Source organism: Dama dama, chromosome 3 (assembly GCF_033118175.1).
Source record: "Dama dama isolate Ldn47 chromosome 3, ASM3311817v1, whole genome shotgun sequence".
Lineage (NCBI taxonomy): Eukaryota > Metazoa > Chordata > Mammalia > Artiodactyla > Cervidae > Dama > Dama dama.
The window spans coordinates 1098569-1166231 of NC_083683.1; positions in this window are offsets into that span (position 1 = coordinate 1098569).

Below are 67663 nucleotides of genomic sequence, written 5' to 3' on the forward strand. Positions count from 1 at the left end.
CGTCAGAGGGAAGGGACCAGTAAGGGGCTGGATGCCCAAGACGTCTTTGGCCCAGCAGCCTCAGGGCAGCAGGGAGAGCAAGAGGCCCAACTTGCCCCTAGGGCGGCTCTGCCCCTTCCCACACAGGCGGCCAACCCAGCAGCTGCCTGACAGACTCTGGCTTCCCCAAGCTCTCTGCCGGTGCAGGGGACAGGAACAGACGTGGGCATGAGGTTCTGCCTTGGCCTGGGAGTGTGTTCCCCCTGCCTTGCCCCCAGGCTCAGGGGCAAGGGCCCGGAGAGAGCACCACCCCGAAGCGCTTTCCTCACGGGCTTGGGAGCATTGTGCGTGCCTGGCGGGAAGAGCGGGCAGGAGTGTTGGCAAACTGGGATTTGGAGGCAGCCGGGGAGGTCTTCCAGTGGGAGAGTGCCGGTTGTGCTCAGAGGCCCCACAGGCCATGGGGAGGACCCAGCAGGGCCCCTGCCCCTGGCCAGCCTTGCCCAGACCTTCCTGGCCTCCGGGGGTACTGCCCCACCAAGGGGCAGGCTGCGGGGACTGGGTCCAGACATGCCCGGGCGCCTCCCCAGGCTCATCCCCGCTGGTGCCTTTCCCCTGGGCCTAGGCCTCGGTTGAGGCCTCCTTGGAGAGGATGTTGCTGGCAGGGGCTGTCTCCACACTGCAAGGTGCTAGAGCTCAGAGGGCCTCGTCAGAGGGAAGGGACCAGCAAGGGGCTGGATGCCCAAGACCTCTTTGGCCCAGCAGCCTCAGGGCAGCAGGGAGAGCAAGAGGCCCAACTTGCCCCTAGGTCGGCTCTGCCCCTTCCCACACAGGCGGCCAGCCCAGCAGCTGCCTGACAGACTCTGGCTCCCCCGAGCTCTCTGCCGGTGCAGGGGTCAGGAACAGACGTGTGCATGTGGTTCTGCCTTGGTCTGGGAGTGTGGACCAACTGCCTGGCCCCCAGGCTCAGGGGCAAGGGCCCGAGGAGAGCACCACCCCGAAGTGCTTTTCTCCCGGGCTTGGGAGCATTGTGCGTGCCTGGCGGGAACAGCGGGCGGGAGTGTTGGCAAACTGGCCCTTGGAGTCAGCCGGGGAGTTCTTCCAGTGGGAGAGGGCCGGTTGTGCTCAGAGGCCCCACAGGCCAGGGGCAGGACCCAGCAGGGCCCCTGCCCCTGGCCAGCCTTGCCCAGACCTTCCTGGCCTCCGGGGGTACTGCCCCACCAAGGGGCAGGCTGCGGGGACTGGGTCCAGACATGCCTGGGCACCTCCCCAGGCTCATCCCCGCTGGTGCCTTTCCCCTGGGCATAGGCCTCGGTTGAGGCCTCCTTGGAGAGGAGGTTGCTGGCAGGGGCTGTCTCCACACTGCAAGGTGCTGGAGCTCAGAGGGCCTCGTCAGAGGGAAGGGACCAGCAAGGGGCTGGATGCCCAAGACCTCTATGGCCCAGCAGCCTCAGGGCAGCAGGGAGAGCAAGAGGCCCAACTTGCCCCTAGGTCGGCTCTGCCCCTTCCCACACAGGCAGCCAACCCAGCAGCTGCCTGACAGACTCTGGCTCCCCCGAGCTCTCTGCCGGTGCAGGGGTCAGGAACAGACGTGTGCATGTGGTTCTGCCTTGGTCTGGGAGTGTGGACCCACTGCCTGGACCCCAGGCTCAGGGGCAAGGGCCCGGAGAGAGCAACACCCCGAAGCGCTTTTCTCCTGGCCTTGGGAGCGTTGTGCGTGCCTGGCGGGAACAGCGGGCGGGAGTGTTGGCAAACCCGCCTTTGGAGGCAGCCGGGGAGGTCTTCCAGTGGGAGAGGGCCGGTTGTGCTCAGAGGCCCCACAGGCCAGGGGCAGGACCCAGCAGGGACCCTGCCCCTGGCCAGCCTTGCCCAGACCTTCCTGGCCTCCGGGGGTACTGCCCCACCAAGGGGCAGGCTGCAGGGACTGGGTCCTGATATGCCCGTGCGCCTCCACTGGCTCATCCCCGCTGGTGCCTTTCCCCTGTGCCTAGGCCTCGGTTGAGGCCTCCTTGGAGAGGAGGTTGCTGGCAGGGGCTGTCTCCACACTGCAAGGTGCTGGAGCTCAGAGGGCCTCGTCAGAGGGAAGGGACCAGCAAGGGGCTGGATGCCCAAGACGTCTTTGGCCCAGCAGCCTCAGGGCAGCAGGGAGAGCAAGAGGCCCAACTTGCCCCTAGGTCGGCTCTGCCCCTTCCCACACAGGCGGCCAACCCAGCAGCTGCCTGACAGACTCTGGCTCCCCCCAGCTCTCTGCCGGTGGAGGGGGCAGGAACAGACGTGTGCATGTTGTTGTGCCTTGGCCTGGGACTGTGGATCCCCTGCCTGGCCCCCAGGCTCAGGGGCAAGGGCCCGAGGAGAGCACCACCCCGAAGTGCTTTTCTCCCGGGCTTGGGAGCATTGTGCGTGCCTGGCGGGAACAGTGGGCGGGAGTGTTGGCAAACTGGCCCTTGGAGTCAGCCGGGGAGTTCTTCCAGTGGGAGAGGGCCGGTTGTGCTCAGAGGCCCCACAGGCCAGGGGCAGGACCCAGCAGGGCCCCTGCCCCTGGCCAGCCTTGCCCAGACCTTCCTGGCCTCCGGGGGTACTGCCCCACCAAGGGGCAGGCTGCGGGGACTGGGTCCAGACATGCCTGGGCACCTCCCCAGGCTCATCCCCGCTGGTGCCTTTCCCCTGGGCATAGGCCTCGGTTGATGCCTCCTTGGAGAGGAGGTTGCTGGCAGGGGCTGTCTCCACACTGCAAGGTGCTGGAGCTCAGAGGGCCTCGTCAGAGGGAAGGGACCAGCAAGGGGCTGGATGCCCAAGACCTCTTTGGCCCAGCAGCCTCAGGGCAGCAGGGAGAGCAAGAGGCCCAACTTGCCCCTAGGTCGGCTCTGCCCCTTCCCACACAGGCAGCCAACCCAGCAGCTGCCTGACAGACTCTGACTCCCCCGAGCTCTCTGCCGGTGCAGGGGTCAGGAACAGACGTGTGCATGTGGTTCTGCCTTGGTCTGGGAGTGTGGACCCACTGCCTGGACCCCAGGCTCAGGGGCAAGGGCCCGGAGAGAGCAACACCCCGAAGCGCTTTTCTCCTGGCCTTGGGAGCGTTGTGCGTGCCTGGCGGGAACAGCAGGCAGGAGGGTTTGAAAACTGGCCTTTGGAGGCAGCCGGGGAGGTCTTCCAGGGCCCGGTGTGAGCACCACCCCAAAAAGCTTTTCTCCCGGGCTTGGGAGCATTGTGCGCGGCTGGTGGGAACAGCGGACATGAGTGCTTGCAAACTGGCCATTGGAGGCAGCCGGGGAGGTCTTCCAAGGGCCCGGAGTGAGCACCACCCCAAAATGCTTTTCTCCCGGGCTTGGGAGCATTGTGCGTGGCTGGCGGGAACAGCAGGAAGGAGTCCTTGCAAACCGGCCTTTGGAGGCAGCCGGGGAGGTCTTCCAAGGGCCTGTAGAGAGCACCACCCCGAAGCGCTTTTCTCCCGGGCTTGGGAGCATTGTGCGCGGGTGGCGGGAACAGCAGGCAGGAGTGCTTGAAAACCGTCCTTTGGAGGCAGCCGGGGACGTCTTCCAGGGCCCGCTGTGAGCACCACCCCAAAAAGCTTTTCTCCCGGGCTTGGGAGCATTGTGCGTGGCTGGCGGGAACAGCAGGAAGGAGTCCTTGCAAACCGGCCTTTGGAGGCTGCCGGGGAGGTCTTCCAAGGGCCTGTAGAGAGCACCACCCCGAAGCGCTTTTCTCCCGGGCTTGGGAGCATTTTGCGCGGGTGGCGGGAACAGCAGGCAGGAGTGCTTGAAAACCGTCCTTTGGAGGCAGCCGGGGAGGTCTTCCAGGGCCCGGTGTGAGCACCACCCCAAAATGCTTTTCTCCCGGGCTTGGGAGCATTGTGCGCGGATGGCGGGAACAGCGAGTGGGAGTGCTTCCAAACCGGCCTTTGGGGGCACCCCGGGAGGTCTTCCATGGGCCCGGAGAGAACACCACCCCGAAGCGCTTTTCTCCGGGGTTTTGGAGGATTGTGCGTGGCTGGCGGGAACAGCGAGTGGGAGTGCTTGCAAACCGGCCTTTGGGGTCAGCCAGGGAGGTCCTCCATTGGCACGGAGAGAACACCACCCCGAAGCGCTTTTCTCCCGGGCTTGGGAGCATTGTGCGAGGCTGGCGGGAACAGCGGGCGGGAGTGCTTGCAAACCGGCCTTTGGAGGCAGCTTGGGAGGTCTTCCAAGGGCCCGGAGAGAGCACCATCCCGAAGCACTTTTCTCACGGAATTGGGAGCATTGTTCGCGGCTGTCGGGAACAGAGGACATGAGTGCTTGCAAACCGGCCTTTAGAGGCAGCCGGGGAGTCTTCCAAGGGCCCGGAGAGAGACCACCTCAAAATGCTTTTCTCCCGGGCTTGGGAGCATTGTGTGCGGCTGGCGGGTCAGCGGGAGGGAGTTCTTGAAAACCAGCCTTTGGAGGCAGCCGGGGAGGTCTTCCAAGGGCCGGGAGAGAGCACCACCCCGAAGCGCTTTTCTCCCGGGCTTGGGAGCATTGTGCGCGGCTGGCGGGAACAGCGGGATTGAGTGCTTGCAAACCGGCCTTTGGAGGCAGCCGGGGAGGTCTTCCAAGGGCCGGGAGAGAGCACCACCCCGAAGCGCTTTTCTCCTAGGCTTGGGAGCATTGTGCGCGGCTGGCGGGAACAGCGGGCATGAGTGCTTGCAAACCGGCCTTTGGAGACAAACGGGGAGGTCTTCCAAGGGCCCGTAGAGAGCACCACCCCGAAGCGCTTTTCTCCCGTGATTGGGAGCATTGTGTGCGGCTGGCGGGACAGCGGGAGGGAGTACTTGAAATCCAGCCTTTGGAGGCAGCCGGGGAGGTCTTCCAAGGGCCGGGAGAGAGCACCACCCTGAAGGGCTTTTCTCCTGGGCTTGGAGCATTTGCACGGATGGCGGGAACAGTGAGTGGGAGTGCTTGCAAACCGGCATTTGGGGGCAGCCCGGGAGGTCTTTCTTGGGTCCAGAGAGAACACCACCCCGAAACGCTTTTCTCCCGGGCTTGGGAGCATTGTGCGCGGGTGGCGGGAACAGCAGGCAGAAGTGCTTGCAAACCGGCCTTGGAGGCAGCCGGGGAGGTTTTCCAAAGCCCGGAGTGAGCACCACCCCAAAATGCTTTTCTCCCGGGCTTGGGAGCATTGTCCGCAGCTGGCGTGAACAGCGGGATTGAGTGCTTGCAAACCAGCCTTTGGAGGCAGCCGGGGAGGTCTTCCAGCGGGAGAGTGCCAGTTGTTCTCAGAGGCCCCACAGGCCAGGGGCAGGACCCAGCAGTGTCCCTGCCTCTGGTAGCCTTGCCCAGACCTTCCTGGCCTCCGGGGGTACTACTCCACCAAGGGGCAGGCTGCGGGGCCTGGGTCCAGACATGCCCGGGCGCCTCCCCAGGCTCATCCCCGCTGGTGCCTTTCCCCTGGGCCTAGGCCTCGGTTGAGGCCTCCTTGGAGAGGAGGTTGCCGGCAGGGGCTGTCTCCACACTGCAAGGTGCTGGAGCTCAGAGGGCCTCGTCAGAGGGAAGGGACCAGCAAAGGGCTGGATGCCCAAGACCTCTTTGACCCAGCAGCCTCAGGGCAGCAGGGAGAGCAAGAGGCCCAACTTGCCCCTAGGTCGGCTCTGCCCCTTCCCACACAGGCGGCCAGCCCAGCAGCTGCCTGACAGACTCTGGCTCCCCCCAGCTCTCTGCCGGTGGAGGGGGCAAGAACAGACGTGTGCATGTTGTTGTGCCTTGGCCTGGGACTGTGGATCCCCTGCCTGGCCCCCAGGCTCAGGGGCAAGGGCCCGGAGAGACCACCACCCCGAAGCGCTTTTCTCCCGGGCTTGGGAGCATTGTGCGCGCCTGGCGGGAACAGTGGGCGGGTGTGCTTGTAAACAGGACTTTGGAGGCAGCCGGGGAGGTTTCCAGTGGGAGAGGGCCGGTTGTGCTCAGAGGCCCCACAGGCCAGGGGCAGGACCCAGCAGGGCCCCTGACCCTGGCCAGCCTTGCCCAGACCTTCCTGGCCTCCGGGGGTACTGCCCCACCAAGGGGCAGGCTGCGGGGACTGGGTCCAGACATCCCCGGGCGCCTCCCCAGGCTCATCCCCGCTGGTGCCTTTCCCCTGGGCCTAGGCCTCGGTTGAGGCCTCCTTGGAGAGGAGGTTGCTGGCAGGGGCTGTCTCCACACTGCAAGGTGCTGGAGCTCAGAGGGCCTCGTCAGAGGGAAGGGACCAGTAAGGGGCTGGATGCCCAAGACGTCTTTGGCCCAGCAGCCTCAGGGCAGCAGGGAGAGCAAGAGGCCCAACTTGCCCCTAGGGCGGCTCTGCCCCTTCCCACACAGGCGGCCAACCCAGCAGCTGCCTGACAGACTCTGGCTCCCCCAAGCTCTCTGCCGGTGCAGGGGACAGGAACAGACGTGGGCATGTGGTTCTGCCTTGGCCTGGGAGTGTGTTCCCCATGCCTTGCCCCCAGGCTCAGGGGCAAGGGCCCGGAGAGAGCACCACCCCGAAGCGCTTTTCTCCCGGGCTTGGGAGCATTGTGCAAGTCTGGCGTGAACAGTGGTTGGGAGTGTTGGCAAACAGGACTTTGGAGGCAGCCGGGGAGGTCTTCCAGTGGGAGAGGGCCGGTTGTGCTCAGAGGTCCCACAGGCCAGGGGCAGGACCCAGCAGGTCCACTGCCCCTGGCCAGCCTTTCCCAGACCTTCCTGGCCTCCAGGGGTACTGCCCCACCAAGGGGCAGGCTGCGGGGACTGGGTCCAGACATGCCCGGGCGCCTCCCCAGGCTCATCCCCGCTGGTGCCTTTCCCCTGGGCCTAGGCCTCGGTTGAGGCCTCCTTGGAGAGGAGATTGCTGGCAGGTGCTGTCTCCACACTGCAAGGTGCTGGAGCTCAGAGGGCCTCGTCAGAGGGAAGGGACCAGCAAAGGGCTGGATGCCCCAGAAGTCTTTGGCCCAGCAGCCTCAGGGCAGCAGGGAGAGCAACAGGCCCAACTTGCCCCTAGGTCGGCTCTGCCCCGTCCCACACAGGCAGCCAGCCCAGCAGCAGCCTGGCAGTCTCTGGCTCCCCCGAGCTCTCTGCCGGTGTAGGGGGCAGGAACAGACGTGTGCATGTCGTTCTGCATTGGCCTGGGAGTGTGTTCCAACTGCCTGGCCCCCAGGCTCAGGGGCAAGGGCCCGGAGAGAGCACCACCCCGAAGCGCTTTTCTCCCGGGCTTGGGAGCATTGTGCGTGCCTGGCGGGAACAGCGGGCGGGAGTGCTTGGAAACCGGCCTTTCGAGGCAGACGGGGAGGTCTTCCAGCGGGAGAGTGCCGGTTGTGCTCAGACGCCCCACAGGCCAGGGGCACGACCCAGCAGGGCCCCTGCCCCTCGCAGCCTTGCCCAGACCTTCCTGGCCTCCGGGGGTACTGCCCCACCAAGGGGCAGGCTGCGGGGACTGGGTCCAGACATGCCCGGGCGCCTCCACTGGCTCATCCCCTTGGTGCCTTTCCCCTGGGCCTAGGCCTCGGTTGAGGCCTCCTTGGAGAGGAGGTTGCTGGCACGGGCTGTCTCCACACTGCAAGGTGCTGGAGCTCAGAGGGCCTCGTCAGAGGGAAGGGACCAGCAAGGGGCTGGATGCCCAAGACCTCTTTGGCCCAGCAGCCTCAGGGCAGCAGGGAGAGCAAGAGGCCCAACTTGCCCCTAGGTCGGCTCTGCCCCTTCCCACACAGGCGGCCAGCCCAGCAGCTGCCTGACAGACTCTGGCTCCCCCCAGCTCTCAGCCGGTGGAGGGGGCAGGAACAGACGTGTGCATGTGGTTCTGCCTTGGCCTGGGACTGTGGATCCCCTGCCTGGCCCCCAGGCTCAGGGGCAGGGGCCCGGAGAGACCACCACCCCGAAGCGCTTTTCTCCGGGGTTTTGGAACATTGTGTGTGCCTGGCGGGAACAGCGAGTGGGTATGCTTGCAAACCGGCCTTTGTGGGCAGCCGGGGAGGTCCTCCATGGTCCCTGAGAGAACACCACCCCGAAGCGCTTTTCTCACGGTCTTGGGAGCATTGTGCGCGGCTGGCGGGAACAGCGGGCATGAGTGCTTGCAAACTGTCCTTTGGAGGCAGCCGGGGAGGTCTTCCAAGGGCCGGACTGATCCCCACCCCAAAATGCTTTTCTCTCGGGCTTGGGAGCATTGTGCGCGGCTGTCGGTAACAACGGACATGAATGCTTGCAAACCGGCCTTTGGAGGCAGCCCGGGAGGTCTTCCAGGGCCCGGTGTGAGCACCACCCCAAAAAGCTTTTCTCCCGGGCTTGGGAGCATTGTGCGCGGCTGGTGAGAACAGCGGGCATGAGTGCTTGCAAACTGGCCACTGGAGGCAGCCGGGGAGGTCTTCCAAGGGCCTGTAGAGAGCACCACCCCAAAATGCTTCTCTCCCGGGCTTGGGAGCATTGTGCGTGGCTGGCGGGAACAGCAGGAAGGAGTCCTTGCAAACCGGCCTTTGGAGGCAGCCGGGGAGGTCTTCCAAGGGCCTGTAGAGAGCACCACCCCGAAGCGCTTTTCTCCCGGGCTTGGGAGCATTGTGCGCAGGTGGCGGGAACAGCAGGCAGGAGTGCTTGAAAACTGGCCTTTGGAGGCAGCCGGGGAGGTCTTCCAGGGCCCGGTGTGAGCACCACCCCAAAAAGCTTTTCTCCCGGGCTTGGGAGCATTGTGCGCGGCTGGTGGGAACAGCGGACATGAGCGCTTGCAAACTGGCCATTGGAGGCAGCCGGGGAGGTCTTCCAAGGGCCCGGAGTGAGCACCACCCCAAAATGCTTTTCTCCCGGGCTTGGGAGCATTGTGCGTGGCTGGCGGGAACAGCAGGAAGGAGTCCTTGCAAACCGGCCTTTGGAGGCAGCCGGGGAGGTCTTCCAAGGGCCTGTAGAGAGCACCACCCCGAAGCGCTTTTCTCCCGGGCTTGGGAGCATTGTGCGCGGGTGGCGGGAACAGCAGGCAGGAGTGCTTGAAAACCGTCCTTTGGAGGCAGCCGGGGAGGTCTTCCAGGGCCCGGTGTGAGCACCACCCCAAAATGCTTTTCTCCCGGGCTTGGGAGCATTGTGCGTGGCTGGCGGGAACAGCAGGAAGGAGTCCTTGCAAACCGGCCTTTGGAGGCAGCCGGGGAGGTCTTCCAAGGGCCTGTAGAGAGCACCACCCCGAAGCGCTTTTCTCCCGCGCTTGGGAGCATTCTGCGCGGGTGGCGGGAACAGCAGGCAGGAGTGCTTGAAAACCGTCCTTTGGAGGCAGCCGGGGAGGTCTTCCAGGGCCCGGTGTGAGCACCACCCCAAAATGCTTTTCTCCCGGGCTTGGGAGCATTGTGCGCGGATGGCGGGAACAGCGAGTGGGAGTGCTTGCAAACCGGCCTTTGGGGGCACCCCGGGAGGTCTTCCATGGGCACGGAGAGAACACCACCCCGAAGCGCTTTTCTCCCGGGCTTGGGAGCATTGTGCGTGCCTGGCGGGAACAGCGGGCGGGAGTGCTTGCAAACCGGCCTTTGGGGGCAGCCAGGGAGGTCCTCCATTGGAACGGAGAGAACACCACCCCGAAGCGCTTTTCTCCAGGTCTTGGGAGCATTGTGCGAGGCTGGCGGGAACAGCGGGCGGGAGTGCTTGCAAACCGGCCTTTGGAGGCAGCTTGGGAGGTCTTCTAAGGGCCCGGAGAGAGCACCATCCCGAAGCACTTTTCTCACGGAATTGGGAGCATTGTTCGCGGCTGTCGGGAACAGAGGACATGAGTGCTTGCAAACCGGCCTTTAGAGGCAGCCGGGGAGTCTTCCAAGGGCCCGGAGAGAGACCACCCCAAAATGCTTTTCTCCCGGGCTTGGGAGCATTGTGTGCGGCTGGCGGGTCAGCGGGAGGGAGTTCTCGAAAACCAGCCTTTGGAGGCAGCCGGGGAGGTCTTCCAAGGGCCAGGAGAGAGCACCACCCCGAAGCGCTTTTCTCCAGGGCTTGGGAGCATTGTGCGCGGCTGGCGGGAACAGCGGGATTGAGTGCTTGCAAACCGGCCTTTGGAGGCAGCCGGGGAGGTCTTCCAAGGGCCGGGAGAGAGCACCACCCCGAAGCGCTTTTCTCCTAGGCTTGGGAGCATTGTGCGCGGCTGACGGGAACAGCGGGCAGGAGTGCTTGCAAACCGGCCTTTGGAGACAAACGGGGAGGTCTTCCAAGGGCCCGTAGAGAGCACCACCCCGAAGCGCTTTTCTCCCGTGATTGGGAGCATTGTGTGCGGCTGGCGGGACAGCGGGAGGGAGTACTTGAAATCCAGCCTTTGGAGGCAGCCGGGGAGGTCTTCCAAGGGCCGGGAGAGAGCACCACCCTGAAGGGCTTTTCTCCTGGGCTTGGAGCATTTGCACGGATGGCGGGAACAGCGAATGGGAGTGCTTGCAAACCGGCATTTGGGGGCAGCCCGGGAGGTCTTTCTTGGGCCCAGAGAGAACACCACCCCGAAACGCTTTTCTCCCGGGCTTGGGAGCATTGTGCGCGGGTGGCGGGAACAGCAGGCAGAAGTGCTTGCAAACCGGCCTTGGAGGCAGCCGGGGAGGTCTTCCAAAGCCCGGAGTGAGCACCACCCCAAAATGCTTTTCTCCCGGGCTTGGGAGCATTGTGCGCAGCTGGCGTGAACAGCGGGATTGAGTGCTTGCAAACCAGCCTTTGGAGGCAGCCGGGGAGGTCTTCCAGCGGGAGAGTGCCAGTTGTTCTCAGAGGCCCCACAGGCCAGGGGCAGGACCCAGCAGTGTCCCTGCCTCTGGCAGCCTTGCCCAGACCTTCCTGGCCTCCGGGGGTACTACCCCACCAAGGGGCAGGCTGCGGGGCCTGGGTCCAGACATGCCCGGGCGCCTCCCCAGGCTCATCCCCGCTGGTGCCTTTCCCCTGGGCCTAGGCCTCGGTTGAGGCCTCCTTGGAGAGGAGGTTGCCGGCAGGGGCTGTCTGCACACTGCAAGGTGCTGGAGCTCAGAGGGCCTCGTCAGAGGGAAAGGACCAGCAAAGGGCTGGATGCCCAAGACCTCTTTGACCCAGCAGCCTCAGGGCAGCAGGGAGAGCAAGAGGCCCAACTTGCCCCTAGGTCGGCTCTACCCCGTCCCACACAGGCAGCCAGCCCAGCAGCAGCCTGGCAGTCTCTGGCTCCCCCGAACATTCTGCCGGTGTAGGGGGCAGGAACAGACGTGTGCATGTCGTTCTGCCTTGGCCTGGGAGTGTGTTCCCCCTGCCTGTCCCCCAGGCTCAGGGGCAAGGGCCCGGAGAGAGCACCACCCCGAAGCGCTTTTCTCCCGGGCTTGGGAGCATTGTGCGTGCCTGGCGGGAACAGCGGGCGGGAGTGCTTGCAAACCGGCCTTTGGAGGCAGCCGGGGAGGTCTTCCAGCGGGAGAGTGTCGGTTGTGCTCAGACGCCCCACAGGCCAGGGGCAGGACCCAGCAGTGTCCCTGCCCCTGGCAGCCTTGCCCAGACCCTCCTGGCCTCCGGGGGTACTGCCCCACCAAGGGGCAGGCTGCGGGGACTGGGTCCAGACATGGCCGGGCGCCTCCCCAGGCTCATCCCCGCTGGTGCCTTTCCCCTGGGCCTAGGCCTCGGTTGAGGCCTCCTTGGAGAAGAGGTTGCTGGCAGGGGCTGTCTCCACACTGCAAGGTGCTGGAGCTCAGAGGGCCTCGTCAGAGGGAAGGGACCAGCAAGGGGCTGGATGCCCAAGACCTCTTTGGCCCAGCAGCCTCAGGGCAGCAGGGAGAGGAAGAGGCCCAACTTGCCCCTAGGTCGGCTCTGCCCCTTCCCACACAGGCGGCCAGCCCAGCAGCTGCCTGACAGACTTTGGCTCCCCCGAGCTCTCTGCCGGTGCATGGGGCAGGAACAGACGTGTGCATGTCGTTCTGCCTTGGCCTGGGAGTGTGGACACCCTGCCTGGCCCACAGGATCAGGGGAAAGGGCCCGGAGAGAGCACCACCCCGAGGCGATTTTCTCCCGGGCTTGGGAGCGTTGTGCGCCCTTGGTTGGAACAGTGGGCGGGAGTGCTTGCAAACCGGCCTTTGGAGGCAGCCGGGGACGTCTTCCAGTGGGAGAGGGCCGGTTGTGCTCAGACGCCCCACAGGCCAGGGGCAGGACCCAGCAGGTCCCCTGCCCCTGGCCAGCCTTTCCCAGACCTTCCTCGCCTCCGGGGGTACTGCCCCACCAAGGGGCAGGCTGCGGGGACTGGGTCCATACATGCCCGGGCGCCTCCCCATGCTCATCCCCGCTGGTGCCTTTCCCCTGTGCCTAGGCCTCGGTTTAGGCCTCCTTGGAGAGGAGGTTGCTGGCAGGGGCTGTCTCCACACTGCAAGGTGCTGGAGCTCAGAGGGCCTCGTCAGAGGGAAGGGACCAGCAAGGGGTTGGATGCCCAAGACCTCTTTGGCCCAGCAGCCTCAGGGCAGCAGGGAGGGCAAGAGGCCCAACTTGCCCCTAGGTCGGCTCTGCCACTTCCCACACAGGCGGCCAGCCCAGCAGCTGCCTGACAGACTCTGGCTCCCCCGAGCTCTCTGCCGGTGCAGGGGGCAGGAACAGACGTGTGCATGTGGTTCTGACTTGGCCTGGGAGTGTGGACACCGTGCCTTTACCCCAGGCTCAGGGGCAAGGGCCCGGAGAGAGCACCACCCTGAAGCGCTTTTCTCCCGGGCTTGGGAGCATTGTGCACGCCTGCTGGGAACAGTGGGCGGGAGCGCTTGCAAACCGGCCTTTGGAGGCAGCCGGGGAGGTCTTCCAGTGGGAGAGGGCCGGTTGTGCTCAGAGGCCCCACAGGCCAGGGGCAGGACGCAGCAGGGCCCCTGCCCCTGGCCAGCCTTGCCCAGACCTTCCTGGCCTCCGGGGGTACTGCCCCACCAAGGGGCAGGCTGCGGGGACTGGGTCCAGACATGCTCGGGCGCCTCCCCTGGCTCATCCCCGCTGGTGCCTTTCCCCTGGGCCTAGGCCTCGGTTGAGGCCTCCTTGGAGAGGAGGTTGCTGGCAGGGGCTGTCTCCACACTGCAAGGTGCTGGAGCTCAGAGGGCCTCGTCAGAGGGAAGGGACCAGTAAGGGGCTGGATGCCCAAGACGTCTTTGGCCCAGCAGCCTCAGGGCAGCAGGGAGAGCAAGAGGCCCAACTTGCCCCTAGGTCGGCTCTGCCCCTTCCCACACAGGCGGCCAGCCCAGCAGCTGCCTGACAGACTCTGGCTCCCCCGAGCTCTCTGCCGGTGCAGGGGGCAGATCAGACGTGTGCATGTGGTTCTGCCTTGTCCTGGGAGTGTGGACACCCTGCCTTGCCCCCAGGCTCAGGGGCAAGGGCCCGGAGAGAGCACCACCCCGAAGCGCTTTTGTCCCGGGCTTGGGAGCATTGTGCGAGCCTGGCGTGAACAGCGGGCGGGAGTGTTTGCAAACAGGACTTTGGAGGCAGCCGTGGAGGTCTTCCAGTGGGAGAGGGCCGGTTGTGCTCAGAGGCCTCACAGGCCAGGGGCAGGACCCAGCAGGTCCCCTGCCCCTGGCCAGCCTTGCCCAGACCTTCCTCGCCTCCGGGGGTAATGCCCCACCAAGGGGCAGGCTGCGGGGACTGGGTCCAGACATGCCTGGGCGCCTCCCCAGGCTCATCCCCGCTGGTGCCTTTCCCCTGGGCATAGGCCTCGGTTGATGCCTCCTTGGAGAGGAGGTTGCTGGCAGGGGCTGTCTCCACACTGCAAGGTGCTGGAGCTCAGAGGGCCTCGTCAGCGGGAAGGGACCAGCAAGGGGCTGGATGCCCAAGACCTCTTTGGCCCAGCAGCCTCAGGGCAGCAGGGAGAGCAAGAGGCCCAACTTGCCCCTAGGTCAGCTCTGCCCCTTCCCACACAGGCAGCCAACCCAGCAGCTGCCTGATAGACTCTGGCTCCCCCGAGCTCTCTGCCGGTTCAGGGGTCAGGGACAGACGTGTGCATGTGGTTCTGCCTTGGTCTGGGAGTGTGGACCCACTGCCTGGACCCCAGGCTCTGGGGCAAGGGCCCGGAGAGAGCAACACCCCGAAGCGCTTTTCTCCTGGCCTTGGGAGCGTTGTGCGTGCCTGGCGGGAACAGCGGGCGGGAGTGTTGGCAAACCCGCCTTTGAAGGCAGCCGGGGAGGTCTTCCAGTGGGAGAGGGCCGGTTGTGCTCAGAGGCCCCACAGGCCAGGGGCAGGACCCAGCAGGGACCCTGCCCCTGGCCAGCCTTGCCCAGACCTTCCTGGCCTCCGGGGGTACTGCCCCACCAAGGGGCAGGCTGCGGGGACTGGGTCCAGACATGCCCGGGCCCCTCCACTGGCTCATCTCCGCTGGTGCCTTTCCCCTGGGCCTAGGCCTCGGTTGAGGCCTCCTTGGAGAGGAGGTTGCTGGCAGGGGCTGTCTCAACACTGCAAGTTGCTGGAGCTCAGAGGGCCTCGTCAGAGGGAAGGGACCAGCAAGGGGCTGGATGCTCAAGACCTCTTTGGCCCAGCAGCCTCAGGGCAGCAGGGAGAGCAAGAGGCCCAACTTGCCCCTAGGTCGGCTCTGCCCCTTCCCACACAGGCGGCCAGCCCAGCAGCTGCCTGACAGACTCTGGCTCTCCCCAGCTCTCTGCCGGTGGAGGGGGCAGGAACAGACGTGTGCATGTTGTTGTGCCTTGGCCTGGGACTGTGGATCCCCTGCCTGGCCCCCAGGCTCAGGGGCAAGGGCCCGGAGAGACCACCACCCCGAAGCGCTTTTCTCCCGGGCTTGGGAGCATTGTGCGCGCCTGGCGGGAACAGTGGGCGGGAGTGCTTCCAAACCGGCCTTTGGAGGCAGCCGGGGAGGTCTTCCAGTGGGAGAGGGCCGGTTGTGCTCAGAGGCACCACAGGCCAGGGGCAGGACCCAGCAGGGCCCCTGCCCCTGGCCAGCCTTGCCCAGACCTTCCTGGCCTCCGGGGGTACTGCCCCACCAAGGGGCAGGCTGCGGGGACAGGGTCCAGACATGCCCGGGCGCCTCCCCTGGCTCAACCCCGCTGGTGCCTTTCCCCTGGGCCTAGGCCTCGGTTGAGGCCTCCTTGGAGAGGAGATTGCTGGCAGGGGCTGTCTCCACACTGCAAGGTGCTGGAGCTCAGAGGGCCTCGGCAGAGGGAAGGGACCAGTAAGGGGCTGGATGCCCAAGACGTCTTTGGCCCTGCAGCCTCAGGGCAGCAGGGAGAGCAAGAGGCGCAACTTGCCCCTAGGTCGGCTCTGCCCCTTCCCACACAGGCGGCCAGCCCAGCACCTGCCTGAGAGACTCTGGCTCCCCCAAGCTCTCTGCCGGTGCAGGGGACAGGAACAGACGTGGGCATGTGGTTCTGCCTTGGCCTGGGAGTGTGTTCCCCCTGCATTGCCCCCAGGCTCAGGGGCAAGGGACCGGTGAGAGCACCACCCCGAAGCGCTTTTCTCCCGGGCTTGGGAGCATTGTGCGTGCCTGGCGGGAACAGCGGGCATGAGTTCTTGCAAACTGTCCTTTGGAGGCAGCCGGGGAGGTCTTCCAAGGGCCCGGACTGATCACCACCCCAAAATGCTTTTCTCCCGGGCTTGGGAGCATTGTGTGCGGCTGTCGGGAACAGCGGACATGAGTGCTTGCAAACCGGCCTTTGGAGGCCGCCCGGGAGGTCTTCCAAGCGCCCGGAGAGAACACTACCCCAAAATGCTTTTCTTCCGGGCTTGGGAGCATTGTGCGCGCGTGGCGGGAACAGCAGGCAGGAGTGCTTGCAAACCGGCCTTTGGAGGCAGCCGGGGAGGTCTTCCAAGGGCCCGGAGAGAGCACCACCTCGAAGCGCTTTTCTCTCGGGTTTTGGAGCATTGTGTGCGGCTGGTGGGACAGCGGGAGGGAATTCTTGCAAACCGGCATTTGGCGGCAGCCAGAGAAGTCTTCCAAGGGCGCGGAGAGAGCACCACCCCGAAGCGCTTTTCTCCGGGGTTTTGGAACATTGTGTGTGCCTGGCGGGAACAGCGAGTGGGAATGCTTGCAAACCGGCCTTTGGGGGCAGCCGGTGAGGTCCTCCATGGTCCCTGAGAGAACACCACCCCGAAGCGCTTTTCTCACGGTCTTGGGAGCATTGTGCGTGGCTGGCGGGAACAGCGGGCATGAGTGCTTGCAAACTGTCCTTTGGAGGCAGCCGGGGAGGTCTTCCAAGGGCCGGACTGATCACCACCCCAAAATGCTTTTCTCTCGGGCTTGGGAGCATTGTGCGCGGCTGTCGGGAACAACGGACATGAATGCTTGCAAACCGGCCTTTGGAGGCAGCCCGGGAGGTCTTCCAAGGGCCCGGAGAGAGCACCACCCCAAAATGCTTTTCTCCCGGGCTTGGGAGCATTGTGCGTGGCTGGCGGAAGCAGCGGGAATGAGTACTTACAAACCGGCCTTTGGGGGCAGCCGGGGAGGTCTTGAAAGTGCCCGGAGAGAGCACCACCCCGAAGCGCTTTTCTCCCGGGCTTGGGAACATTGTGCGCGGCTGGCGGGAACAGCAGGCAGGACTGCTTGCAAACTGGCCTTTGGAGGCAGCCGGGGAGGTCTTCCAAGGGCCCGGAGTGAGCACCACCCCAAAATGCTTTTCTCCCGGGCTTGGGAGCATTGTGCGCGGCTGGTGGGAACAGCGGGCATGAGTGCTTGCAAACCGGCCTTTGGAGGCAGCCGGGGACGTCTTCCAAGGGCCCGGAGAGAGCACCACCCCGAAGCGCTTTTCTCCCGGGCTTGGGAGCATTGTGCGCGGCTGGCGGGAACAGCAGGCAGGACTGCTTGCAAACTGGCCTTTGGAGGCAGCCGGGGAGGTCTTCCAAGGGCCCAGAGTGAGCACCAGCCCAAAATGCTTTTCTCCCGGGCTTGGGAGCATTGTGCGCGGCTGGTGGGAACAACGGGCATGAGTGCTTGCAAACCGGCCTTTGGAGGCAGGCGGGGACGACTTCCAAGGGCCCGGAGAGATCACCACCCCGAAGCGCTTTTCTCCCGGGCTTGGGAGTATTGTGCGCGGGTGGCGGGAACAGCAGGCAGGAGTGCTTGAAAACCGGCCTTTCCAGGCAGCCGGGGAGGTCTTCCAGGGCCCGGTGTGAGCACCACCCCAAAAAGCTTTTCTCCCGGGCTTGGGAGCATTGTGCGCGGCTGGTGGGAACAGCGGGCATGAGTGCTTGCAAACTGGCCACTGGAGGCAGCCGGGGAGGTCTTCCAAGGGCCTGTAGAGAGCACCACCCCAAAATGCTTCTCTCCCGGGCTTGGGAGCATTGTGCGTGGCTGGCGGGAACAGCAGGAAGGAGTCCTTGCAAACCGGCCTTTGGAGGCAGCCGGGGAGGTCTTCCAAGGGCCTGTAGAGAGCACCACCCCGAAGCGCTTTTCTCCCGGGCTTAGGAGCATTGTGCGCGGGTGGCGGGAACAGCAGACAGGAGTGCTTGAAAACTGGCCTTTGGAGGCAGCCGGGGAGGTCTTCCAGGGCCCGGTGTGAGCACCACCCCAAAAAGCTTTTCTCCCGGGCTTGGGAGCATTGTGCGCGGCTGGTGGGAACAGCGGACATGAGTGCTTGCAAACTGGCCATTGGAGGCAGCCGGGGAGGTCTTCCAAGGGCCCGGAGTGAGCACCACCCCAAAATGCTTTTCTCCCCGGCTTGGGAGCATTGTGCGTGGCTGGCGGGAACAGCAGGAAGGAGTCCTTGCAAACCGGCCTTTGGAGGCAGCCGGGGAGGTCTTCCAAGGGCCTGTAGAGAGCACCACCCCGAAGCGCTTTTCTCCCGCGCTTGGGAGCATTCTGCGCGGGTGGCGGGAACAGCAGGCAGGAGTGCTTGAAAACCGTCCTTTGGAGGCAGCCGGGGAGGTCTTCCAGGGCCCGGTGTGAGCACCACCCCAAAATGCTTTTCTCCCGGGCTTGGGAGCATTGTGCGCGGATGGCGGGAACAGCGAGTGGGAGTGCTTGCAAACCGGCCTTTGGGGGCACCCCGGGAGGTCTTCCATGGGCACGGAGAGAACACCACCCCAAAGCGCTTTTCTCTGGGGTTTTGGAGGATTGTGCGTGGCTGGCGGGAACAGCGAGTGGGAGTGCTTGCAAACCGGCCTTTGGGGGCAGCCAGGGAGGTCCTCCATTGGCACGGAGAGAACACCACCCCGAAGCGCTTTTCTCCCGGTCTTGGGAGCATTGTGCGAGGCTGGCGGGAACAGCGGGCGGGAGTGCTTGCAAACCGGCCTTTGGAGGCAGCTTGGGAGGTCTTCCAAGGGCCCGGAGAGAGCACCATCCCGAAGCACTTTTCTCACGGAATTGGGAGCATTGTTCGCGGCTGTCGGGAACAGAGGACATGAGTGCTTGCAAACCGGCCTTTAGAGGCAGCCGGGGAGTCTTCCAAGGGCCCGGAGAGAGACCACCCCAAAATGCTTTTCTCCCGGGCTTGGGAGCATTGTGTGCGGCTGGCGGGTCAGCGGGAGGGAGTTCTCGAAAACCAGCCTTTGGAGGCAGCCGGGGAGGTCTTCCAAGGGCCAGGAGAGAGCACCACCCCGAAGCGCTTTTCTCCCGGGCTTGGGAGCATTGTGCGCGGCTGGCGGGAACAGCGGGATTGAGTGCTTGCAAACCGGCCTTTGGAGGCAGCCGGGGAGGTCTTCCAAGGGCCGGGAGAGAGCACCACCCCGAAGCGCTTTTCTCCTAGGCTTGGGAGCATTGTGCGCGGCTGATGGGAACAGCGGGCATGAGTGCTTGCAAACCGGCCTTTGGAGACAAACGGGGAGGTCTTCCAAGGGCCCGTAGAGAGCACCACCCCGAAGCGCTTTTCTCCCGTGATTGGGAGCATTGTGTGCGGCTGGCGGGACAGCGGGAGGGAGTACTTGAAATCCAGCCTTTGGAGGCAGCCGGGGAGGTCTTCCAAGGGCCGGGAGAGAGCACCACCCTGAAGGGCTTTTCTCCTGGGCTTGGAGCATTTGCACGGATGGCGGGAACAGCGAATGGGAGTGCTTGCAAACCGGCATTTGGGGGCAGCCCGGGAGGTCTTTCTTGGGCCCAGAGAGAACACCACCCCGAAACGCTTTTCTCCCGGGCTTGGGAGCATTGTGCGCGGGTGGCGGGAACAGCAGGCAGAAGTGCTTGCAAACCGGCCTTGGAGGCAGCCGGGGAGGTCTTCCAAAGCCCGGAGTGAGCACCACCCCAAAATGCTTTTCTCCCGGGCTTGGGAGCATTGTGCGCAGCTGGCGTGAACAGCGGGATTGAGTGCTTGCAAACCAGCCTTTGGAGGCAGCCGGGGAGGTCTTCCAGCGGGAGAGTGCCAGTTGTTCTCAGAGGCCCCACAGGCCAGGGGCAGGACCCAGCAGTGTCCCTGCCTCTGGCAGCCTTGCCCAGACCTTCCTGGCCTCCGGGGGTACTACCCCACCAAGGGGCAGGCTGCGGGGCCTGGGTCCAGACATGCCCGGGCGCCTCCCCAGGCTCATCCCCGCTGGTGCCTTTCCCCTGGGCCTAGGCCTCGGTTGAGGCCTCCTTGGAGAGGAGGTTGCCGGCAGGGGCTGTCTGCACACTGCAAGGTGCTGGAGCTCAGAGGGCCTCGTCAGAGGGAAAGGACCAGCAAAGGGCTGGATGCCCAAGACCTCTTTGACCCAGCAGCCTCAGGGCAGCAGGGAGAGCAAGAGGCCCAACTTGCCCCTAGGTCGGCTCTACCCCGTCCCACACAGGCAGCCAGCCCAGCAGCAGCCTGGCAGTCTCTGGCTCCCCCGAACTCTCTGCCGGTGTAGGGGGCAGGAACAGACGTGTGCATGTCGTTCTGCCTTGGCCTGGGAGTGTGTTCCCCCTGCCTGTCCCCCAGGCTCAGGGGCAAGGGCCCGGAGAGAGCACCACCCCGAAGCGCTTTTCTCCCGGGCTTGGGAGCATTGTGCGTGCCTGGCGGGAACAGCGGGCGGGAGTGCTTGCAAACCGGCCTTTGGAGGCAGCCGGGGAGGCCTTCCAGCGGGAGAGTGCCGGTTGTGCTCAGACGCCCCACAGGCCAGGGGCAGGACCCAGCAGTGTCCCTGCCCCTGGCAGCCTTGCCCAGACCCTCCTGGCCTCCGGGGGTACTGCCCCACCAAGCGGCAGGCTGCGGGGACTGGGTCCAGACATGGCCGGGCGCCTCCCCAGGCTCATCCCCGCTGGTGCCTTTCCCCTGGGCCTAGGCCTCGGTTGAGGCCTCCTTGGAGAGGAGGTTGCTGGCAGGGGCTGTCTCCACACTGCAAGGTGCTGGAGCACAGAGGGCCTCGTCAGAGGGAAGGGACCAGCAAGGGGCTGGATGCCCAAGACCTCTTTGTCCCAGAAGCCTCAGGGCAGCAGGAAGAGGAAGAGGCCCAACTTGCCCCTAGGTCGGCTCTGCCCCTTCCCACACAGGCGGCCAGCCCAGCAGCTGCCTGACAGACTTTGGCTCCCCCGAGCTCTCTGCCGGTGCATGGGGCAGGAACAGACGTGTGCATGTCGTTCTGCCTTGGCCTGGGAGTGTGGACACCCTGCCTGGCCCACAGGCTCAGGGGAAAGGGCCCGGAGAGAGCACCACCCCGAGGCGATTTTCTCCCGGGCTTGGGAGCGTTGTGCGCCCTTGGTTGGAACAGTGGGTGGGAGTGCTTGCAAACCGGCCTTTGGAGGCAGCCGGGGACGTCTTCCAGTGGGAGAGGGCCGGTTGTGCTCAGAGGCCCCACAGGCCAGGGGCAGGACCCAGCAGGTCCCTGCCCCTGGCCAGCCTTTCCCAGACCTTCCTCGCCTCCGGGGGTAGTGCCCCACCAAGGGGCAGGCTGCGGGGACTGGGTCCATACATGCCCGGGCGCCTCCCCAGGCTCATCCCCGCTGGTGCCTTTCCCCTGTGCCTAGGCCTCGGTTTAGGCCTCCTTGGAGAGGAGGTTGCTGGCAGGGGCTGTCTCCACACTGCAAGGTGCTGGAGCTCAGAGGGCCTCGTCAGAGGGAAGGGACCAGCAAGGGGTTGGATGCCCAAGACCTCTTTGGCCCAGCAGCCTCAGGGCAGCAGGGAGGGCAAGAGGCCCAACTTGCCCCTAGGTCGGCTCTGCCACTTCCCACACAGGCGGCCAGCCCAGCAGCTGCCTGACAGACTCTGGCTCCCCCGAGCTCTCTGCCGGTGCAGGGGGCAGGAACAGACGTGTGCATGTGGTTCTGACTTGGCCTGGGAGTGTGGACACCGTGCCTTGACCCCAGGCTCAGGGGCAAGGGCCCGGAGAGAGCACCACCCTGAAGCGCTTTTCTCCCGGGCTTGGGAGCATTGTGCACGCCTGCTGGGAACAGTGGGCGGGAGCGCTTGCAAACCGGCCTTTGGAGGCAGCCGGGGAGGTCTTCCAGTGGGAGAGGGCCGGTTGTGCTCAGAGGCCCCACAGGCCAGGGGCAGGACGCAGCAGGGCCCCTGCCCCTGGCCAGCCTTGCCCAGACCTTCCTGGCCTCCGGGGGTACTGCCCCACCAAGGGGCAGGCTGCGGGGACTGGGTCCAGACATGCTCGGGCGCCTCCCCTGGCTCATCCCCGCTGGTGCCTTTCCCCTGGGCCTAGGCCTCGGTTGAGGCCTCCTTGGAGAGGAGGTTGCTGGCAGGGGCTGTCTCCACACTGCAAGGTGCTGGAGCTCAGAGGGCCTCGTCAGAGGGAAGGGACCAGTAAGGGGCTGGATGCCCAAGACGTCTTTGGCCCAGCAGCCTCAGGGCAGCAGGGAGAGCAAGAGGCCCAACTTGCCCCTAGGTCGGCTCTGCCCCTTCCCACACAGGCGGCCAACCCAGCAGCTGCCTGCCAGACTCTGGCTCCCCCAAGCTCTCTGCCGGTGCAGGGGACAGGAACAGAAGTGGGCATGTGGTTCTGCTTTGGCCAGGGAGTGTGTTCCCCGTGCATTGCCCCCAGGCTCAGGGGCAAGGGCCCGGAGAGAGAACCACCCCAATGCGCTTTTCTCCCGGGCTTGGGAGCATTGTGCGAGCCTGGCGTGAACAGCGGGCGGGAGTGTTAGCAAACAGGACTTTGGAGGCAGCCGGGGAGGTCTTCCAGTGGGAGAGGGCCGGTTGTGCTCAGAGGCCCCACAGGCCAGGGGCAGGACCCAGCAGGGCCCCTGCCCCTGGCCAGCCTTGCCCAGACCTTCCTGGCCTCCGGGGGTACTGCCCCACCAAGGGGCAGGCTGCGGGGACTGGGTCCAGACATCCCCGGGCGCCTCCCCAGGCTCATCCCCGCTGGTGCCTTTCCCCTGGGCCTAGGCCTCGGTTGAGGCCTCCTTGGAGAGGAGGTTGCTGGCAGGGGCTGTCTCCACACTGCAAGGTGCTGGAGATCAGAGGGCCTCGTCAGAGGGAAGGGACCAGCAAAGGGCTGGATGCCCAAGACCTCTTTGACCCAGCAGCCTCAGGGCAGCAGGGAGAGCAAGAGGCCCAACTTGCCCCTAGGTCGGCTCTGCCCCGTCCCACACAGGCGGCCAGCCCAGCAGCAGCCTGGCAGTCTCTGGCTCCCCCGAGCTCTCTGCCGGTGTAGGGGGCAGGAACAGACGTGTGCATGTCGTTCTGCATTGGCCTGGGAGTGTGTTCCCCCTGCCTGGCCCCCAGGCTCAGGGGCAAGGGCCCGGAGAGAGCACCACCCCGAAGCACTTTTCTCCCGGGCTTGGGAGCATTGTGCGTGCCTGGCGGGAACATCGGGCGGGAGTGCTTGCAAACCGGCCTTTCGAGGCAGACGGGGAGGACTTCCAGCGGGAGAGTGCCGGTTGTGCTCAGACGCCCCACAGGCCAGGGGCAGAACCCAGCAGTGTCCCTGCCCCTGGCAGCCTTGCCCAGACCTTCCTGGCCTCCGGGGGTACTGCCCCACCAAGGGGCAGGCTGCGGGGACTGGGTCCAGACATGCCCGGGCGCCTCCCAAGGCTCATCCCCGCTGGTTCCTTTCCCCTGGGCCTAGGCCTCGGTTGAGGACTCCATGGAGAGGAGGTTGCTGGCAGGGGCTGTCTCCACACTGCAAGGTGCTGGAGCTCAGAGGGCCTCGTCAGAGGGAAGGGACCAGCAAGGGGCTGGATGCCCAAGACCTCTTTGGCCCAGCAGCCTCAGGGCAGCAGGGAGAGCAAGAGGCCCAACTTGCCCCTAGGTCGGCTCTGCCCCTTCCCACACAGGCGGCCAGCCCAGCAGCTGCCTGACAGACTCTGGCTCCCCCGAGCTCTCTGCCGGTGCAGGGGGCAGATCAGACGTGTGCATGTGGTTCTGCCTTGTCCTGGGAGTGTGGACACCCTGCCTTGCACCCAGGCTCAGGGGCAAGGGCCCGGAGAGAGCACCACCCTGAAGCGCTTTTCTCCCGGGCTTGGGAGCATTGTGCACGCCTGCTGGGAACAGTGGGCGGGAGCGCTTGCAAACCGGCCTTTGGAGGCAGCCGGGGAGGTCTTCCAGTGGGAGAGGGCCGGTTGTGCTCAGAGGCCCCACAGGCCAGGGGCAGGACGCAGCAGGGTCCCTGCCCCTGGCCAGCCTTGCCCAGACCTTCCTGGCCTCCGGGGGTACTGCCCCACCAAGGGGCAGGCTGCGGGGCCTGTGTCCAGACATGCCCGGGCGCCTCCCCAGGCTCATCCCCGCTGGTGCCTTTCCCCTGGGCCTAGGCCTCGGTTGAGGCCTCCTTGGAGAGGAGGTTGCTGGCAGGGGCTGTCTCCACACTGCAAGGTGCTGGAGCTCAGAGGGCCTCGTCAGAGGGAAGGGACCAGTAAGGGGCTGGATGCCCAAGACGTCTTTGGCCCAGCAGCCTCAGGGCAGCAGGGAGAGCAAGAGGCCCAACTTGCCCCTAGGGCGGCTCTGCCCCTTCCCACACAGGCGGCCAACTCAGCAGCTGCCTGACAGACTCTGGCTCCCCCAAGCTCTCTGCCAGTGCAGGGGACAGGAACAGACGTGGGCATGTGGTTCTGCCTTGGCCTGGGAGTGTGTTCCCCCTGCCTTGCCCCCAGGCTCAGGGGCAAGGGCCCGGAGAGAGCACCACCCCGAAGCGCTTTTCTCCCGGGCTTGGGAGCATTGTGCGAGCGTGGCGTGAACAGCGGGCGGGAGTGTTTGCAAACAGGACTTTGGAGGCAGCCGTGGAGGTCTTCCAGTGGGAGAGGGCCGGTTGTGCTCAGAGGCCTCACAGGCCAGGGGCAGGACCCAGCAGGTCCCCTGCCCCTGGCCAGCCTTGCCCAGACCTTCCTGGCCTCCGGGGGTACTGCCCCACCAAGGGGCAGGCTGCGGGGACTGGGTCCAGACATGCCTGGGCGCCTCCCCAGGCTCATCCCCGCTGGTGCCTTTCCCCTGGGCATAGGCCTCGGTTGAGGCCTCCTTGGAGAGGAGGTTGCTGGCAGGGGCTGTCTCCACACTGCAAGGTGCTGGAGCTCAGAGGGCCTCGTCAGCGGGAAGGGACCAGCAAGGGGCTGGATGCCCAAGACCTCTTTGGCCCAGCAGCCTCAGGGCAGCAGGGAGAGCAAGAGGCCCAACTTGCCCCTAGGTCGGCTCTGCCCCTTCCCACACAGGCAGCCAACCCAGCAGCTGCCTGATAGACTCTGGCTCCCCCGAGCTCTCTGCCGGTTCAGGGGTCAGGAACAGACGTGTGCATGTGGTTCTGCCTTGGTCTGGGAGTGTGGACCCACTGCCTGGACCCCAGGCTCTGGGGCAAGGGCCCGGAGAGAGCAACACCCCGAAGCGCTTTTCTCCTGGCCTTGGGAGCGTTGTGCGTGCCTGGCGGGAACAGCGGGCGGGAGTGTTGGCAAACCCGCCTTTGAAGGCAGCCGGGGAGGTCTTCCAGTGGGAGAGGGCCGGTTGTGCTCAGAGGCCCCACAGGCCAGGGGCAGGACCCAGCAGGGACCCTGCCCCTGGCCAGCCTTGCCCAGACCTTCCTGGCCTCCGGGGCTACTGCCCCACCAAGGGGCAGGCTGCGGGGACTGGGTCCAGACATGCCCGGGCCCCTCCACTGGCTCATCCCCGCTGGTGCCTTTCCCCTGGGCCTAGGCCTCGGTTGAGGCCTCCTTGGAGAGGAGGTTTCTGGCAGGGTCTGTCTCAACACTGCAAGGTGCTGGAGCTCAGAGGGCCTCGTCAGAGGGAAGGGACCAGCAAGGGGCTGGATGCTCAAGACCTCTTTGGCCCAGCAGCCTCAGGGCAGCAGGGAGAGCAAGAGGCCCAACTTGCCCCTAGGTCGGCTCTGCCCCTTCCCACACAGGCGGCCAGCCCAGCAGCTGCCTGACAGACTCTGGCTCTCCCCAGCTCTCTGCCGGTGGAGGGGGCAGGAACAGACGTGTGCATGTTGTTGTGCCTTGGCCTGGGACTGTGGATCCCCTGCCTGGCCCCCAGGCTCAGGGGCAAGGGCCCGGAGAGACCACCACCCCGAAGCGCTTTTCTCCCGGGCTTGGGAGCATTGTGCGCGCCTGGCGGGAACAGTGGGCGGGAGTGCTTCCAAACCGGCCTTTGGAGGCAGCCGGGGAGGTCTTCCAGTGGGAGAGGGCCGGTTGTGCTCAGAGGCCCCACAGGCCAGGGGCAGGACCCAGCAGGGCCCCTGCCCCTGGCCAGCCTTGCCCAGACCTTCCTGGCCTCCGGGGGTACTGCCCCACCAAGGGGCAGGCTGCGGGGACAGGGTCCAGACATGCCCGGGCGCCTCCCCTGGCTCAACCCCGCTGGTGCCTTTCCCCTGGGCCTAGGCCTCGGTTGAGGCCTCCTTGGAGAGGAGATTGCTGGCAGGGGCTGTCTCCACACTGCAAGGTGCTGGAGCTCAGAGGGCCTCGTCAGAGGGAAGGGACCAGTAAGGGGCTGGATGCCCAAGACGTCTTTGGCCCTGCAGCCTCAGGGCAGCAGGGAGAGCAAGAGGCGCAACTTGCCCCTAGGTCGGCTCTGCCCCTTCCCACACAGGCGGCCAGCCCAGCACCTGCCTGAGAGACTCTGGCTCCCCCGAGCTCTCTGCCGGTGCAGGGGACAGGAACAGACGTGTGCATGTGTTTCTGCCTTGGTCTGGGAGTGTGTTCCCCCTGCCTTGCCCACAGGCTCCGGGGCAAGGGCCCGGAGAGAGCACCACCCCGAAGCGCTTTTCTCCCGGGCTTGGGAGCATTGTGCGCGCCTGGCGGGAACAGTGGGCGGGAGTGCTTGCAAACCGGCCTTTGGAGGCAGCCGGGGAGGTCTTCCAGTGGGAGAGGGCCGGTTGTGCTCAGAGGCCCCACAGGCCATGGGGAGGACCCAGCAGGGCCCCTGCCCCTGGCCAGCCTTGCCCAGATCTTCCTGGCCTCCGGGGGTACTGCCCCACCAAGGGGCAGGCTGCGGGGACTGGGTCCAGACATGCCCGGGCGCGTCCCCAGGCTCATCCCCGCTGGTGCCTTTCCCCTGGGCCTAGGCCTCGGTTGAGGCCTCCTTGGAGAGGATGTTGCTGGCAGGGGCTGTCTCCACACTGCAAGGTGCTGGAGCTCAGAGGGCCTCGTCAGAGGGAAGGGACCAGCAAGGGGCTGGATGCCCAAGACCTCTTTGGCCCAGCAGCCTCAGGGCAGCAGGGAGAGGAAGAGGCCCAACTTGCCCCTAGGTCGGCTCTGCCCCTTCCCACTCAGGCGGCCAGCCCAGCAGCTGCCTGACAGACTCTGGCTCCCCCGAACTCTCTGCCGGTGCAGGGGTCAGGAACAGACGTGTGCATGTGGTTCTGCCTTGGTCTGGGAGTGTGGACCAACTGCCTGGACCCCAGGCTCAGGGGCAAGGGCCCGAAGAGAGCACCACCCCGAAGCGCTTTTCTCCCGGGCTTCGGAGCATTGTGCGTGCCTGGCGGGAACAGCGGGCGGGAGTGTTGGCAAACTGGCCTTTGGAGGGAGCCGGGGAGTTCTTCCAGTGGGAGAGGGCCGGTTGTGCTCAGAGGCCCCACAGGCCAGGGGCAGGACCCAGCAGGGCCCCTGCCCCTGGCCAGCCTTGCACAGACCTTACTGGCCTCCGGGGGTACTGCCCCACCAAGGGGCAGGCTGCGGGGACTGGGTCCAGACATGCCCGGGCGCCTCCCCAGGCTCATCCCCGCTGGTGCCTTTCCCCTGGGCCTAGGCCTCGGTTGAGGCCTCCTTGGAGAGGAGGTTGCTGGCAGGGGCTGTCTCCACACTGCAAGGTGCTGGAGCTCAGAGGGCCTCGTCAGAGGGAAGGGACCAGCAAGGGGCTGGATGCCCAAGACCTCTATGGCCCAGCAGCCTCAGGGCAGCAGGGAGAGCAAGAGGCCCAACTTGCCCCTAGGTCGGCTCTGCCACTTCCCACACAGGCGGCCAGCCCAGCAGCTGCCTGACAGACTCTGGCTCCCCCGAGCTCTCTGCCGGTGCAGGGGGCAGATCAGACGTGTGCATGTGGTTCTGCCTTGGCCTGGGAGTGTGGACACCCTGCCTTGCCCCCAGGCTCAGGGGCAAGGGCCCAGAGAGAGCACCACCCTGAAGCGCTTTTCTTCCGGGCTTAGGAGCATTGTGCCCGCCTGCTGGTAACAGTGGCCGGGAGCGCTTGCAAACCGGCCTTTGGAGGCAGCCGGGGAGGTCTTCCAGTGGGAGAGGGCCGGTTGTGCTCAGAGGCCCCACAGGCCAGGGGCAGGACCCAGCAGGGCCCCTGCCCCTGGCCAGCCTTACCCAGACCTTCCTGGCCTCCGGGGGTACTGCCCCACCAAGGGGCAGGCTGCGGGGACTGGGTCCAGACATGCTCGGGCGCCTCCCCTGGCTCATCCCCGCTGGTGCCTTTCCCCTGGGCCTAGGCCTCGGTTGAGGCCTCCTTGGAGAGGAGGTTGCTGGCAGGGGCTGTCTCCACACTGCAAGGTGCTGGAGCTCAGAGGGCCTCGTCAGAGGGAAGGGACCAGTAAGGGGCTGGATGCCCAAGACGTCTTTGGCCCAGCAGCCTCAGGGCAGCAGGGAGAGCAAGAGGCCCAACTTGCCCCTAGGGCGGCTCTGCCCCTTCCCACACAGGCGGCCAACCCAGCAGCTGCCTGACAGACTCTGGCTCCCCCAAGCTCTCTGCCGGTGAAGGGGACAGGAACAGACGTGGGCATGTGGTTCTGCCTTGGCCTGGGAGTGTGTTCCCCATGCCTTGCCCCCAGGCTCAGGGGAAAGGGCCCGGAGAGAGCACCACCCCGAAGCGCTTTTCTCCCGGGCTTGGGAGCATTGTGCAAGTCTGGCGTGAACAGCGGGTGGGAGTGTTGGCAAACAGGACTTTGGAGGCAGCCGGGGAGGTCTTTCAGTGGGAGAGGGCCGGTTGTGCTCAGAGGCCCCACAGGCCAGGGGCAGGACCCAGCAGGTCCCCTGCCCCTGGTCAGACTTGCCCAGACCTTCCTGGCCTCCAGGGGTACTGCCCCACCAAGGGGCAGTCTGCGGGGACTGGGTCCAGACATGCCCGGGCGCCTCCCCAGGCTCATCCCCGCTGGTGCCTTTCCCCTGGGCCTAGGCCTCGGTTGAGGCCTCCTTGGAGAGGAGATTGCTGGCAGGTGCTGTCTCCACACTGCAAGGTGCTGGAGCTCAGAGGGCCTCGTCAGAGGGAAGGGACCAGCAAAGGGCTGGATGCCCAAGACGTCTTTGGCCCAGCAGCCTCAGGGCAGCAGGGAGAGCAAGAGGCCCAACTTGCCCCTAGGTCGGCTCTGCCCCTTCCCACACAGGCGGCCAGCCCAGCACCTGCCTGAGAGACTCTGGCTCCCCCGAGCTCTCTGCCGGTGTAGGGGGCAGGAACAGACGTGTTCATGTCGTTCTGTCTTGGCCTGGGAGTGTGTTCCCCCTGCCTGGCCCGCAGGCTTAGGGGCAAGGGCCCGGAGAGAGCACCACCCCGAAGCGCTTTTCTCCCGGGCTTGGGAGCATTGTGCGCCTGGCGGGAACAGCGGGCGGGAGTGCTTGCAAACCGGCCTTTGGAGGCAGACGGGGAGGTCTTCCAGCGCGAGAGTGCCGGTTGTGCTCAGACGTCCAACAGGCCAGGGGCAGGACCCAGCACTGTCCCTGCCCCTGGCAGCCTTGCACAGACCTTCATGGCCTCCGGGGGTACTGCCCCACCAAGGGGCAGGCTGCGGGGACTGGGTCCAGACATGCCCGGGCGCCTCCCCAGGCTCATCCCCGCTGGTGTCTTTCCCCTAGGCCTAGGCCTCGGTTGAGGCCTCATTGGAGAGGAGGTTGCTGGTAGGGGCTGTCTCCACACTGCAAGGTGCTGGAGCTCAGAGGGCCTCGTCAGAGGGAAGGGACCAGCAAGGGGCTGGATGCCCAAGACCTCTTTGGCCCAGCAGCCTCAGGGCAGCAGGGAGAGGAAGAGGCCCAACTTGCCCCTAGGTCGGCTCTAACCCTTCCCACACAGGCGGCCAGCCCAGCACCTGCCTGACAGACTCTGGCTCCCCAGAGCTCTCTGCCGGTGCAGGGGTCAGGAACAGACATGTGCATGTGGTTCTGCCTTGGTCTGGGAGTGTGGACCCACTGCCTGGCCCCCAGGCTCAGGGGCAAGGGCCCGGAGAGAGCACCACCCCGAAGCGCTTTTCTCCCGGGCTTGGGAGCATTGTGCGAGCCTGGCGTGAACAGCGGGCGGGAGTGTTTGCAAACAGGACTTTGGAGGCAGCTGGGGAGGTCTTCCAGTGGGAGAGGGCCGGTTGTGCTCAGAGGCCTCACAGGCCAGGGGCAGGACCCAGCAGGGCCCCTGCCCCTGGCCAGCCTTGCCCAGACCTTCCTGGCCTCCGGGGGTACTGCCCCACCAAGGGGCAGGCTGCGGGGACTGGGTCCAGACATGTCCGTGCGCCTCCCCAGGATCATCCCCGCTGGTGCTTTTCCCCTGGGCGTAGGCCTCGGTTGAGGCCTCTTTGGAGAGGAGGTTGCTGGCAGGGGCTGTCTCCACACTGCAAGGTGCTGGAGCTCAGAGGGCCTCGTCAGAGGGAAGGGACCAGCAAAGGGCTGGATGCCCAAGACCTCTTTGACCCAGCAGCCTCAGGGCAGCAGGGAGAGCAAGAGGCCCAACTTGCCCCTAGGTCGGCTCTGCCCCTTCCCACACAGGCGGCCAGCCCAGCAGCTGCCTGACAGACTTTGGCTCCCCCGAGCTCTCTGCCGGTGCATGGGGCAGGAACAGAGGTGTGCATGTCGTTCTGCCTTGGCCTGGGAGTGTGGACACCCTGCCTGGCCCCCAGGCTCAGGGGAAAGGGCCCGGAGAGAGCACCACCCCGAGGCGATTTTCTCCCAGGCTTGGGAGCGTTGTGCGCCCTTGGTTGGAACAGTGGGCGGGAGTGCTTGCAAAACGGCCTTTGGAGGCAGCCGGGGACGTCTTCCAGTGGGAGAGGGCCGGTTGTGCTCAGAGGCCCCACAGGCCAGGGGCAGGACCCAGCAGGTCCCGTGCCCCTCGCCAGCCTTTCCCAGACCTTCCTCGCCTCCGGGGGTACTGCCCCACCAAGGGGCAGGCTGCGGGGACTGGGTCCATACATGCCCGGGCGCCTCCCCAGGCTCATCCCCGCTGGTGCCTTTCCCCTGTGCCTAGGCCTCGGTTTAGGCCTCCTTGGAGAGGAGGTTGCTGGCAGGGGCTGTCTCCACCCTGCAAGGTGCTGGAGCTCAGAGGGCCTCGTCAGAGGGAAGGGACCAGCAAGGGGTTGGATGCCCAAGACCTCTTTGGCCAAGCAGCCTCAGGGCAGCAGGGAGGGCAAGAGGCCCAACTTGCCCCTAGGTCGGCTCTGCCACTTCCCACACAGGCGGACAGCCCAGCAGCTGCCTGACAGACTCTGGCTCCCCCGAGCTCTCTGCCGGTGCAGGGGGCAGGAACAGAAGTGTGCATGTGGTTCTGACTTGGCCTGGGAGTGTGGACACCGTGCCTTGACCCCAGGCTCAGGGGCAAGGGCCCGGAGAGAGCACCACCCTGAAGCGCTTTTCTCCCGGGCTTGGGAGCATTGTGCACGCCTGCTGGGAACAGTGGGCGGGAGCGCTTGCAAACCGGCCTTTGGAGGCAGCCGGGGAGGTCTTCCAGTGGGAGAGGGCCGGTTGTGCTCAGAGGCCCCACAGGCCAGGGGCAGGACGCAGCAGGGCCCCTGCCCCTGGCCAGCCTTGCCCAGACCTTCCTGGCCTCCGGGGGTACTGCCCCACCAAGGGGCAGGCTGCGGGGACTGGGTCCAGACATGCTCGGGCGCCTCCCCTGGCTCATCCCCGCTGGTGCCTTTCCCCTGGGCCTAGGCCTCGGTTGAGGCCTCCTTGGAGAGGAGGTTGCTGGCAGGGGCTGTCTCCACACTGCAAGGTGCTGGAGCTCAGAGGGCCTCGTCAGAGGGAAGGGACCAGTAAGGGGCTGGATGCCCAAGACGTCTTTGGCCCAGCAGCCTCAGGGCAGCAGGGAGAGCAAGAGGCCCAACTTGCCCCTAGGTCGGCTCTGCCCCTTCCCACACAGGCGGCCAACCCAGCAGCTGCCTGCCAGACTCTGGCTCCCCCAAGCTCTCTGCCGGTGCAGGGGACAGGAACAGACGTGGGCATGTGGTACTGCCTTGGCCAGGGAGTGTGTTCCCCGTGCCTTGCCCCCAGGCTCAGGGGCAAGGGCCCGGAGAGAGAACCACCCCAATGTGCTTTTCTCCCGGGCTTGGGAGCATTGTGCGAGCCTGGCGTGAACAGCGGGCGGGAGTGTTAGCAAACAGGACTTTGGAGGCAGCCGGGGAGGTCTTCCAGTGGGAGAGGGCCGGTTGTGCTCAGAGGCCCCACAGGCCAGGGGCAGGACCCAGCAGGGCCCCTGACCCTGGCCAGCCTTGCCCAGACCTTCCTGGCCTCCGGGGGTACTGCCCCACCAAGGGGCAGGCTGCGGGGACTGGGTCCAGACATCCCCGGGCGCCTCCCCAGGCTCATCCCCGCTGGTGCCTTTCCCCTGGGCCTAGGCCTCGGTTGAGGCCTCCTTGGAGAGGAGGTTGCTGGCAGGGGCTGTCTCCACACTGCAAGGTGCTGGAGATCAGAGGGCCTCGTCAGAGGGAAGGGACCAGCAAAGGGCTGGATGCCCAAGACCTCTTTGACCCAGCAGCCTCAGGGCAGCAGGGAGAGCAAGAGGCCCAACTTGCCCCTTGGTCGGCTCTGCCCCGTCCCACACAGGCGGCCAGCCCAGCAGCAGCCTGGCAGTCTCTGGCTCCCCCGAGCTCTCTGCCGGTGTACGGGGCAGGAACAGACGTGTGCATGTCGTTCTGCCTTGGCCTGGGAGTGTGTTCCCCCTGCCTGGCCCCCAGGCTCAGGGGCAAGGGCCCGGAGAGAGCACCACCCCGAAGCGCTTTTCTCCCGGGCTTGGGAGCATTGTGCGTGCCTGGCGGGAACAGCGGGCGGGAGTGCTTGCAAACCGGCCTTTCGAGGCAGACGGGGAGGTCTTCCAGCGGGACAGTGCCGGTTGTGCTCAGACGCCCCACAGGCCAGGGGCAGGACCCAGCAGTGTCCCTGCCCCTGGCAGCCTTGCCCAGACCTTCCTGGCCTCCGGGGGTACTGCCCCACCAAGGGGCAGGCTGCGGGGACTGGGTCCAGACAAGCCCGGGCGCCTCCCCAGGCTCATCCCCGCTGGTGCCATTCCCCTGGGCCTAGGCCTGGGTTGAGGACTCCTTGGAGAGGAGGTTGCTGGCAGGGGCTGTCTCCACACTTCAAGGTGCTGGAGCTCAGAGGGCCTCGTCCGAGGGAAGGGACCAGCAAGGGGCTGGATGCCCAAGACCTCTTTGGCCCAGCAGCCTCAGGGCAGCAGGGAGAGCCAGAGGCCCAACTTGCCCCTAGGTCGGCTCTGCCCCTTCCCACACAGGCGGCCAGCCCAGCAGCTGCCTGACAGACTCTGGCTCCCCCGAGCTCTCTGCCGGTGCAGGGGGCAGATCAGACGTGTGCATGTGGTTCTGCCTTGTCCTGGGAGTGTGGACACCCTGCCTTGCCCCCAGGCTCAGGGGCAAGGGCCCGGAGAGAGCACCACCCTGAAGCGCTTTTCTCCCGGGCTTGGGAGCATTGTGCACGCCTGCTGGGAACAGTGGGCGGGAGCGCTTGCAAACCGGCCTTTGGAGGCAGCCGGGGAGGTCTTCCAGTGGGAGAGGGCCAGTTGTGCTCAGAGGCCCCACAGGCCAGGGGCAGGACCCAGCAGGGCCCCTGCCACTGGCCAGCCTTGCCCAGACCTTCCTGGCCTCCGGGGGTACTGCCCCACCAAGGGGCAGGCTGCGGGGCCTGTGTCCAGACATGCCCGGGCGCCTCCCCAGGCTCATCCCCGCTGGTGCCTTTCCCCTGGGCCTAGGCCTCGGTTGAGGCCTCCTTGGAGAGGAGGTTGCTGGCAGGGGCTGTCTCCACACTGCAAGGTGCTGGAGCTCAGAGGGCCTCGTCAGAGGGAAGGGACCAGTAAGGGGCTGGATGCCCAAGACGTCTTTGGCCCAGCAGCCTCAGGGCAGCAGGGAGAGCAAGAGGCCCAACTTGCCCCTAGGGCGGCTTTGCCCCTTCCCACACAGGCGGCCAACTCAGCAGCTGCCTGACAGACTCTGGCTCCCCCAAGCTCTCTGCCGGTGCAGGGGACAGGAACAGACGTGGGCATGTGCTTCTGCCTTGGCCTGGGAGTGTGTTCCCCCTGCCTTGCTCCCAGGCTCAGGGGCAAGGGCCCGGAGAGAGCACCACCCCGAAGCGCTTTTCTCCCGGGCTTGGGAGCATTGTGCGAGCCTGGCGTGAACAGCGGGCGGGAGTGTTTGCAAACAGGACTTTGGAGGCAGCCGTGGAGGTCTTCCAGTGGGAGAGGGCCGGTTGTGCCCAGAGGCCTCACAAGCCAGGGGCAGGACCCAGCAGGTCCCCTGCCCCTGGCCAGCCTTGCCCAGACCTTCCTGGCCTCCGGGGGTACTGCCCCACCAAGGGGCAGGCTGCGGGGACTGGGTCCAGACATGCCTGGGCGCCTCCCCAGGCTCATCCCCGCTGGTGCCTTTCCCCTGGGCCTAGGCCTCGGTTGAGGCCTCCTTGGAGAGGAGGTTGCTGGCAGGGGCTGTCTCCACACTGCAAGGTGCTGGAGATCAGAGGGCCTCGTCAGAGGGAAGGGACCAGCAAAGGGCTGGATGCCCAAGACCTCTTTGACCCAGCAGCCTCAGGGCAGCAGGGAGAGCAAGAGGCCCAACTTGCCCCTAGGTCGGCTCTGCCCCGTCCCACACAGGCGGCCAGCCCAGCAGCAGCCTGGCAGTCTCTGGCTCCCCCGAGCTCTCTGCCGGTGTAGGGGGCAGGAACAGACGTGTGCATGTCGTTCTGCCTTGGCCTGGGAGTGTGATCCCCCTGCCTGGCCCCCAGGCTCAGGGGCAAGGGCCCGGTGAGAGCACCACCCCGAAGCGCTTTTCTCCCGGGCTTGGGAGCATTGTGCGTGCCTGGCGGGAACAGCGGGCGGGAGTGCTTGCAAACCGGCCTTTCGAGGCAGACGGGGAGGTCTTCCAGCGGGAGAGTGCCGGTTGTGCTCAGACGCCCCACAGGCCAGGGGCAGGACCCAGCAGTGTCCCTGCCCCTGGCAGCCTTGCCGAGACCTTCCTGGCCTCCGGGGTTACTGCCCCACCAAGGGGCAGGCTGCGGGGACTGGGTCCAGACATGGCTGGGCGCCTCCCCAGGCTCATCCCCGCTGGTGCCATTCCCCTGGGCCTAGGCCTCGGTTGAGGACTCCTTGGAGAGGAGGTTGCTGGCAGGGGCTGTCTCCACACTGCAAGGTGCTGGAGCTCAGAGGGCCTCGTCTGAGGGAAGGGACCAGCAAGGGGCTGGATGCCCAAGACCTCTTTGGCCCAGCAGCCTCAGGGCAGCAGGGAGAGCAAGAGGCCCAACTTGCCCCTAGGTCGGCTCTGCCCCTTCCCACACAGGCGGCCAGCCCAGCAGCTGCCTGACAGACTCTGGCTCCCCCGAGCTCTCTGCCGGTGCAGGGGGCAGATCAGACGTGTGCATGTGGTTCTGCCATGTCCTGGGAGTGTGGACACCCTGCCTTGCCCCCAGGCTCAGGGGCAAGGGCCCGGAGAGAGCACCACCCTGAAGCGCTTTTCTCCCGGGCTTGGGAGCATTGTGCACGCCTGCTGGGAACAGTGGGCGGGAGCGCTTGCAAACCGGCCTTTGGAGGCAGCCGGGGAGGTCTTCCAGTGGGAGAGGGCCAGTTGTGCTCAGAGGCCCCACAGGCCAGGGGCAGGACGCAGCAGGGCCCCTGCCCCTGGCCAGCCTTGCCCAGACCTTCCTGGCCTCCGGGGGTACTGCCCCACCAAGGGGCAGGCTGCGGGGCCTGTGTCCAGACATGCCCGGGCGCCTCCCCAGGCTCATCCCCGCTGGTGCCTTTCCCCTGGGCCTAGGCCTCGGTTGAGGCCTCCTTGGAGAGGAGGTTGCTGGCAGGGGCTGTCTCCACACTGCAAGGTGCTGGAGCTCAGAGGGCCTCGTCAGAGGGAAGGGACCAGTAAGGGGCTGGATGCCCAAGACGTCTTTGGCCCAGCAGCCTCAGGGCAGCAGGGAGAGCAAGAGGCCCAACTTGCCCCTAGGGCGGCTCTGCCCCTTCCCACACAGGCGGCCAACCCAGCAGCTGCCTGACAGACTCTGGCTCCCCCAAGCTCTCTGCCGGTGCAGGGGACAGGAACAGACGTGGGCATGTGGTTCTGCCTTGGCCTGGGAGTGTGTTCCCCCTGCCTTGCCCCCAGGCTCAGGGGCAAGGGCCCGGAGAGAGCACCACCCCGAAGCGCTTTTCTCCCGGGCTTGGGAGCGTTGTGCGTGCCTGGCCGGAACAGCGAGCGGGAGTGTTGGCAAACCCGCCTTTGAAGGCAGCCGGGGAGGTCTTCCAGTGGGAGAGGGCCGGTTGTGCTCAGAGGCCCCACAGGCCAGGGGCAGGACGCAGCAGGGACCCTGCCCCTGGCCAGCCTTGCCCAGACCTTCCTGGCCTCCGGGGGTACTGCCCCACCAAGGGGCAGGCTGCGGGGACTGGGTCCAGACATGCCCGGGCCCCTCCACTGGCTCATCCCCGCTGGTGCCTTTCCCCTGGGCCTAGGCCTCGGTTGAGGCCTCCTTGGAGAGGAGGTTGCTGGCAGGGGCTGTCTCCACACTGCAAGGTGCTGGAGCTCAGAGGGCCTCGTCAGAGGGAAGGGACCAGCAAGGGGCTGGATGCTCAAGACCTCTTTGGCCCAGCAGCCTCAGGGCAGCAGGGAGAGCAAGAGGCCCAACTTGCCCCTAGGTCGGCTCTGCCCCTTCCCACACAGGCGGCCAGCCCAGCAGCTGCCTGACAGACTCTGGCTCCCCCCAGCTCTCTGCCGGTGGAGGGGGCAGGAACAGACGTGTGCATGTTGTTATGCCTTGGCCTGGGACTGTGGATCCCCTGCCTGGCCCCCAGGCTCAGGGGCAAGGGCCCGGAGAGACCACCACCCCGAAGCGTTTTTCTCCCTGGCTTGGGAGCATTGTGCGCGCCTGGCGGGAACAGCGGGCGGGAGTGTTGGCAAACTGGCCTTTGGAGCGAGCCGGGGAGTTCTTCCAGTGGGAGAGGGCCGGTTGTGCTCAGAGGCCCCACAGGCCAGGGGCAGGACCCAGCAGGGCCCCTGCCCCTGGACAGCCTTGCCCAGACCTTCCTGGCCTCCGGGGGTACTGCCCCACCAAGGGGCAGGCTGCGGGGACTGGGTCCAGACATGGCCGGGCGCCTCCCCAGGCTCATCCCCGCTGGTGCCTTTCCCCTGGGCCTAGGCCTCGGTTGAGGCCTCCTTGGAGAGGAGGTTGCTGGCAGGGGCTGTCTCCACACTGCAAGGTGCTGGAGCTCAGAGGGCCTCGTCAGAGGGAAGGGACCAGCAAGGGGCTGGATGCCCAAGACCTCTATGGCCCAGCAGCCTCAGGGCAGCAGGGAGAGCAAGAGGCCCAACTTGCCCCTAGGTCGGCTCTGCCACTTCCCACACAGGCGGCCAGCCCAGCAGCTGCCTGACAGACTCTGGCTCCCCCGAGCTCTCTGCCGGTGCAGGGGGCAGGTCAGACGTTTGCATGTGGTTCTGCCTTGTCCTGGGAGTGTGGACACCCTGCCTTGCCCCCAGGCTCAGGGGTAAGGGCCCAGAGAGAGCACCACCCTAAAGCGCTTTTCTTCCGGGCTTAGGCGCATTGTGCCCGCCTGCTGGTAACAGTGGCCGGGAGCGCTTGCAAACCGGCCTTTGGAGGCAGCCGGGGAGGTCTTCCAGTGGGAGAGGGCCGGTTGTGCTCAGAGGCCCCACAGGCCAGGGGCAGGACCCAGTAGGTCCCCTGCCCCTGGAGAGCCTTTCCCAGACCTTCCTGGCCTCCGGGGGTACTGCCCCACCAAGGGGCAGGCTGCGGGGACTGGGTCCAGACATGCCCGGGCGCCTCCCCAGGCTCATCCCCGCTGGTGCCTTTCCCCTGGTCCTAGGTCTCGGTTGAGGCCTCCTTGGAGAGGAGGTTGCTGGCAGGGGCTGTCTCCACACTGCAAGGTGCTGGAGCTCAGAGGGCCTCGTCAGAGGGAAGGGAAAAGCAAAGGGCTGGATGCCCAAGACCTCTTTGGCCCAGCAGCCTCAGGGCAGCAGGGAGAGCAAGAGGCCCAACTTGCCCCTAGGTCGGCTCTGCACCTTCCCACAAAGGCGGCCAGCCCAGCAGCTGCCTGACAGACTCTGGCTCCCCCGAGCTCTCTGCCGGTGCAGGGGTCAGGAACAGACGTGTGCATGTGGTTCTGCCTTGGCCTGGGAGTGTGTTCCCCCTGCCTGTCCCCCAGGCTCAGGGGTAAGGACCCGGAGAGAGCACCACCCCGAAGCGCTTTTCTCCCGGGCTTGGGAGCATTGTGCGCACTTGGTGGGAACAGTGGGCGGGAGTGCGTGCAAAACGGCCTTTGGAGGCAGCCGGGGAGGTCTTCCAGTGGGAGAGGGCCGGTTGTGCTCAGAGGCCCCACAGGCCAGGGGCAGGACCCAGCAGGTCGCCTGCCCCTGGTCAGACTTGCCCAGACCTTCCTGGCCTCCAGGGGTACTGCCCCACCAAGGGGCAGGCTGCGGGGACTGGGTCCAGACATGCCCGGGCGCCTCCCCAGGCTCATCCCCGCTGGTGCTTTTCCCCTGGGCCTAGGCCTCGGTTGAGGCCTCCTTGGAGAGGAGATTGCTGGCAGGTGCTGTCTCCACACTGCAAGGTGCTGGAGCTCAGAGGGCCTCGTCAGAAGGAAGGGACCAGCAAAGGGCTGGATGCCCAAGACGTCTTTGGCCCAGCAGCCTCAGGGCAGCAGGGAGAGCAAGAGGCCCAACTTGCCCCTAGGTCGGCTCTGCCCCTTCCCACACAGGCGGCCAGCCCAGCACCTGCCTGAGAGACTCTGGCTCCCCCGAGCTCTCTGCCGGTGTAGGGGGCAGGAACAGACGTGTTCATGTCGTTCTGTCTTGGCCTGGGAGTGTGTTCCCCCTGCCTGGCCCGCAGGCTTAGGGGCAAGGGCCCGGAGAGAGCACCACCCCGAAGCGCTTTTCTCCCGGGCTTGGGAGCATTGTGCGTGCCTGGCGGGAACAGCGGGCGGGAGTGCTTGCAAACCGGCCTTTGGAGGCAGACGGGGAGGTCTTCCAGCGCGAGAGTGCCGGTTGTGCTCAGACGTCCAACAGGCCAGGGGCAGGACCCAGCACTGTCCCTGCCCCTGGCAGCCTTGCACAGACCTTCCTGGCCTCCGGGGGTACTGCCCCACCAAGGGGCAGGCTGCGGGGACTGGGTCCAGACATGCCCGGGCGCCTCCCCAGGCTCATCCCCGCTGGTGTCTTTCCCCTAGGCCTAGGCCTCGGTTGAGGCCTCATTGGAGAGGAGGTTGCTGGCAGGGGCTGTCTCCACACTGCAAGGTGCTGGAGCTCAGAGGGCCTCGTCAGAGGGAAGGGACCAGCAAGGGGCTGGATGCCCAAGACCTCTTTGGCCCAGCAGCCTCAGGGCAGCAGGGAGAGGAAGAGGCCCAACTTGCCCCTAGGTCGGCTCTGCCCCTTCCCACACAGGCGGCCAGCCCAGGACCTGCCTGACAGACTCTGGCTCCCCAGAGCTCTCTGCCGGTGCAGGGGTCAGGAACAGACGTGTGCATGTGGTTCTGCCTTGGTCTGGGAGTGTGGACCCACTGCCTGGCCCCCAGGCTCAGGGGCAAGGGCCCGGAGAGAGCACCACCCCGAAGCGCTTTTCTCCCATGCTTGGAAGCATTGTGCGAGCCTGGCGTGAACAGCGGGCGGGAGTGTTTGCAAACAGGACTTTGGAGGCAGCTGGGGAGGTCTTCCAGTGGGAGAGGGCCGGTTGTGCTCAGAGGCCTCACAGGCCAGGGGCAGGACCCAGCAGGGCCCCTGCCCCTGGCCAGCCTTGCCCAGACCTTCCTGGCCTCCGGGGGTACTGCCCCACCAAGGGGCAGGCTGCGGGGACTGGGTCCAGACATGTCCGTGCGCCTCCCCAGGATCATCCCCGCTGGTGCTTTTCCCCTGGGCGTAGGCCTCGGTTGAGGCCTCTTTGGAGAGGAGGTTGCTGGCAGGGGCTGTCTCCACACTGCAAGGTGCTGGAGTTCAGAGGGCCTCGTGAGAGGGAAGGGACCAGCAAAGGGCTGGATGCCCAAGACCTCTTTGACCCAGCAGCCTCAGGGCAGCAGGGAGAGCAAGAGGCCCAACTTGCCCCTAGGTCGGCTCTGCCCCGTCCCACACAGGCAGCCAGCCCAGCAGCAGCCTGGCAGTCTCTGGCTCCCCCGAGCTCTCTGCCGGTGTAGGGGGCAGGAACAGACGTGTGCATGTCGTTCTGCATTGGCCTGGGAGTGTGTTCCAACTGCCTGGCCCGCAGGCTTAGGGGCAAGGGCCCGGAGAGAGCACCACCCCGAAGCGCTTTTCTCCCGGGCTTGGGAGCATTGTGCGTGCCTGGCGGGAACAGCGGGCGGGAGTGCTTGCAAACCGGCCTTTGGAGGCAGACGGGGAGGTCTTCCAGCGGGAGAGTGCCGGTTGTGCTCAGACGCCCCACAGGCCAGGGGCACGACCCAGCAGGGCCCCTGCCCCTCGCAGCCTTGCCCAGACCTTCCTGGCCTCCGGGGGTACTGCCCCACCAAGGGGCAGGCTGCGGGGACTGGGTCCAGACATGCCCGTGCGCCTCCACTGGCTCATCTCCGCTGGTGCCTTTCCCCTGGGCCTAGGCCTCGGTTGAGGCCTCCTTGGAGAGGAGGTTGCTGGCAGGGGCTGTCTCCACACTGCAAGGTGCTGGAGCTCAGAGGGCCTCGTCAGAGGGAAGGGACCAGCAAGGGGCTGGATGCCCAAGACCTCTTTGGCCCAGCAGCCTCAGGGCAGCAGGGAGATCAAGAGGCCCAATTTGCCCCTAGGTCGACTCTGCCCCTTCCCACACAGGCGGCCAGCCCAGCAGCTGCCTGACAAACTCTGGCTCCCCCCAGCTCTCTGCCGGTGGAGGGGGCAGGAACAGACGTGTGCATGTGGTTCTGCCTTGGCCTGGGACTGTGGATCCCCTGCCTGGCCCCCAGGCTCAGGGGCATGGGCCCGGAGAGACCACCACCCCGAAGCGCTTTTCTCCGGGGTTTTGGAACATTGTGTGTGCCTGGCGGGAACAGCGAGTGGGAATGCTTGCAAACCGGCCTTTGGGGGCAGCCGGGGAGGTCCTCCATGGTCCCTGAGAGAACACCACCCCGAAGCGCTTTTCTCACGGTCTTGGGAGCATTGTGCGCGGCTGGCGGGAACAGCGGGCATGAGTGCTTGCAAACTGTCCTTTGGAGGCAGCCGGGGAGGTCTTCCAAGGGCCGGACTGATCACCACCCCAAAATGCTTTTCTCTCGGGCTTGGGAGCATTGTGCGCGGCTGTCGGGAAAAACGGACATGAATGCTTGCAAACTGGCCTTTGGAGGCAGCCCGCGAGGTCTTCCAAGGGCCCGGAGAGAGCACCACCCCGAAGCGCTTTTCTCCCGGGCTTGGGAGCATTGTGCGCGGATGGCGGCAACAGCAGGAAGGAGTCCTTGCAAACCGGCCTTTGGAGGCAGCGGGGGAGGTCTTCCAAGGGCCTGTAGAGAGCACCACCCCGAAGCGCTTTTCTCCCGGGCTTGGGAGTATTGTGCGCGGGTGGCAGGAACAGCAGGCAGGAGTGCTTGAAAACCGGCCTTTGCAGGCAGCCGGGGAGGTCTTCCAGGGCCCGGTGTGAGCACCACCCCAAAAAGCTTTTCTCCCGGGCTTGGGAGCATTGTGCGCGGCTGGTGGGAACAGCGGGCATGAGTGCTTGCAAACTGGCCACTGGAGGCAGCCGGGGAGGTCTTCCAAGGGCCTGTAGAGAGCACCACCCCAAAATGCTTCTCTCCCGGGCTTGGGAGCATTGTGCGTGGCTGGCGGGAACAGCAGGAAGGAGTCCTTGCAAACCGGCCTTTGGAGGCAGCCGGGGAGGTCTTCCAAGGGCCTGTAGAGAGCACCACCCCGAAGCGCTTTTCTCCCGGGCTTGGGAGCATTGTGCGCAGGTGGCGGGAACAGCAGGCAGGAGTGCTTGAAAACCGGCCTTTGGAGGCAGCCGGGGAGGTCTTCCAGGGCCCGGTGTGAGCACCACCCCAAAAAGCTTTTCTCCCGGGCTTGGGAGCATTGTGCGCGGCTGGTGGGAACAGCGGACATGAGTGCTTGCAAACTGGCCATTGGAGGCAGCCGGGGAGGTCTTCCAAGGGCCCGGAGTGAGCACCACCCCAAAATGCTTTTCTCCCGGGCTTGGGAGCATTGTGCGTGGCTGGCGGGAACAGCAGGAAGGAGTCCTTGCAAACCGGCCTTTGGAGGCAGCCGGGGAGGTCTTCCAAGGGCCTGTAGAGAGCACCACCCCGAAGCACTTTTCTCCCGCGCTTGGGAGCATTCTGCGCGGGTGGCGGGAACAGCAGGCAGGAGTGCTTGAAAACCGTCCTTTGGAGGCAGCCGGGGAGGTCTTCCAGGGCCCGGTGTGAGCACCACCCCAAAATGCTTTTCTCCCGGGCTTGGGAGCATTGTGCGTGGCTGGCGGGAACAGCAGGAAGGAGTCCTTGCAAACCGGCCTTTGGAGGCAGCCGGGGAGGTCTTCCAAGGGCCTGTAGAGAGCACCACCCCGAAGCGCTTTTCTCCCGGTCTTGGGAGCATTGTGCGCGGGTGGCGGGAACAGCAGGCAGGAGTGCTTGAAAACCGTCCTTTGGAGGCAGCCGGGGAGGTCTTCCAGGGCCCGGTGTGAGCACCACCCCAAAATGCTTTTCTCCCGGGCTTGGGAGCATTGTGCGCGGATGGCGGGAACAGCGAGTCGGAGTGCTTCCAAACCGGCCTTTGGGGGCACCCCGGGAGGTCTTCCATGGGCACGGAGAGAACACCACCCCGAAGCGCTTTTCTCCGGGGTTTTGGAGGATTGTGCGTGGCTGGCGGGAACAGCGAGTGGGAGTGCTTGCAAACCGGCCTTTGGGGGCAGCCAGGGAGGTCCTCCATTGGCACGGAGAGAACACCACCCCGAAGCGCTTTTCTCCCGGGCTTGGGAGCATTGTGCGAGGCTGGCGGGAACAGCGGGCGGGAGTGCTTGCAAACCGGCCTTTGGAGGCAGCTTGGGAGGTCTTCCAAGGGCCCGGAGAGAGCACCATCCCGAAGCACTTTTCTCACGGAATTGGGAGCATTGTTCGCGGCTGTCGGGAACAGAGGACATGAGTGCTTGCAAACCGGCCTTTAGAGGCAGCCGGGGAGTCTTCCAAGGGCCCAGAGAGAGACCACCTCAAAATGCTTTTCTCCCGGGCTTGGGAGCATTGTGTGCGGCTGGCGGGTCAGCGGGAGGGAGTTCTTGAAAACCAGCCTTTGGAGGCAGCCGGGGAGGTCTTCCAAGGGCCGGGAGAGAGCACCACCCCGAAGCGCTTTTCTCCCGGGCTTGGGAGCATTGTGCGCGGCTGGCGGGAACAGCGGGCATGAGTGCTTGCAAACCGGCCTTTGGAGGCAGCCGGGGACGACTTCCAAGGGCCCGGAGAGATCATCACCCCGAAGCACTTTTCTCCCGAGCTTGGGAGCATTGTGCGTGGCTGGCGGGAACAGCAGGAAGGAGTCCTTGCAAACCGGCCTTTGGAGGCAGCGGGGGAGGTCTTCCAAGGGCCTGTAGAAAGCACCACCCCGAAGCGCTTTTCTCCCGGGCTTGGGAGTATTGTGCGCGGGTGGCAGGAACAGCAGGCAGGAGTGCTTGAAAACCGGCCTTTGCAGGCAGCCGGGGAGGTCTTCCAGGGCCCGGTGTGAGCACCACCCCAAAATGCTTTTCTCCCGGGCTTGGGAGCATTGTGCGCGGCTGGTGGGAACAGCGGGCATGAGTGCTTGCAAACTGGCCACTGGAGGCAGCCGGGGAGGTCTTCCAAGGGCCTGTAGAGAGCACCACCCCAAAATGCTTCTCTCCCGGGCTTGGGAGCATTGTGCGTGGCTGGCGGGAACAGCAGGAAGGAGTCCTTGCAAACCGGCCTTTGGAGGCAGCCGGGGAGGTCTTCCAAGGGCCTGTAGAGAGCACCACCCCGAAGCGCTTTTCTCCCGGGCTTGGGAGCATTGTGCGCAGGTGGCGGGAACAGCAGGCAGGAGTGCTTGAAAACCGGCCTTTGGAGGCAGCCGGGGAGGTCTTCCAGGGCCCGGTGTGAGCACCACCCCAAAAAGCTTTTCTCCCGGGCTTGGGAGCATTGTGCGCGGCTGGTGGGAACAGCGGACATGAGTGCTTGCAAACTGGCCATTGGAGGCAGCCGGGGAGGTCTTCCAAGGGCCCGGAGTGAGCACCACCCCAAAATGCTTTTCTCCCGGGCTTGGGAGCATTGTGCGTGGCTGGCGGGAACAGCAGGAAGGAGTCCTTGCAAACCGGCCTTTGGAGGCAGCCGGGGAGGTCTTCCAAGGGCCTGTGGAGAGCACCACCCTGAAGGGCTTTTCTCCTGGGCTTGGAGCATTTGCACGGATGGCGGGAACAGTGAGTGGGAGTGCTTGCAAACCGGCATTTGGGGGCAGCCCGGGAGGTCTTTCTTGGGTCCAGAGAGAACACCACCCCGAAACGCTTTTCTCCCGGGCTTGGGAGCATTGTGCGTGGGTGGCGGGAACAGCAGGCAGAAGTGCTTGCAAACCGGCCTTGGAGGCAGCCGGGGAGGTCTTCCAAAGCCCGGAGTGAGCACCACCCCAAAATGCTTTTCTCCCGGGCTTGGGAGCATTGTGCGCAGCTGGCGTGAACAGCGGGATTGAGTGCTTGCAAACCAGCCTTTGGAGGCAGCCGGGGAGGTCTTCCAGCGGGAGAGTGCCAGTTGTTCTCAGAGGCCCCACAGGCCAGGGGCAGGACCCAGCAGTGTCCCTGCCTCTGGCAGCCTTGCCCAGACCTTCCTGGCCTCCGGGGGTACTACCCCACCAAGGGGCAGGCTGCGGGGCCTGGGTCCAGACATGCCCGGGCGCCTCCCCAGGCTCATCCCCGCTGGTGCCTTTCCCCTGGGCCTAGGCCTCAGTTGAGGCCTCCTTGGAGAGGAGGTTGCCGGCAGGGGCTGTCTGCACACTGCAAGGTGCTGGAGCTCAGAGGGCCTCGTCAGAGGGAAAGGACCAGCAAAGGGCTGGATGCCCAAGACCTCTTTGACCCAGCAGCCTCAGGGCAGCAGGGAGAGCAAGAGGCCCAACTTGCCCCTAGGTCGGCTCTACCCCGTCCCACACAGGCAGCCAGCCCAGCAGCAGACTGGCAGTCTCTGGCTCCCCCGAACTCTCTGCCGGTGTAGGGGGCAGGAACAGACGTGTGCATGTCGTTCTGCCTTGGCCTGGGAGTGTGTTCCCCCTGCCTGGCCCCCAGGCTCAGGGGCAAGGGCCCGGAGAGAGCACCACCCCGAAGCGCTTTTCTCCCGGGCTTGGGAGCATTGTGCGTGCCTGGCGGGAACAGCGGGCGGGAGTGCTTGCAAACCGGCCTTTCGAGGCAGACGGGGAGGTCTTCCAGCGGGAGAGTGCCGGTTGTGCTCAGACGCCCCACAGGCCAGGGGCAGGACCCAGCAGTGTCCCTGCCCCTGGCAGCCTTGCCCAGACCCTCCTGGCCTCCGGGGGTACTGCCCCACCAAGGGGCAGGCTGCGGGGACTGGGTCCAGACATGGCCGGGCACCTCCCCAGGCTCATCCCCGCTGGTGCCTTTCCCCTGGGCCTAGGCCTCAGTTGAGGCCTCCTTGGAGAGGAGGTTGCTGGCAGGGGCTGTCTCCACACTGCAAGGTGCTGGAGCTCAGAGGGCCTCGTCAGAGGGAAGGGACCAGCAAGGGGCTGGATGCCCAAGACCTCTTTGGCCCAGCAGCCTCAGTGCAGCAGGGAGAGCAAGAGGCCCAACTTGCCCCTAGGTCGGCTCTGCCCCATCCCACACAGGCGGCCAGCCCAGCAGCTGCCTGACAGACTCTGGCTCCCCCAAGCTCTCTGCCGGTGCAGGGGGCAGATCAGACGTGTGCATGTGGTTCTGCCTTGTCCTGGGAGTGTGGACACCCTGCCTTGCCCCAGGCTCAGGGGCAAGGGCCCGGAGAGAGCACCACCCTGAAGCGCTTTTCTCCCGGGCTTGGGAGCATTGTGCACGCCTGCTGGGAACAGTGGGCGGGAGCGCTTGCAAACCGGCCTTTGGAGGCAGCCGGGGAGGTCTTCCAGTGGGAGAGGGCCGGTTGTGCTCAGAGGCCCCACAGGCCAGGGGCAGGACGCAGCAGGGCCCCTGCCCCTGGCCAGCCTTGCCCAGACCTTCCTGGCCTCCGGGGGTACTGCCCCACCAAGGGGCAGGCTGCGGGGCCTGGGTCCAGACATGCCCGGGCGCCTCCCCAGGCTCATCCCCGCTGGTGCCTTTCCCCTGGGCATAGGCCTCGGTTGAGGCCTCCTTGGAGAGGAGGTTGCTGGCAGGGGCTGTCTCCACACTGCAAGGTGCTGGAGCTCAGAGGGCCTCGTTCGAGGGAAGGGACCAGTAAGGGGCTGGATGCCCAAGACGTCTTTGGCCCAGCAGCCTCAGGGCAGCAGGGAGAGCAAGAGGCCCAACTTGCCCCTAGGGCGGCTCTGCCCCTTCCCACACAGGCGGCCAACTCAGCAGCTGCCTGACAGACTCTGGCTCCCCCAAGCTCTCTGCCGGTGCAGGGGACAGGAACAGACGTGGGCATGTGGTTCTGCCTTGGCCTGGGAGTGTGTTCCCCCTGCCTTGCCCCCTGGCTCAGGGGCAAGGGCCCGGAGAGAGCACCACCCCGAAGCGCTTTTCTCCCGGGCTTGGGAGCATTGTGCGAGCCTGGCGTGAACAGCGGGCGGGAGTGTTTGCAAACAGGACTTTGGAGGCAGCCGTGGAGGTCTTCCAGTGGGAGAGGGCCGGTTGTGCTCAGAGGCCTCACAGGCCAGGGGCAGGACCCAGCAGGTCCCCTGCCCCTGGCCAGCCTTGCCCAGACCTTCCTGGCCTCCGGGGGTACTGCCCCACCAAGGGGCAGGCTGTGGGGACTGGGTCCAGACATGCCCGGGCGCCTCCCCAGGCTCATCCCCGCTGGTGCCTTTCCCCTGGTCCTAGGCCTCGGTTGAGGCCTCCTTAGAGAGGAGGTTGCTGGCAGGGGCTGTCTCCACACTGCAAGGTGCTGGAGCTCAGAGGGCCTCGTCAGAGGGAAGGGACAAGCAAGGGGCTGGATGCCCAAGATCTCTTTGGCCCAGCAGCCTCAGGGCAGCAGGGAGAGCAAGAGGCCCAACTTGCCCCTAGGTCGGCTCTGCCCCGTCCCACACAGGCGGCCAGCCCAGCAGCTGCCTGACAGACTCTGGCTCCCCTGAGCTCTCTGCCGGTGCATGGGGCAGGAACAGACGTGTGCATGTCGTTCTGCCTTGGCCTGGGAGTGTGGACCCCCTGCCTGGCCCCCAGGCTCAGGGGAAAGGGCCCGGAGAGAGCACCACCCCGAGGCGATTTTCTCCCGGGCTTGGGAGCGTTGTGCGCCATTGGTTGGAACAGTGGGCGGGAGTGCTTGCAAACCGGCCTTTGGAGGCAGCCGGGGACGTCTTCCAGTGGGAGAGGGCCGGTTGTGCTCAGAGGCCCCACAGGCCAGGGGCAGGACCCAGCAGGTCCCCTGCTCCTGGCCAGCCTTTCCCAGACCTTCCTCGCCTCCGGGGGTACTGCCCCACCAAGGGGCAGGCTGCGGGGACTGGGTCCAGACATGCCCGGGCGCCTCCCCAGGCTCATCCCCGCTGGTGCCTTTCCCCTGGGCCTAGGCCTCGGTTGAGGCCTCCTTGGAGAGGAGGTTGCTGGCAGGGGCTGTCTCCACACTGCAAGGTGCTGGAGCTCAGAGGGCCTCGTCAGAGGGAAGGGACCAGCAAGGGGTTGGATGCCCAAGACCTCTTTGGCCCAGCAGCCTCAGGGCAGCAGGGAGGGCAAGAGGCCCAACTTGCCCATAGGTCGGCTCTGCCACTTCCCACACAGGCGGCCAGCCCAGCAGCTGACTGACAGACTCTGGCTCCCCCGAGCTCTCTGCCGGTGCAGGGGGCAGATCAGACGTGTGCATGTGGTTCTGCCTTGGCCTGGGAGTGTGGACACCCTGCCTTGCCCCCAGGCTCAGGGGCAAGGGCCCAGAGAGAGCACCACCCTGAAGCGCTTTTCTCCCGGGCTTAGGAGCATTGTGCACGCCTGCTGGGAACAGTGGGCGGGTGCGCTTGCAAACCGGCCTTTGGAGGCAGCAGGGGAGGTCTATCAGTGGGAGAGGGCCGGTTGTGCTCAGAGGCCCCACAGGCCAGGGGCAGGACCCAGCAGGGACCCTGCCCCTGGCCAGCCTTGCCCAGACCTTCCTGGCCTCCGGGGGTACTGCCCCACCAAGGGGCAGGCTGCGGGAACTGGGTCCAGACATGCTCGGGCGCCTCCCCTGGCTCATCCCCTCTGGTGCCTTTCCCCTGGGCCTAGGCCTCGGTTGAGGCCTCCTTGGAGAGGAGGTTGCTGGCAGGGGCTGTCTCCACACTGCAAGGTGCTGGAGCTCAGAGGGCCTCGTCAGAGTGAAGGGACCAGCGAGGGGCTGGATGCCCAAGACGTCTTTGGCCCAGCAGCCTCAGGGCAGCAGGGAGAGCAAGAGGCCCAACTTGCCCCTAGGTCGGCTCTGCCCCTTCCCACAGAGGCGGCCAACCCAGCACCTGCCTGACAGACTCTGGCTCCCCCAAGCTCTCTGCCGGTGCAGGGGACAGGAACAGACGTGGGCATGTGGTTCTGCCTTGGCCTGGGAGTGTGTTCCCCCTGCCTTGCCCCCAGGCTCAGGGGCAAGGGCCCGGAGAGAGCACCACTCCGAAGTCCTTTTCTCCCGGGCTTGGGAGCATTGTGCGAGCCTGACGTGAACAGCGGGCGGGAGTGTTTGCAAACAGGACTTTGGAGGCAGCCGGGGAGGTCTTCCAGTGGGAGAGGGCCGGTTGTGCTCAGAGGCCCCACAGGCCAGGGGCAGGACCCAGCAGGGGCCCTGCCCCTGGCCAGACTTGCCCAGACCTTCCTGGCCTCCGGGGGTACTGCCCCACCAAGGGGCAGGCTGCGGAGACTGGGTCCAGACATGTCCGTGCGCCTCCCCAGGATCATCCCCGCTGGTGCCTTTCCCCTGGGTGTAGTCCTCGGTTGAGGCCTCTTTGGAGAGGAGGTTGCTGGCAGGGGCTGTCTCCACACTGCAAGGTGCTGGAGCTCAGAGGGCCTCGTCAGAGGGAAGGCACCAGCAAAGGGCTGGATGCCCAAGACCTCTTTGACCCAGCAGCCTCAGGGCAGCAGGGAGAGCAAGAGGCCCAACTTGCCCCTAGGTCGGCTCTGCCCCGTCCCACACAGGCAGCCAGCCCAGCCGCAGCCTGGCAGTCTCTGGCTCCCCCGAGCTCTCTGCCGGTGTAGGGGGCAGGAACAGACGTGTGCATGTCGTTCTCCATTGGCCTGGGAGTGTTTTCCCCCTGCCTGGCCCCAGGCTCAGGGGCAAGGGCCCGGAGAGAGCACCACCCCGAAGCGCTTTTCTCCCGGGCTTGGGAGCATTGTGCGTGCCTGGGGGAACAGTGGGTGGGAATGCTTGCAAACCGTCTTTTGGAGGCAGACGGGGAGGTCTTCCAGCGGGAGAGTGCCGGTTGTGCTCAGACGCCCAAAAGGCCAGGGAAAGGACCCAGCAGTGTCCCTGCCCCTGGCAGCCTTGCCGAGACCTTCCTGGCTTCCGGGGGTATTGCCCCACCAAGGGGCAGGCTGCGGGGACTGGGTCCAGACATGGCCGGGCGCCTCCCCAGGCTCATCCCCGCTGGTGCCTTTCCCCTAGGCCTAGGCCTCGGTTGAGGCCTCCTTGGAGAGGAGGTTGCTGGCAGGGGCTGTCTCCACACTGCAAGGTGCTGGAGCTCAGATTGCCTCATCAGAGGGAAGGGACCAGCAAGGGGCTGGATGCCCAAGACCTCTTTGGCCCAGCAGCCTCAGGGCAGCAGGGAGAGGAAGAGGCCCAACTTGCCCCTAGGTCGGCTCTGCCCCTTCCCACACAGGCGGCCAGCCCAGCAGCTGCCTGACAGACTCTGGCTCCCCCGAGCTCTCTGCCGGTGCAGGGGTCAGGAACAGACGTGTGCATGTGGTTCTGCCTTGGTCTCCGAGTGTGGACCAACTGCCTGGCCCCCAGGTTCAGGGGCAAGGGCCCGGAGAGAGCACCACCCCGAAGTGCTTTTCTCCCGGGCTTGGGAGAATTGTGCACGCTTGGTGGGAACAGTGGGCGGGAGTGCTTGCAAACCGGCCTTTGGAGGCAGCCGGGGAGGTCTTCCAGTGGGAGAGGGCCGGTTGTGCTCAGAGGCCCCACAGGCCAGGGGCAGGACACAGCAGGGCCCCTGCCCCTGGCCAGCCTTGCCCAGACTTTCCTGCCTCCGGGGTTACAGCCCCACCAAGGGGTAGGCTGCGGGGAATGGGCCCAGACATGCCCGGGCGCCTCCCCAGGCTCATCCCCGCTGGTGCCTTTCCCCTGGGCCTAGGCCTCGGTTGAGGCCTCCTTGGAGAGGAGGTTGCTGGCAGGGGCTGTCTCCACACTGCAAGGTGCTGGAGCTCAGAGGGCCTCGTCAGAGGGAAGGGACCAGTAAGGGGCTGGATGCCCAAGACGTCTTTGGCCCAGCAGCCTCAGGGCAGCAGGGAGAGCAAGAGGCCCAACTTGCCCCTAGGTCGGCTCTGCCCCTTCCCACACAGGCAGCCAACCCAGCAGCTGCCTGCCAGACTCTGGCTCCCCCAAGCTCTCTGCCGGTGCAGGGGACAGGAACAGACGTGGGCATGTGGTTCTGCCTTGGCCAGGGAGTGTGTTCCCCGTGCCTTGCCCCCAGGCTCAGGGGCAAGGGCCCGGAGAGAGAACCACCCCAATGCGCTTTTCTCCCGGGCTTGGGAGCATTGTGCGAGCCTGGCGTGAACAGCGGGCGGGAGTGTTTGCAAACAGGACTTTGGAGGCAGCCGGGGAGGTCTTCCAGTGGGAGAGGGCCGGTTGTGCTCAGAGGCCCCACAGGCCAGGGGCAGGACCCAGCAGGGCCCCTGTCCCTGGCCAGCCTTGCCCAGACCTTCCTGGCCTCCGGGGGTACTGCCCCACCAAGGGGCAGGCTGCGGGGACTGGGTCCAGACATCCCCGGGCGCCTCCCCAGGCTCATCCCCGCTGGTGCCTTTCCCCTGGGCCTAGGCCTCGGTTGAGGCCTCCTTGGAGAGGAGGTTGCTGGCAGGGGCTGTCTCCACACTGCAAGGTGCTGGAGCTCAGAGGGCCTCGTCAGAGGGAAGGGACCAGCAAAGGGCTGGATGCCCAAGACCTCTTTGACCCAGCAGCCTCAGGGCAGCAGGGAGAGCAAGAGGCCCAACTTGCCCCTAGGTCGGCTCTGCCCCGTCCCACACAGGCGGCCAGCCCAGCAGCAGCCTGGCAGTCTCTGGCTCCCCCGAGCTCTCTGCCGGTGTAGGGGGCAGGAACAGACGTGTGCATGTCGTTCTGCCTTGGCCTGGGAGTGTGTTCCCCCTGCCTGGCCCCCAGGCTCAGGGGCAAGGGCCCGGAGAGAGCACCACCCTGAAGCGCTTTTCTCCCGGGCTTGGGAGCATTGTGCACGCCTGCTGGGAACAGTGGGCGGGAGCGCTTGCAAACCGGCCTTTGGAGGCAGCCGGGGAGGTCTTCCAGTGGGAGAGGGCCGGTTGTGCTCAGAGGCCCCACAGGCCAGGGGCAGGATGCAGCAGGGCCCCTGCCCCTGGCCAGCCTTGCCCAGACCTTCCTGGCCTCCGGGGGTACTGCCCCACCAAGGGGCAGGCTGCGGGGACTGGGTCCAGACATGCCATTGCGCCTCCACTGGCTCATCCCCGCTGGTGCCTTTCCCCTGGGCCTAGGCCTCGGTTGAGGCCTCCTTGGAGAGGAGGTTGCTGGCAGGGGCTGTCTCCACACTGCAAGGTGCTGGAGCTCAGAGGGCCTCGTCAGAGGGAAGGGACCAGTAAGGGGCTGGATGCCCAAGACGTCTTTGGCCCAGCAGCCTCAGGGCAGCAGGGAGAGGAAGAGGCCCAACTTGCCCCTAGGTCGGCTCTGCCCCTTCCCACACAGGCAGCCAACCCAGCAGCTGCCTGACAGACTCTGGCTCCCCCGAGCTCTCTGCCGGTGCAGGGGTCAGGAACAGACGTGTGCATGTGGTTCTGCCTTGGTCTGGGAGTGTGGACCCACTGCCTGGACCCCAGGCTCAGGGGCAAGGGCCCGGAGAGGGCAACACCCCGAAGCGCTTTTCTCCCGGGCTTGGGAGCATTGTGCGTGCCTGGCGGGAACAGCGGGCGGGAGTGTTGGCAAACCCGCCTTTGGAGGCAGCCGGGGAGGTCTTCCAGTGGGAGAGGGCCGGTTGTGCTCAGAGGCCCCACAGGCCAGGGGCAGGACCCAGCAGGGCCCCTGCCCCTGGCCAGCCTTGCCCAGACCTTCCTGGCCTCCGGGGGTACTGCCCCACCAAGGGGCAGGCTGCGGGGACTGGGTCCAGACATGCCCGTGCGCCTCCACTGGCTCATCCCCGCTGGTGCCTTTCCCCTGGGCCTAGGCCTCGGTTGAGGCCTCCTTGGAGAAGAGGTTGCTGGCAGGGGCTGTCTCCACACTGCAAGGTGCTGGAGCTCAGAGGGCCTCGTCAGAGGGAAGGGACCAGCAAGGGGCTGGATGCCCAAGACCTCTTTGGCCCAGCAGCCTCAGGGCAGCAGGGAGAGCAAGAGGCCCAACTTGCCCCTAGGTCGGCTCTGCCCCTTCCCACACAGGCGGCCAGCCCAGCAGCTGCCTGACAGACTCTGGCTCCCCCCAGCTCTCTGCCGGTGGAGGGGGCAGGAACAGACGTGTGCATGTGGTTCTGCCTTGGCCTGGGACTGTGGATCCCCTGCCTGGCCCCCAGGCTCAGGGCCAGGGGCCCGGAGAGACCACCACCCCGAAGCGCTTTTCTCCCGGTCTTGGGAGCATTGTGCGCGCCTGGCGGGAACAGTGGGCGGGAGTGCTTGCAAACCGGCCTTTGGAGGCAGCCGGGGAGGTCTTCCAGTGGGCAAAGGCCGGTTGTGCTCAGAGGCCCCACATACCAGGGGCAGGACCCAGCAGGGCCCCTGCCCCTGGCCAGCCTTGCCCAGACCTTCCTGGCCTCCGGGGGTACTGCCCCACCAAGGGGCAGGCTGCGGGGACAGGGTCCAGACATGCCCGGGCGCCTCCCCTGGCTCAACCCCGCTGGTGCCTTTTCCCTGGGCCTAGGCCTCGGTTCAGGCCTCCTTGGAGAGGAGATTGCTGGCAGGTGCTGTCTCCACACTGCAAGGTGCTGGAGCTCAGAGGGCCTCGTCAGAGGGAAGGGACAAGCAAGGGGCTGGATGCCCAAGACCTCTTTGGCCCAGCAGCCTCAGGGCAGCAGGGAGAGCAAGAGGCCCAACTTGCCCCTAGGTCGGCTCTGCCCCTTCCCACACAGGCGGCCAGCCCAGCAGCTGCCTGACAGACTCTGGCTCCCCCCAGCTCTCTGCCGGTGCAGGGGTCAGGAACAGACATGTGCATGTGGTTCTGCCTTGGCCTGGGAGTGTGGACACCCTGCCTTGCCCCCAGGCTCAGGGGCAAGGGCCCGGAGAGAGCACCACCCCGAAGCGCTTTTCTCCCGGGCTTGGGAGCATTGTGCGTGCCTGGTGGGAACAGCGGGCGGGAGTGTTGGCAAACAGGACTTTGGAGGCAGCCGGGGAGTTCTTCCAGTGGGAGAGGGCCGGTTGTGCTCAGAGGCCCCACAGGCCAGGGGCAGGACCCAGCAGGCCCCCTGCCCCTGGCCAGCCTTGCCCAGACCTTCCTGGCCTCCGGGGGTACTGCCCCACCAAGGGGCAGGCTGCGGGGACTGGGTCCAGACATGCCCGGGCGCCTCCCCAGGCTCATCCCCGCTGGTGCCTTTCCCCTGGGCCTAGGCCTCGGTTGAGGCCTCCTTGGAGAGGAGGTTGCTGGCAGGGGCTGTCTCCACACTGCAAGGTGCTAGAGCTCAGAGGGCCTCGTCAGAGGGAAGGGACCAGCAAGGGGCTGGATGCCCAAGACCTCTTTGGCCCAGCAGCCTCAGGGCAGCAGGGAGAGCAAGAGGCCCAACTTGCCCCTAGGTCGGCTCTGCCACTTCCCACACAGGCGGCCAGCCCAGCAGCTGCCTGACAGACTCTGGCTCCCCCGAGCTCTCTGCCGGTGCAGGGGGCAGGTCAGACGTGTGCATGTGGTTCTGCCTTGGCTTGGGAGTGTGGACACCCTGCCTTGCCCCCAGGCTCAGGGGCAAGGGCCCAGAGAGAGCACCACCCTGAAGTGCTTTTCTTCCGGGCTTAGGAGCATTGTGCCCGCCTGCTGGTAACAGTGGCCGGGAGCGCTTGCAAACCGGCCTTTGGAGGCAGCCGGGGAGGTCTTCCAGTGGGAGAGGGCCGGTTGTGCTCAGAGGCCCCACAGGCCAGGGGCAGGACCCAGCAGGGCCCCTGCCCCTGGCCAGTCTTACCCAGACCTTCCTGGCCTCCGGGGGTACTGCCCCACCAAGGGGCAGGCTGCGGGGACTGGGTCCAGACATGCTCGGGCGCCTCCCCTGGCTAATCCCCGCTGGTGCCTTTCCCCTGGGCCTAGGCCTCGGTTGAGGCCTCCTTGGAGAGGAGGTTGCTGGCAGGGGCTGTCTCCACACTGCAAGGTGCTGGAGCTCAGAGGGCCTCGTCAGAGGGAAGGGACCAGTAAGGGGCTGGATGCCCAAGACGTCTTTGGCCCAGCAGCCTCAGGGCAGCAGGGAGAGCAAGAGGCCCAACTTGCCCCTAGGGCGGCTCTGCCCCTTCCCACACAGGCGGCCAACCCAGCAGCTGCCTGACAGACTCTGGCTCCCCCAAGCTCTCTGCCGGTGCAGGGGACAGGAACAGACGTGGGCATGTGGTTCTGCCTTGGCCTGGGAGTGTGTTCCCCATGCCTTGCCCCCAGGCTCAGGGGCAAGGGCCCGGAGAGAGCACCACCCCGAAGCGCTTTTCTCCCGGGCTTGAGAGCATTGTGCGTGCCTGGCGGGAACAGCGGGCGGGAGTGCTTGCAAACCGGCCTTTCGAGGCAGACGGGGAGGTCTTCCAGCGGGAGAGTGCCGGTTGTGCTCAGACGCCCCACAGGCCAGGGGCAAGACCCAGCAGTGTCCCTGCCCCTGGCAGCCTTGCCCAGACCTTCCTGGCCTCCGGGGGTACTGCCCCACCAAGGGGCAGGCTGCGGGGACTGGGTCCAGACATGCCCGCGCGCCTCCCCAGGCTCATCCCCGCTGGTGCCTTTCCCCTGGGCCTAGGCCTCGGTTGAGGCCTCCTTGGAGAGGAGGTTGCTGGCAGGGGCTGTCTCCACACTGAAAGGTGCTGGAGCTCAGAGGGCCTCGTCAGAGGGAAGGGACCAGCAAGGGGCTGGATGCCCAAGACCTCTTTGGCCCAGCAGCCTCAGGGCAGCAGGGAGAGCAAGAGGCCCAACTTGCCCCTAGGTCGGCTCTGCCCCTTCCCACACAGGCGGCCAGCCCAGCAGCTGCCTGACAGACTCTGGCTCCCCCGAGCTCTCTGCCGGTGCAGGGGGCAGATCAGACGTGTGCATGTGGTTCTGCCTTGTCCTGGGAGTGTGGACACCCTGCCTTGCCCCCAGGCTCAGGGGCAAGGGCCCGGAGAGAGCACCACCCTGAAGCGCTTTTCTCCCGGGCTTGGGAGCATTGTGCACGCCTGCTGGGAACAGTGGGCGGGAGCGCTTGCAAACCGGCCTTGGAGGCAGCCGGGGAGGTCTTCCAGTGGGAGAGGGACGGTTGTGCTCAGAGGCCCCACAGGCCAGGGGCAGGACGCAGCAGGGCCCCTGCCCCTGGCCAGCCTTGCCCAGAGCTTCCTGGCCTCCGGGGGGTACTGCCCCACCAAGGGGCAGGCTGCGGGGCCTGGGTCCAGACATGCCCGGGCGCCTCCCCAGGCTCATCCCCGCTGGTGCCTTTCCCCTCGGCCTAGGCCTCGGTTGAGGCCTCCTTGGAGAGGAGGTTGCTGGCAGGGGCTGTCTCCACACTGCAAGGTGCTGGAGCTCAGAGGGCCTCGTCAGAGGGAAGGGACCAGCAAGGGGCTGGATGCCCAAGACCTCTTTGGCCCAGCAGCCTCAGGGCAGCAGGGAGAGCAAGAGGCCCAACTTGCCCCTAGGTCGGCTCTGCCCCTTCCCACACAGGCAGCCAACCCAGCAGCTGCCTGACAGACTCTGGCTCCCCCGAGCTCTCTGCCGGTGCAGGGGTCAGGAACAGACGTGTGCATGTGGTTCTGCCTTGGTCTGGGAGTGTGGACCCACTGCCTGGACCCCAGGCTCAGGGGCAAGGGCCCGGAGAGAGCAACACCCCGAAGCGCTTTTCTCCTGGCCTTGGGAGCGTTGTGCGTGCCTGGCGGGAACAGCGGGCGGGAGTGTTGGCAAACCGGCCTTTGGAGGCAGCCGGGGAGGTCTTCCAGTGGGAGAGGGCCGGTTGTGCTCAGAGGCCCCACAGGCCAGGGGCAGGACCCAGCAGGGACCCTGCCCCTGGCCAGCCTTGCCCAGACCTTCCTGGCCTCCGGGGGTACTGCCCCACCAAGGGGCAGGCTGCAGGGACTGGGTCCTGATATGCCCGTGCGCCTCCACTGGCTCATCCCCGCTGGTGCCTTTCCCCTGTGCCTAGGCCTCGGTTGAGGCCTCCTTGGAGAGGAGGTTGCTGGCAGGGGCTGTCTCCACACTGCAAGGTGCTGGAGCTCAGAGGGCCTCGTCAGAGGGAAGGGACCAGCAAGGGGCTGGATGCCCAAGACCTCTTTGGCCCAGCAGCCTCAGGGCAGCAGGGAGAGCAAGAGGCCCAACTTGCCCCTAGGTCGGCTCTGCCCCTTCCCACACAGGCGGCCAGCCCAGCAGCTGCCTGACAGACTCTGGCTCCCCCCAGCTCTCTGCCGGTGGAGGGGGCAGGAACAGACGTGTGCATGTTGTTGTGCCTTGGCCTGGGACTGTGGATCCCCTGCCTGGCCCCCAGGCTCAGGGGCAAGGGCCCGGAGAGACCACCACCCCGAAGCGCTTTTCTCCCGGGATTGGGAGCATTGTGCGCGCCTGGCGGGAACAGTGGGCGGGAGTGCTTGCAAACAGGACTTTGGAGGCAGCCGGGGAGGTCTTCCAGTGGGAGAGGGCCGGTTGTGCTCAGAGGCACCACAGGCCAGGGGCAGGACCCAGCAGGGCCCCTGTCCCTAGCCAGCCTTGCCCAGACCTTCCTGGCCTCCGGGGGTACTGCCCCACCAAGGGGCAGGCTGCGGGGACAGGGTCCAGACATGCCCGGGCGCCTCCCCTGGCTCAACCCCGCTGGTGCCTTTCCCCTGGGCCTAGGCCTCGGTTGAGGCCTCCTTGGAGAGGAGATTGCTGGCAGGGGCTGTCTCCACACTGCAAGGTGCTGGAGCTCAGAGGGCCTCGTCAGAGGGAAGGGACCAGTAAGGGGCTGGATGCCCAAGACGTCTTTGGCCCTGCAGCGTCAGGGCAGCAGGGAGAGCCAGAATCCCAACTTGCCCCTAGGTCGGCTCTGCCCCTTCCCACACAGGCGGCCAGCCCAGCACCTGCCTAAGAGACTCTGGCTCCCCCGAGGTCTCTGCCGGTGCAGGGGACAGGACCAGACGTGTGCATGTGTTTCTGCCTTGGTCTGGGAGTGTGTTCCCCCTGCCTTGCCCACAGGCTCAGGGGCAAGGGCCCGGAGAGAGCACCACCCCGAAGCGCTTTTCTCCCGGGCTTGGGAGCATTGTGCGTGCCTGGCGGGAAGAGCGGGCAGGAGTGTTGGCAAACTGGCCTTTGGAGGCAGCCGGGGAGGTCTTCCAGTGGGAGAGGGCCGGTTGTACTCAGAGGCCCCACAGGCCATGGGGAGGACCCAGCAGGGCCCCTGCCCCTGGCCAGCCTTGCCCAGATCTTCCTGGCCTCCGGGGGTACTGCCCCACCAAGGGGCAGGCTGCGGGGACTGGGTCCAGACATGCCCGGGCGCCTCCCCAGGCTCATCCCCGCTGGTGCCTTTCCCCTGGGCCTAGGCCTCGGTTGAGGCCTCCTTGGAGAGGATGTTGCTGGCAGGGGCTGTCTCCACACTGCAAGGTGCTAGAGCTCAGAGGGCCTCGTCAGAGTGAAGGGACCAGCAAGGGGCTGGATGCCCAAGACCTATTTGGCCCAGCAGCCTCAGGGCAGCAGGGAGAGCAAGAGGCCCAACTTGCCCCTAGGTCGGCTCTGCCCCTTCCCACACAGGCGGCCAGCCCAGCAGCTGCCTGACAGACTCTGGCTCCCCCGAGCTCTCTGCCGGTGCAGGGGTCAGGAACAGACATGTGCATGTGGTTCTGCCTTGGTCTGGGAGTGTGGACCAACTGCCTGGCCCCCAGGCTGAGGGGCAAGGGCCCGAGGAGAGCACCACCCCGAAGTGCTTTTCTCCCGGGCTTGGGAGCATTGTGCGTGCCTGGCGGGAACAGCGGGCGGGAGTGTTGGCAAACTGGCCTTTGGAGGCAGCCGGGGAGTTCTTCCAGTGGGAGAGGGCCGGTTGTGCTCAGAGGCCCCACAGGCCAGGGGCAGGTCCCAGTAGGGCCCCTGCCCCTGGCCAGCCTTGCCCAGACCTTCCTGGCCTCCGGGGGTACTGCCCCACCAAGGGGCAGGCTGCGGGGACTGGGTCCAGACATGCCTGGGCGCCTCCCCAGGCTCATCCCCGCTGGTGCCTTTCCCCTGGGCATAGGCCTCGGTTGATGCCTCCTTGGAGAGGAGGTTGCTGGCAGGGGCTGTCTCCACACTGCAAGGTGCTGGAGCTCAGAGGGCCTCGTCAGCGGGAAGGGACCAGCAAGGGGCTGGATGCCCAAGACCTCTTTGGCCCAGCAGCCTCAGGGCAGCAGGGAGAGCAAGAGGCCCAACTTGCCCCTAGGTCGGCTCTGCCCCTTCCCACACAGGCAGCCAACCCAGCAGCTGCCTGACAGACTCTGGCTCCCCCGAGCTCTCTGCCGGTGCAGGGGTCAGGAACAGACGTGTGCATGTGGTTCTGCCTTGGTCTGGGAGTGTGGACCCACTGCCTGGACCCCAGGCTCAGGGGCAAGGGCCCGGAGAGAGCAACACCCCGAAGCACTTTTCTCCTGGCCTTGGGAGCGTTGTGCGTGCCTGGCGGAACAGCGGGCGGGAGTGTTGGCAAACCCGCCTTTGGAGGCAGCCGGGGAGGTCTTCCAGTGGGAGAGGGCCGGTTGTGCTCAGAGGCCCCACAGGCCAGGGGCAGGACCCAGCAGGGACCCTGCCCCTGGCCAGCCTTGCCCAGACCTTCCTGGCCTCCGGGGGTACTGCCCCACCAAGGGGCAGGCTGCGGGGACTGGGTCCAGACATGCCCGGGCGCCTCCCCAGGCTCATCCCCGCTGGTGCCTTTCCCCTGTGCCTAGGCCTCGGTTGAGGCCTCCTTGGAGAGGAGGTTGCTGGCAGGGGCTGTCTCCACACTGCAAGGTGCTGGAGCTCAGAGGGCCTCGTCAGAGGGAAGGGACCAGCAAGGGGCTGGATGCCCAAGACGTCTTTGGCCCAGCAGCCTCAGGGCAGCAGGGAGAGCAAGAGGCCCAACTTGCCCCTAGGTCGGCTCTGCCCCTTCCCACACAGGCGGCCAGCCCAGCAGCTGCCTGACAGACTCTGGCTCCCCCCAGCTCTCTGCCGGTGGAGGGGGCAGGAACAGATGTGTGCATGTTGTTGTGCCTTGGCCTGGGACTGTGGATCCCCTGCCTGGCCCCCAGGCTCAGGGGCAAGGGCCCGGAGAGACCACCACCCCGAAACGCTTTTCTCCCGGGCTTGGGAGCATTGTGCGCGCCTGGCGGGAACAGTGGGCGGGAGTGCTTGCAAACAGGACTTTGGAGGCAGCCGGGGAGGTCTTCCAGTGGGAGAGGGCCGGTTGTGCTCAGAGGCCCCACAGGCCAGGGGCAGGACCCAGCAGGGCCCCTGCACCTGGCCAGCCTTGCCCAGACCTTCCTGGCCTCCGGGGGTACTGCCCCACCAAGGGGCATGCTGCGGGGACAGGGTCCAGACATGCCCGGGCGCCTCCCCTGGCTCAACCCCGCTGATGCCTTTCCCCTGGGCCTAGGCCTCGGTTGAGGCCTCCTTGGAGAGGAGATTGCTGGCAGGGGCTGTCTCCACACTGCAAGGTGCTGGAGCTCAGAGGGCCTCGTCAGAGGGAAGGGACCAGTAAGGGGCTGGATGCCCAAGACGTATTTGGCCCTGCAGCCTCAGGGCAGCAGGGAGAGCAAGAGGCCCAACTTGCCCCTAGGTCGGCTCTGCCACTTCCCACACAGGAGGCCAGCCCAGCACCTGCCTGAGAGACTCTGGCTCCCCCGAGCTCTCTGCCGGTGCAGGGGACAGGACCAGACGTGTGCATGTGTTTCTGCCTTGGTCTGGGAGTGTGTTCCCCCTGCCTTGCCCACAGGCTCAGGGGCAAGGGCCCGGAGAGAGCACCACCCCGAGCGCTTTTCTCCCGGGCTTGGGAGCATTGTGCGTGCCTGGCGGGAAGAGCGGGCAGGAGTGTTGGCAAACTGGCCTTTGGAGGCAGCCGGGGAGGTCTTCCAGTGGGAGAGGGCCGGTTGTGCTCAGAGGCCCCACAGGCCATGGGGAGGACCCAGCACGGCCCCTGCCCCTGGCCAGCCTTGCCCAAATCTTCCTGGCCTCCGGGGGTACTGCCCCACCAAGGGGCAGGCTGCGGGGACTGGGTCCAGACATGCCCGGGCGCCTCCCCAGGCTCATCCCCGCTGGTGCCTTTCCCCTGGGCCTAGGCCTCGGTTGAGGCCTCCTTGGAGAGGATGTTGCTGGCAGGGGCTGTCTCCACACTGCAAGGTGCTAGAGCTCAGAGGGCCTCGTCAGAGGGAAGGGACCAGCAAGGGGCTGGATGCCCAAGACCTCTTTGGCCCAGCAGCCTCAGGGCAGCAGGGAGAGCAAGAGGCCCAACTTGCCCCTAGGTCGGCTCTGCCCCTTCCCACACAGGCGGCCAGCCCAGCAGCTGCCTGACAGACTCTGGCTCCCCCGAGCTCTCTGCCGGTGCAGGGGTCAGGAACAGACGTGTGCATGTGGTTCTGCCTTGGTCTGGGAGTGTGGACCAACTGCCTGGTTCCCAGGCTCAGGGGCAAGGGCCCGAGGAGAGCACCACCCCGAAGTGCTTTTCTCACGGGCTTGGGAGCATTGTGCGTGCCTGGCGGGAACAGCGGGCGGGAGTGTTGGCAAACTGGCCTTTGGAGTCAGCCGGGGAGTTCTTCCAGTGGGAGAGGGCCGGTTGTGCTCAGAGGCCCCACAGGCCAGGGGCAGGACCCAGCAGGGCCCCTGCCCCTGGCCAGCCTTGCCCAGACCTTCCTGGCCTCCGGGGGTACTGCCCCACCAAGGGGCAGGCTGCGGGGACTGGGTCCAGACATGCCTGGGCGCCTCCCCAGGCTCATCCCCGCTGGTGCCTTTCCCCTGGGCATAGGCCTCGGTTGATGCCTCCTTGGAGAGGAGGTTGCTGGCAGGGGCTGTCTCCACACTGCAAGGTGCTGGAGCTCAGAGTGCCTCGTGAGAGGGAAGGGACCAGCAAAGGGCTGGATGCCCAAGACGTCTTTGGCCCAGCAGCCTCAGGGCAGCAGGGAGAGCAAGAGGCCCAACTTGCCCCTAGGTCGGCTCTGCCCCTTCCCACACAGGCGGCCAGCCCAGCACCTGCCTGAGAGACTCTGGCTCCCCCGAGCTCTCTGACGGTGTAGGGGGCAGGAACAGACGTGTTCATGTCGTTCTGTCTTGGCCTGGGAGTGTGTTCCCCCTGCCTGGCCCGCAGGCTTAGGGGCAAGGGCCCGGAGAGAGCACCACCCCGAAGCGCTTTTCTACCGGGCTTGGGAGCATTGTCCGTGCCTGGCGGGAACAGCGGGCGGGAGTGCTTGCAAACCGGCCTTTGGAGGCAGCCGGGGAGGTCTTCCAGCGGGAGAGTGCCGGTTGTGCTCAGACGTCCCACAGGCCAGGGGCAGGACCCAGCGCTGTCCCTGCCCCTGGCAGCCTTGCACAGACCTTCCTGGCCTCCGGGGGTACTGCCCCACCAAGGGGCAGGCTGCGCGGACTGGGTCCAGACATGCCCGGGCGCCTCCCCAGGCTCATCCCCGCTGGTGCCTTTCCCCTGGGCCTAGGCCTCGGTTGAGGCCTCATTGGAGAGGAGGTTGCTGGCAGGGGCTGTCTCCACACTGCAAGGTGCTGGAGCTCAGAGGGCCTCGTCAGAGGGAAGGGACCAGCAAGGGGCTGGATGCCCAAGACCTCTTTGGCCCAGCAGCCTCAGGGCAGCAGGGAGAGGAAGAGGCCCAACTTGCCCCTAGGTCGGCTCTGCCCCTTCCCACACAGGCGGCCAGCCCAGCAGCTGCCTGACAGACTCTGGCTCCCCCCAGCTCTCTGCTGGTGCAGGGGGCAGGTCAGACGTGTGCATGTGGTTCTGCCTTGGCCTGGGAGTGTGGACACCCTGCCTTGCCCCCAGGCTCAGGGGCAAGGGTCCAGAGAGAGCACCACCCTGAAGCGCTTTTCTTCCGGGCTTAGGAGCATTATGCCCGCCTGCTGGTAACAGTGGCCGGGAGCGCTTGCAAACCGGCCTTTGGAGGCAGCCGGGGAGGTCTTCCAGTGGGAGAGGGCCGGTTGTGCTCAGAGGCCCCACAGGCCAGGGGCAGGACCCAGCAGGTCCCCTGCCCCTGGCCAGCCTTTCCCAGACCTTCCTGGCCTCCGGGGGTACTGTCCCACCAAGGGGCAGGCTGCGGGGACTGGGTCCAGACATGCCTGGGCGCCTCCCCAGGCTCATCCCCGCTGGTGCCTTTCCCCTGGTCCTAGGTCTCGGTTGAGGCCTCCTTGGAGAGGAGGTTGCTGGCAGGGGCTGTCTCCACACTGCAAGGTGCTGGAGCTCAGAGGGCCTCGTCAGAGGGAAGGGACAAGCAAAGGGCTGGATGCCCAAGACCTCTTTGGCCCAGCAGCCTCAGGGCAGCAGGGAGAGCAAGAGGCCCAACTTGCCCCTAGGTCGGCTCTGCCCCTTCCCACAAAGGCGGCCAGCCCAGCAGCTGCCTGACAGACTCTGGCTCCCCCGAGCTCTCTGCCGGTGCAGGGGTCAGGAACACACGTGTGCATGTGGTTCTGCCTTGGCCTGGGAGTGTGGACCCCCTGCCTGGCCCCCAGTCTCAGGGGCAAGGGCCCGGAGAGAGCACCACCCCGAAGCGCTTTTCTCCCGGGATGGGAGCATTGTGCGCGCTTGGTGGGAACAGTGGGCGGGAGTGCGTGCAAAACGGCCTTTGGAGGCAGCCGGGGAGGTCTTCCAGTGGGAGAGGGCCGGTTGTGCTCAGAGGCCCCACAGGCCAGGGGCAGGACCCAGCAGGTCCCCTGCCCCTGGTCAGCCTTGCCCAGACCTTCCTGGCCTCCAGGGGTACTGCCCCACCAAGGGGCAGGCTGCGGGGACTGGGTCCAGACATGCCCGGGCGCCTCCCCAGGCTCATCCCCGCTGGTGCCTTTCCCCTGGGCCTAGGCCTCGGTTGAGGCCTCCTTGGAGAGGAGATTGCTGGCAGGTGCTGTCTCCACACTGCAAGGTGCTGGAGCTCAGAGGGCCTCGTCAGAGGGAAGGGACCAGCAAAGGGCTGGATGCCCAAGACCTCTTTGGCCCAGCAGCCTCAGGGCAGCAGGGAGAGCAAGAGGCCCAACTTGCCCCTAGGTCGGCTCTGCCCCTTCCCACACAGGCGGCCAGCCCAGCACCTGCCTGAGAGACTCTGGCTCCCCCGAGCTCTCTGCCGGTGTAGGGGGCAGGAACAGACGTGTTCATGTCGTTCTGTCTTGGCCTGGGAGTGTGTTCCCCCTGCCTGGCCCGCAGGCTTAGGGGCAAGGGCCCGGAGAGAGCACCACCCCGAAACGCTTTTCTACCGAGCTTGGGAGCATTGTGCGTGCCTGGCGGGAACAGCGGGCGGGAGTGCTTGCAAACCAGCCTTTCGAGGCAGACGGGGAGGTCTTCCAGCGGGAGAGTGCCGGTTGTGCTCAGACGTCCCACAGGCCAGGGGCAGGACCCAGCGCTGTCCCTGCCCCTGGCAGCCTTGCACAGACCTTCCTGGCCTCCGGGGGTACTGCCCCACCAAGGGGCAGGCTGCGGGGACTGGGTCCAGACATGCCCGGGCGCCTCCCCAGGCTCATTCCCGCTGGTGCCTTTCCCCTGGGCCTAGGCCTCGGTTGAGGCCGCCTTGGAAAGGAGGTTGCTGGCAGGGGCTGTCTCCACACTGCAAGGTGCTGGAGCTCAGAGGGCCTCATCAGAGGGAAGGGACCAGCAAGGGGCTGGATGCCCAAGACCTATTTGGCCCAGCAGCCTCAGGGCAGCAGGGAGAGCAAGAGGCCCAACTTGCCCCTAGGTCGGCTCTGCCCCTTTCCACACAGGCCGCCAACCCAGCAGCAGCCTGGCATACTCTGGCTCCCCCGAGCTCTCTGCCGGTGCAGGGACCAGGAACAGACGTTTGCATGTGGTTCTGCCTTGGCCTGGGAGTGTGTTCCCCCTGCATTGCCCCCAGGCTCAGGGGCAAGGGCCCGGTGAGAGCACCACCCCGAAGCGCTTTTCTCCCGGGCTTGGGAGCATTGTGCGTGCCTGGCGGGAACAGCGGGCATGAGTTCTTGCAAACTGTCCTTTGGAGGCAGCCGGGGACGTCTTCCAAGGGCCCGGACTGATCAGCACCCCAAAATGCTTTTCTCCCGGGCTTGGGAGCATTGTGCGCGGCTGTCGGGAACAGTGGACATGAGTGCTTGCAAACCGGCCTTTGGAGGCAGCCCGGGAGGTCTTCCAAGGGCCCGGAGAGAGCACTACCCCAAAATGCTTTTCTTCCGGGCTTGGGAGCATTGTGCGCGCGTGGCGGGAACAGCAGGCAGGAGTGCTTGCAAACCGGCCTTTGGAGGCAGCCGGGGAGGTCTTCCAAGGGCCCGGAGAGAGCACCACCTCGAAGCGCTTTTCTCTCGGGTTTTGGAGCATTGTGTGCGGCTGGTGGGACAGCGGGAGGGAATTCTTGCAAACCGGCCTTTGGCGGCAGCCAGAGAAGTCTTCCAAGGGCGCGGAGAGAGCACCACCCCGAAGCGCTTTTCTCCGGGGTTTTGGAACATTGTGTGTGCCTGGCGGGAACAGCGAGTGGGAATGCTTGCAAACCGGCCTTTGGGGGCAGCCGGGGAGGTCCTCCATGGTCCCTGAGAGAACACCACCCCGAAGCGCTTTGCTCCCGGGCTTGGGAGCATTGTGCGCGGCTGTCGGGAACAACGGACATGAATGCTTGCAAACCGGCCTTTGGAGGCAGCCCGGGAGGTCTTCCAAGGGCCCGGAGAGAGCACCACCCCAAAATGCTTTTCTCTCGGGCTTGGGAGCATTGTGCGCGGCTGTCGGGAACAACGGACATGAATCCTTGCAAACCGGCCTTTGGAGGCAGCCCGGGAGGTCTTCCAAGGGCCCGGAGAGAGCACCACCCCAAAATGCTTTTCTCCCGGGCTTGGGAGCATTGTGCGTGGCTGGCGGAAGCAGCGGGCATGAGTACTTACAAACCGGCCTTTGGAGGCAGCCGGGGAGGTCTTGAAAGTGCCCGGAGAGAGCACCACCCCGAAGCGCTTTTCTCCCGGGCTTGGGAGCATTGTGCGTGGCTGGCGGGAACAGCAGGCAGGACTGCTTGCAAACTGGCTTTTGGAGGCAGCCGGGGAGGTCTTCCAAGGGCCCGGAGTGAGCACCACCCCAAAATGCCTTTCTCCCGGGCTTGGGAGCATTGTGCGCGGCTGGTGGGAACAACGGGCATGAGTGCTTGCAAACCGGCCTTTGGAGGCAGCCGGGGACGTCTTCCAAGGGCCCGGAGAGAGCACCACCCCGAAGCGCTTTTCTCCCGGGCTTGGGAGCATTGTGCGCGGCTGGCGGGAACAGCAGGCAGGACTGCTTGCAAACTGGCCTTTGGAGGCAGCCGAGGAGGTCTTCCAAGGGCCCGGAGTGAGCACCACCCCAAAATGCTTTTCTCCCGGGCTTGGGAGCATTGTGCGTGGCTGGCGGGAACAGCAGGAAGGAGTCCTTGCAAACCGGCCTTTGGAGGCAGCCGGGGAGGTCTTCCAAGGGCCTGTAGAGAGCACCACCCCGAAGCGCTTTTCTCCCGGGCTTGGGAGCATTCTGCGCGGGTGCCGGGAACAGCAGGCAGGAGTGCTTGAAAACCGTCCTTTGGAGGCAGCCGGGGAGGTCTTCCAGGGCCCGGTGTGAGCACCACCCCAAAATGCTTTTCTCCCGGGCTTGGGAGCATTGTGCGCGGATGGCGGCAACAGCAGGAAGGAGTCCTTGCAAACCGGCCTTTGGAGGCAGCCGGGGAGGTCTTCCAAGGGCCTGTAGAGAGCACCACCCAGAAGCGCTTTTCTCCCGGGCTTGGGAGCATTGTGCGCGGGTGGCGGGAACAGCAGGCAGGAGTGCTTGAAAACCGTCCTTTGGAGGCAGCCGGGGAGGTCTTCCAGGGCCCGGTGTGAGCACCACCCCAAAATGCTTTTCTCCCGGGCTTGGGAGCATTGTGCGCGGATGGCGGGAACAGCGAGTGGGAGTGCTTCCAAACCGGCCTTTGGGGGCACCCCGGGAGGTCTTCCATGGGCACGGAGAGAACACCACCCCGAAGCGCTTTTCTCCGGGGTTTTGGAGGATTGTGCGTGGCTGGCGGGAACAGCGAGTGGGAGTGCTTGCAAACCGGCCTTTGGGGGCAGCCAGGGAGGTCCTCCTTTGGCACGGAGAGAACACCACCCCGAAGCGCTTTTCTCCCGGTCTTGGGAGCATTGTGCGAGGCTGGCGGGAACAGCGGGCGGGAGTGCTTGCAAACCGGCCTTTGGAGGCAGCTTGGGAGGTCTTCCAACGGCCCGGAGAGAGCACCATCCCGAAGCACTTTTCTCACGGAATTGGGAGCATTGTTCGCGGCTGTCGGGAACAGAGGACATGAGTGCTTGCAAACCGGCCTTTAGAGGCAGCCGGGGAGTCTTCCAAGGGCCCGGAGAGAGACCACCCCAAAATGCTTTTCTCCCGGGCTTGGGAGCATTGTGTGCGGCTGGCGGGTCAGCGGGAGGGAGTTCTTGAAAACCAGCCTTTGGAGGCAGCCGGGGAGGTCTTCCAAGGGCCGGGAGAGAGCACCACCCCGAAGCGCTTTTCTCCCGGGCTTGGGAGCATTGTGCGCGGCTGGCGGGAACAGCGGGATTGAGTGCTTGCAAACCGGCCTTTGGAGGCAGCCGGGGAGGTCTTCCAAGGGCTGGGAGAGAGCACCACCCCGAAGCGCTTTTCTCCTAGGCTTGGGAGCATTGTGCGCGGCTGGCGGGAACAGAGGGCATGAGTGCTTCCAAACCGGCCTTTGGAGACAAACGGGGAGGTCTTCCAAGGGCCCGTAGAGAGCACCACCCCGAAGCGCTTTTCTCCCGTGATTGGGAGCATTGTGTGCGGCTGGCGGGACAGCGGGAGGGAGTACTTGAAATCCAGCCTTTGGAGGCAGCCGGGGAGGTCTTCCAAGGGCCGGGAGAGAGCACCACCCTGAAGGGCTTTTCTCCTGGGCTTGGAGCATTTGCACGGATGGCGGGAACAGCGAGTGGGAGTGCTTGCAAACCGGCATTTGGGGGCAGCCCGGGAGGTCTTTCTTGGGCCCAGAGAGAACACCACCCCGAAACGCTTTTCTCCCGGGCTTGTGAGCATTGTGCGCGGGTGGCGGGAACAGCAGGCAGAAGTGCTTGCAAACCGGCCTTGGAGGCAGCCGGGGAGGTCTTCCAAAGCCCGGAGTGAGCACCACCCCAAAATGCTTTTCTCCCGGGCTTTGGAGCATTGTGCGCAGCTGGCGTGAACAGCGGGATTGAGTGCTTGCAAACCAGCCTTTGGAGGCAGCCGGGGAGGTCTTCCAGCGGGAGAGTGCCAGTTGTTCTCAGAGGCCCCACAGGCCAGGGGCAGGACCCAGCAGTGTCCCTGCCTCTGGCAGCCTTGCCCAGACCTTTCTGGCCTCCGGGGGTACTACCCCACCAAGGGGCAGGCTGCGGGGCCTGGGTCCAGACATTCCCGGGCGCCTCCCCAGGCTCATACCCGCTGGTGCCTTTCCCCTGGGCCTAGGCCTCGGTTGAGGCCTCCTTGGAGAGGAGGTTGCCGGCAGGGGCTGTCTGCACACTGCAAGGTGCTGGAGCTCAGAGGGCCTCGTCAGAGGGAAAGGACCAGCAAAGGGCTGGATGCCCAAGACCTCTTTGACCCAGCAGCCTCAGGCAGCAGGGAGAGCAAGAGGCCCAACTTGCCCCTAGGTCGGCTCTACCCCGTCCCACACAGGCAGCCAGCCCAGCAGCAGCCTGGCAGTCTCTGGCTCCCCCGAACTCTCTGCCGGTGTAGGGGGCAGGAACAGACGTGTGCATGTCGTTCTGCCTTGGCCTGGGAGTGTGTTCCCCCTGCCTGTCCCCCAGGCTCAGGGGCAAGGGCCCGGAGAGAGCACCACCCCGAAGCGCTTTTCTCCCGGGCTTGGGAGCATTGTGCGTGCCTGGCGGGAACAGCGGGCGGGAGTGCTTGCAAACCGGCCTTTGGAGGCAGCCGGGGAGGTCTTCCAGCGGGAGAGTGCCGGTTGTGCTCAGACGCCCCACAGGCCAGCGGCAGGACCCAGCAGTGTCCCTGCCCCTGGCAGCCTTGCCCAGACCCTCCTGGCCTCCGGGGGTACTGCC